Here is a 72,089-nt window from a genome sequence, read left to right on the forward strand (position 1 = left end):
CATGGTCTCAAGCACAGGGTGTAGCAACAAATCCTCCTTCTGTACATACACCTGTAACTTGCCAGTGTATGTTGATCAAGAAAGTGATAATGTTCTCAAAAACGGAGCTCTAGTTAAAATCATCTCTAAGCCTTCCCAAGAATAAAACAAAGATGCCGACCATGGGGGCAATGTCACATGGGGATGGCAGGGCCAGGTCTCATGGTGCCAAATGGTGTAGGGGGGTGTGCTGGGCAGTGAGCCAAAAATAGACAATGAACAAGGGTGACACAATGGCATAAACACTATTAGAACAACACATTTATTTATTGAATCCGAGGATGGGGAACTGAAGACAACTGAGAAATATGGTTGAGTTCTTAACTGGACAATGAATAAGCAGACTCTAACTTACAACGTAGGAGTGTTAGGCTGCCCTATGTCGTGTAAATAGCTGTAGATCCCTTTAAGAAAAGAAATGCAGTGAAGACAAAGCCCTTTTGTGCTACAGACTGACTCTCCCTACTGACACCTACCTTGATTTGCAGAGAATAAAGGAAAGGCCACTTGGATGGAGTTTCCAAATACAAGAGAGGATACCCAGTTAAGTTTAAATTTCAGATAAACAACAAAAAATGATTTTAATATAAGTAGGGCCGTATTGCATGGGACATACATACACTGAACATACTATGCATTGTTTACCAGGGGTTCATATTTAACTGGGCTTCTTGTCTTTATTTGCTAAATCTGGTAACTCTACACCTGGGAACTAAAGGAAAGGAACAGTGAGAGGGAAAGAGGAGTGTGGTCATTAAGACAAAGGAGCAGGCACTGGGGCCAATGTCAGCAACACCCATGAGGGAAGGAGAAGCTCAGTGAGAGAGCCCAGGGGCCTGGAAGAAGCACCTGACTCAACAGTGGAAACCTCCCAAGAACTCCTTCAAAAAGCTTCCAACTTTTTCAGTTCACCTTGTTTCTGTAGGACTGAATGACCAGACACTGAGAGGTATTTAATAGGCCTCATTGGGCATGTAATGTTCCTTTTCAAATGAGGGAAGCCTGGCCTTTCAAATTTAAAGGGCATTGTAGACAACATTCTTCTTGTTTAAAGACACAGTCAAATGAAATCAAAGTGGGGTGAGCAGGGGGTAGAGACGTGGAGATACAAACCCAGCAGGATGAAAGGAGTAGGAGAGGATGCAGGAAGGGGCCGGCAGTAGACTTCTGGAAGGTAGAGAGCAGGGCAGTGGAGGGAGGGAACCAATCTCCATAGAGATCCCAGAGGCTTTGCAGGGCCTGAGCTCAGAGAGGCCAGGCACCCACAGGAAAAGGGCCTGGGGGGTTTGGAGGGTCCCAATATTGATGAGTAGAAATCTACTTCACCAGAGGCCAGCAGGGGTCCCTTGGTGAGGAGCCCAGAGTTGTTCTCTACAGAAACTGAAAGGTAGAGCTTTGGTCTTGGGAGCTCCATGTATAGCAGAGGACAGAAGCAGGTCAGTAGGAGGAATTGAAAGTCTGCAAATGGAACCTTGGGTCCAGGCACCTCCTGCTCTGACCACACCCTGAAGGCCCCACCCTGGACCAGGTGGGTAGAAGAAGGTTCCTCCCCTGAAAATGGAATGGCCTCAGAGGAAGAGGTCCAATGTATCGCCCTTCCCCTCAACATACAAACATAGCCACAGAGCTTCCAATCACTTTCTTTATGCCATAATGTTAAATATAAATAGGCAACCCAGGATTATCAGACACTGGAGGGAATTTCCCATCTTCCTCCAAAAGCTCCAAAGAGACTAAAAGGAAGAGAGAGAGAGAGAGAAAGAAAGATACACGAATAGGTGATAATGTCAGACATGGGGGGAGTACTTCAAAACTTTTAATTAATGTCCTCAAACATATGCAATGATATTACATATTCTTCCTCCCCCAAAGAGAACAGAATATGATTAAGATGAAACAACTGGAGAACAAAATTATCTGGGAAATTTTAAGCATGATACCAAAATTAAAAGTCAACAGAAGGCTTAAAATATAATAAAGAAGAGGGTATCTCTCAGAAAATAGAACAGAAAGATGAAAATATGGAAAATAGATAAAAGGCACGGATAATAAATTCAGGAAGACCAGATCCCACATGATAATGTGAGTAGACATTTCAGAAAACAGAATTGAGAAAACGGAGGGGAAAATGATATTGACAAATTTACAGAACTTAATAACTAATATTGGGTATTACTATGTGTTTTATAAATATTAACTGAGTTAATCTTCACAGTAATACTGTGAGGCAGCTCCTAGTATTATACCCATTTTACAGCCGAGGAACCTGAAGCCCAGTGCCCTGTGGCTAGCAAGGCGAGAACCAGGATCCAAACCCAGGGTTTCCCAACAGAATCTAAAGCAAAAGTTTGCCTGCCACCACTTCATTGGGGAATGCAATCCCAGGACAGTGGGCATGAGGAGAAAAAGGAGAGAGTAAGGCAGGGAAGAAGGAAAAACCAATGTAAGAGAGGGATGCTCCCAGGCGGACCATGGATCTGTAACAAACGCAGGTGATGCTTTTCAGTCTAACCAGTCCAACAAGTAGTAAGTCAGGGCCAGTGCCCGTAGCACAGTGGTTACGACGCCAGCCACATACACCCAGGGTGTCGGGTTTGAACCCAGCCCAGGCCAGCTAAACAACAATGACAACTGCAACAAAAAAATAGCCAGGCATTGTGGCCAGTGCCTGCAGTCCCAGCTACTTGGGAGGCTAAGGCAAGAGAATCGCTTAAGCCCAAGAGTTTGAAGTTGTTGTGAGCTGTGATGCCATGAAACTCTACTAAGGGAGATATAGTGAAACTCTGTCTCAAAAAAAAAACAAGTAAGAAGTCAGAGAAATTGATCTCCTGGCTCTCATTTCCATTTGTCAAACTTACCTCACAGCATTTTACCCTCCCTCCCCCGCACTTCTTGATTTCTCCATCTGGCTCTTACCAAGGCCACGAAGGAAACCAGATCCTACTGCAACGGGAACAATGGCATCTAGCAAGTGGGCATGAGCCAGTGGCATCCCCAAATGCTCACATGTTTGCCTGCAGGCTCTCAGGCCCTGCTTAGAAAGCCAGCAGTTGTGTTTGGGTGCTGAGGGAACCCACAGAGTCTCACGCCCCAGTGGAAACTGGGAATCCTTAGGGAAGGAGGTAGATGGCAGAGGCAGTCTGTTGAATCATGTCTGTCAGTTGCAAGAAGGATCAGGGAAGCTGGCCCTGGCCAGCCAAAAAGACAGAGCCCCACCATGGGGGTGATAGAGTCAGAACTCAGCAGGGGTAGAAATCTCCTTTCTGCAGGCTTCAAGAATGTGGTTGGTGCCAAGTGATCTTCCAGGAGGGCCATGGGTGAAGGCAGCTAGTCCAACCAGGGGGAACACAGTTGCATATGGCACACTCTGCTGTGCCGAGTCCACAGAACTGAACGCTAATGATGACTGCAGGAACAGAGCAAAAATTTACACCGAGTTGCCACCACGTGGCAGACCCTAGCCTAAATGCTGCAGTTATATTATTTGTTTTAATCCTCACAGCAATGTCATGAGGTTCTTCAGGACTTTGTAGACAAAGATACTATAACAAAAAGGGTTTGTAAAGTACCATAGCTGGTCAATGCAGAAGTCAGTTTTTGAATCTGGGCCATCTGACCCTGGGGTCAGTATACTTAACTATCAGAAGCCCACTGATTTATTGAATGATTAAAAAACTCTCCCACCACACACAAAAACACCTTCTAAGACATAAGAAATTGGAATATCAGGAACAAAAAGATGATTCTAAAAGCTTCCAGGGAAACAAATCAACAGAATGAGACTCAGAATGGTTATCAGTCTTCTCCATAGCAATACTAAAAGCCGGGAAATAAGGGAGCAATGCCTTCAAAATTGTAAAGAAAATGATTTTTCAGGCTTGGTGCCAGTAGCTCAAGAGGCTAGGGTGCCCGCCACAATATACCCAGGCTGGCAGATTTGAGCCCAGCCCGGGCCTGCCAAACAACAATGACAACTACAACCACAAAATAGCCAGGCATTGTGGCGGGCGCCTGTATTCCCAGCTACGTGGGAGGCTGAGGCAAGAGCATTGCTTAAGCCCGAGAGTTTGAGATTGCTGTGAGCTGTGATGCCACGGCTCTATACTGAGGGTGACATGGTGAGATTCTGTCTCAAAAAAAAAAAAAAAATTGTAATAGAGGCATGTTACTTAGATACGTACAGGTAACTCAGAGAAAGCAGTTAAAAGTTCAAAGCACATCCCTTGGCAAAAGACTGGAAGCTGTGTGGGGTTGTCCAGGGAACTACTGTTTTGTATTACAAGCTTTTTAGCACTATTTTATTTTTTAATTATGTACATAATTACTTAGTTTTTTTATTTTTTTACAGAAAATTATTCTTTTTTAAAAAGAGCAAGCCCGTGAGAGGAGTTCATGCAATTAAGAACTCAGCCTTGTGAATTTCCCAAGTTCCTTTCACAGTTCGTGTTCTTGGCGCTTAACCAACTCTTCGGGAATCCTCCTCGCTGACTCCTCACCCACGTCTCCTGTTTGCACGTTGTCTTCGGCTTTGATTTCTGGTAACTTCTCACTCCCATTCTGGCATCCGCCTTCCATGCAATGTCCCAATTTGCTTTCCATCACCGACCTTGACATCTCAAACTTTCTCTTCCTCTCTGCCCTTTCCCCCCAAATTATAACACAAGTTCTTCAGAAATGTGCCTTTAAATAGTTAGAGGAAATATAATCTGTTGCAATCACTAATTTTTCTCTGTGACTTTGGCCAAATCACCTCACTTCTCATAATTTCTTCATCTGTAAAGTGAGCGCTTGAATCTAGATGATTCTTAATCTCCTTCTACCTCTCATGTTCTGAGATTTATAGTCTGATCTTAAGGCTGATTGATATTCTGATCTCTGAGTTGGCAGAGTTGGTGTACAGAACAATCATAAGGAAGTGATTCCATCTATCCCATGATTAAGGAAAATAATTGACAGAAGATTTATACTGGGTTCTGTTCACTTTAAAAAGAAATTAAAAACCCTCATCTGAAACCTAAAGAATCAATGACCTGGATCCAAATCAAGCTAATAGAAAGCTTAAATGGAGAGCAGAAGGCTCCAACATCATTGAATTAGTCAGTCCTGTTCATACTACTTCTATGAACCTTTTTATGAGCGAGATATTCAAATCCAGATTATGATAATGGCTCTGTGACCTCTTAACGCGAAGGAGGGAGTTTGGTTCAAGTATCCTTAAGAGAGATAGAAAAATGGTAGCTAAAGAGAGATAGGAAAAAGAAACAGACAAAGACAGAATCTTCCATAAAGAAAGATTGGCCCAAATGACAAAAGAATAAAATAAGTGTCCAAAGGTATACAGCCTTCCCTAGTTAGGACAAAAGGGGGTTGCACGATTGCCAGCAAAAGCCTTTTTTTCTTTCTCTCAGGGAACAGAACACCAAGTTGTGTGAATGAATCCACTTGCCAAGTGTGTTTAGGACCAGAAGAGAAATAACAGTGATTATTTGTGATTACTAACAGGCAAAATGGAAATAGCAGGAAGGTTCACCTTTTAGAGTTAGGGAGAAAATCTTAATGGCTACATAACAACTCATCGTCACATCACTGGGTATATCAGATGTGCTGGAACTTTCCAATTGTGTCAGAAAGATATGCTAGGATCCAGAGAAATCAGTCCCTTGAGGTATCAATAATGTTTGAATCTTCCACAAATACAAAGAAATTAGGCAAACACAGTCTATCTAAAAGTAGTACATACACACATTCACAGACACATATGCACATTCTGAGAAGCAGAGGTAAACAGTTCTAAAGGACAGAGAAAGCACCCAGGTTTCATAGCCCTTTACTAATAGTGAATTTTTTTGTTTTAAATAGATAACTCCATCCCCACTCTCAGACTCATTCTTGCGTTATGGCATTGTTTCCTTCATTGGGTGCATGGAGACAAATAAAGGTATTTCTTGAAGGCCAGGATGGTGGCTCACACCTGTAATCCCAGCTCTCTAGGAGGCCAAGGCAGGTGGATTGCTGGAGCTCAAGAGTTCAAGATCAGCCTGAGAAAGAATAAGACCTTGTCTCTAAAAATAGCCAGGCATTGTGGCAGCCTCCTATAGTCCCAGCTACTCGGGAGGCCGAAGTAAGAGGATTGCTTGAGCCCAAGAGTTTGAGGTTGCTGTGAGCTATGACGCCACAGTACTCTACCAACAGTGACAGAGTGAGATTCTGTCTCAAAAAAAGTTTTTTTTAAAAGGTATTTTTTAAAAGGTATTTCTTCTTGATCAAAACTTTTCAACCATGTATTTATTCTGTACACATTGACTGAACTTAAATGGGGGGGTGTTTACTGAGCCCCACACCCCCATGCCTGGCATGCCATTCTGTGCCCTACACGTTTGGGCTCATTTATTTTATCTACATGACGTCGCCGTCTGGAATTAGACATTGATAATATGAGGGGAGCCTAGAAACATTCACAGGAAAGAGGCAGGCATTTAAGGTCATGGAAGTAGGCGTTACCAAGAGTAAAGATGAACTACTTCGCATTATCAGGATTTTCAGAATATCTAAGCACTGAACAGGAATGCTGACCGAAGCATAAGCAGGGGCCAACCCCACTACCAGTGGGTCAGCTCAGCCTATTTGCTCACCCTGGCATTAACATCTGCTCCCCTCCCGCATCCAGCACTATGGAACAAAACTGCTTCTCTAGTTCAAGCCCACTGAAGAGGATTTACTTCTTCAGCTCCTGTGGAATTTGGGGGTTCAATAGATTACCTAGGCCTCTGGGTGTGTTGTCTGACAGAGAAACCCAATGAAAAAGACCCTATGAAGAGACCTATTAGACATTTACCCATAGATTTTCTAAATTGAGCAATAAGAGAAGCAGAATCAAGGGACTCCTTCATCTCCCTAGACCTAGAGGCCCATGTGCCTGGCAAAGAGGTTGTGAATCCTCCCTGAAGCTGGTCCTGGCATGTGACAGATGTGTGTGGTTGGGCCAAGGAGTAGAGTCAAAGAAATTCCTCTCAAGCCCCAAGTTGTCTTTGAGGTCTCAAATTTTATCTTTATAAGTCAGGTTAACTTTTAAGTCTCTCCTATAATAGCTGAGTCCTTGTTTTAATACAAAATTTCTTTCCTGAAACATTAACTAAATCTGATCCTCAGAGAGAGGCCCCATGATTATCTAAAAGCTTAGTCAACCCCAACTGAGACCCACGTCTGGTAGCCCAAGTGTACTTATTCCACAGATGAGAAGCAGGGCCAGGGAAGAGAGCACCCTCCAGGGAGCTAGGCTGTGCCCCTCACACCCACGATGCTTGAGAAGCTGAGGGTGAGAAAATAAATGAATGAATGAATGAACAAATGGACAAAGGTGACTCTTTGTACAACACCAGTTTCTAGGAGGCCTGTCCATGTCTGTCATAACCTGCAGAATATGAGTTTTCACTGACACCCAGGGTACAAGCCAAACACATGCACTCACGACAGACTTTCAGGACAGACCCCAATGATACGAAAGGATGAACCAGCAGGAATAATTAATCACCTGGGAACACGGAACCTGAACCCGACAGACAAAGCCGCTGACAAGAGGGGGATTCTATATGGAGAACTATTAGACATGGGTGTTAAACATCCCCGCCGTCTGTGGCAAGAGAATAAATCATGTTGCCAACAGCAATTTGCAGATGAGGGAAGGTCAAGGAGAGGAAAGCAGGAGAGTCAGAAAACACAGAAGGGTCTTTCCGGTAGGAAGGGACCTCATACCCCAGGACCAGGACCCTTGCAACCTGGAGAGGGAAACCCCAGGTAGCGCAAAGGTAGTTTGTTGACCCAGCTGACAACAAAATGATGAGAAGGCTTACCCAGAGGGTAAGAGGGATCTCTTTTCTCAAGTGCTAGGTGGTTGCCTATAACCAATATGCACATCCTTCAGTCACTTTCTGTGGTATGAAACAGTGTACGGCCATTTCAGTGTTAAGAATTTGACAGCTAAATAATTGTATGCCATTTTTTACCCTGATAAGGAATAATATTTGCACTACTGTGCACTTCAGACATGAAGAATATAGCATTTATGCACTCTGTTTTCAAAGTACATAAGAAATAGTCTATAAAATTACGAAGAGTATTTGTAATCCTGCCTCAATTCCAAGGCAAGAGCTTGTAGGCGTGTGGATTTTAGAGACTCAAACCTTGCATCAATTTACACAAGAATGGGCGAGTCTACTCTACAGGCAGACTGTAGATCAGAGGTTGCCTAGGGCTGAGGGGGAGATTGGGAGAAATGGGGAGAGATGGCAAATAAGTGTGGAGTTTCTTTAAAAGATGATGAACCCTTCTAAAACAGATTGAGGTGATGGTTGTGTAACTTCAAATATACTCAACTATTGAATTATACACATTAAATGGTGAGTTATGTAATATGTGAATTACATCTCAATAAGCCAGAAATAAAACAAAACAACCTGACTCAGTGTCCTACTTCTGTCACGTATTCTTATTATTTTTTCTTTTTTTATTAGACAGAATCTCACTCTGTTGCCCTCAGTAGAGTGCCGTGGCATCACAGCTCATAGTAACCTCAAACTTGTTGGCTACACGGATCCTCTTGCCTCAGCCTCCCAAGTAAGTAGCTGGGCTACAGGTGCTTGCCACAATGCCCAGCTATTTTAGACATAGGGTCTTGCTCTTGCTCAGGCTGGTCTCAAACTCCTGAGCCAAGCGATCCACCCACCTACCTTTGCCTCCCAGAGTGCTAGGATTAGAGGCACGAGCCACCACGCCAGGCCTGTCACATACTCTTAATAGTTAAATGTCCTCAATAAAGTTACTTATCCTTATCTCAGTTTCCTCATCTGTGAAATGGGGATGATTTATGATGGCTCTACCCACCTCATATAGATGATCTGACTTCTCAGTGAGATCACTTATGTGAGAGGGCCTAGCGCAGTTTTCTGTACGTGGAAGAAAAGCAGCCACTGTCAGCTATTGGTCCGTCCTTCCCAACACAACCAAAGAAAGAATATATTTGAATAATGAGGTTTAGATTGGGTTCCAAGTGGAGGGCCTCCAGATCTCTAAAGATCTCTAAAGACTCCAGAAAATAATCATCAGTTTTCTCTGGCTATTTCCTACCAGAAAGCCTACCTGAATTTGCACAGTTACCAGACATCAGGCTGCCCTAGACTACTAAAAACATCAAGTTTCTTTGCTTTGGGCTGGTTATTCGCTGATTGGAAGTTCAGTTTGCTGGTTGGGTAAGTCTTTGGTCAATTAATTCATTATTATTTGGTAAATTCTGTTTATTTGGGACACAAAAATCTGCAAAACACAGAGCCCATATGTGTACAGGAAACTAATGAAAGGGTTTTGGTGGTGAAAGGGCTGAGAACCATGGAACCAGGTGCCCCTAACCTCCTTCCAGTTCCATTGCTTGGGTTGGGTTTCAGAAGATGAGTGTTTGCCAGAGACAGGGAAGGAAGGCATTTTGGGCTACCGGTAGCAACACAAGTGACAGCTTGAAGCACAAGTGGCCTGGAGTGTTTGGGGAGGAGCAGAAAGTCCCATGACTCCCTTCTGGCTCCTTCTCAACTTTTAAGATCTAATTTCTGACTGCAGGATCCATGGCATTTTGAAAGCCACTCCAGGGTAATCCAACTCATATTCCTGTCACTAAGGATGTCTTTTATCTGGTTTCACTGCTAAGGTCAAAGCCATGGTGCCAGTCATTATTATTCCAGAACAAATGGAGGTTTGATGTGGCTTGTCTCCCCTCCTAAATCAACTCTTACAAAGCACTCCAAGGCTGCCGTGGCATCTGCCAAGCTCAGTGGCACAGCTAATTGCTGGGCAAGAAGGAAGCGCCGCCTAGGACTCTAGTTCCAGGTGGGTCTGATCCCGCCCAGGGCGCTTGATGCCCCTGTCAGCAGTGCACATGGCACAGTGGACGCCAGCACCTTCCTGGACTTGGGAGCTGCCCCCATCTGTGCACCAGGTGTCAGAGAATGACTTCTGCCTGCGGACGTTCAAAGTAAGAAAAAGGTTTGCCTGGAGTGTCGGAGAAGGCGTGACAGCTATTGCCAGATAGGCATCCCAGGATGGTGGCTATTCATTTAATGACTTGCTGGTAGTCTGTAGTCTGACCTTTCATCTGAGGGCAGACAAGGAGAGCAGCTGACCAAGGGCAGGAGACAGATGCAGAAATGTATTCTCCTCCTGAAGGTGGGGGGAAGCCCACTGGCTATGGAATGTTGTTCTATGGTCCTGGAGGAGGACAGAGAGCAGTCAGGCAAGCGAAAGGTGGCGATGTTAAGACTGCCTGGAGCAGCCGTCTCTACAGAGGAGTCCAATTTTAGATTAGGCTGGGAACCCTTAAAACGTGGTGGTCAATGCTCCCCCACACCAACACCAGTCAAGACAAAGTTCAGAAGGACATTGCCCACTTTTGTCTCAGAGGCTCTCCTTTATCTTAGTTTCCATGGTGACTATGCCCTTGTGACTGACATTGCCCATCTTTAAATGCATTCAAGTATTTAATCAAATTAGTCAGATCTCAGAGCTTGGGGGCCAACCTGTCCTTCTTAGATTCTATTTATATATGCTAGGATCTGGTTAGACCCTCATGGAATAATCTTATTTCCCTAGTCTTTAAGGGTGTCTCATTGTGGCCTCTGAGCATTAAGGCCCAGAACTATGCTAAGTATTTGGCACAAACTAATTTCTTTTAATCCTCATAAAGCCTCCTGAGAAGGGTTCTTTTATTATCTCCATTTGCAAAGGAGGAAACTGAGGCACTGGGAGGTTAGGTAACTTGCTGAAGAAGCTGGTAAACAGACAAGGCAGTATCTGAACCCAGGTAGTCTCATGCCAGGGCTAACACCCCAAATCTGTGTGTCTTGAGTACCCAAAACAGTTACCCTTTGAAAGAGCTTCACCGAGGAAAAGAAAAGTAACTGGATTCTGGAGATAACAGATGGAGTCTTTTGGAGATGCAAGACCTGCAGAGTTGAGGGCAAATATTGAAAGTAGTGTTTATGAAGGCAGAGATATGCAGCTGCTGACCTGGAAAGGGAGTGGGTAGCTCAGGCCCTCGTCCTGGCAGTGCCCTCCCGGCCTGCCGGATTTGATTTCCTGCTTCACAGTCCCTCTTCTGACCGCTGTGTGATCCAGTCGGTAGACTGGGGTCTAGTACTTTCTGTATAACAGACCCAAGGGACGTCAAAGAACACCTTTGCTGCCCCCAAGAACCTCTCAAATAGGGTAAGAGTTTACCATTTGTTTTCACCCATATCATCTAGTGAATCCTCAGAACTACTCTGTGGGGGAAGCAAGATGAGAACGGATATACCCATTTTATGGCAGGAAATACTGAGGCCCTGAGTAGCTATTAGCTCTGCCCCACATCTTCAGTAACCACACTCACCAGGACACCAAAAAAGCACTCTTTTCAGTGTTCTGTCTTCTTGTCCCCACACCCACAAAGTTCACCTACATGGCCAATTGTCAGGAAGTTTTCACTTGTCATCAATAAAATGAGAAAAAACTGATAGAGAGTTTTTCATGAAACTAATTTTCTTCTGTTTGAAGAACTATCTTCTATTCTGAAATTATGTCCTTCCTACTTTTTGGCATTAAAATGTCCTTTTATCAAGTAATGGTAGGTTTCTTTTTTGCTTTTTTTTTTTTGCTTGGTGGCAAAACAAAATTTTGGTAATTCTGTTGGCTTCCAAACCTGTTTGCTGGTCTTCAAACCAATGCCCTAAAATGCACATGATCCCTGAGACAGACGCAAAGGCCATCTCATCTTCCAGGGGCATAGGCAGGCCTCCCTTGCCATTCGTAGTACCTAAGATGTCTGAGAGCATGGCCTTGACAGAGAAGGCAGAGACTCTTTGCGAAGCCTGGTATTGAGAAAAACAAGGAGCAGGATATGCCACTGTCCCTCTTCTTCGATTTACACAAGACATATGGCCCTCCATAGCCATGGCAACTAGCCCAAAGTGACAAGGCTGATTAATTCCACAAGTGCATTATTCACGTGTCACCAAATATTGACTCTCATCTACCCCCCTTCCCCCAGCCATCTGCCCTGGTGTGTCAAATCAAAATAAATCAACAAACAAAAAGTGGCAGGCAGATGCCACCCCAGGGAGGCTGCAGCCCATTGCACAGTCCCCAGTCTAGACTGACTTTTGAGTGGCTGCTCTATTTTTCCATCTCCCTTTTTCCCCAGGTGACCGCGAGGGCACATGTGTGCACATACACACAGGCACAGAGACAGTGACGCAAGGGGGAAAGGCTCGAGGGCAGCTGGAGTGAACCAGACACAAAAGATTCTAGGAAGTAATAACTATAACAGACCATTTACCAAGCCTTTATTAGGTACCAGACATATCAATGTCACAATAATGTTTAATTCTCACCTCAGCTCTGAGATACAGCAACTGTTATTATTTCCACTTTATAGATGAGAAACTAAAACTCATTTACATTAATCAACTTGCCCAAGGTCAAACATGGAGCAATTCATGCTCTGAATTCAAAGTCAATGCTTTTAATCCTGGCCTAGGCCAACTCACCTGTGTTATTTATCCTCTCTGTGCCCCTGTCTCTGCGTCACAGTAAGGATGCGCCCAGCTGATGAGGGTGTTGTGAGAACTAAACGCGCTAACACACGTGATGTATTTAGAATAATCTCCAGCACATAGGAAAAGCTCCGTATGTGTTGGCTATTGTTATTATTTTTTTTTATTATACAATATTGCCTTCCTTAGCTGAATAAAGAGAGTGCAGAGGACATAGATTTTAGAAAAACAGTGAAGTACTTTATGGGGGCAAGACATGATTGCAAGAGGGACTTTACCTAACAATTGTAATCAGTGTAACTGGCTTATTGTACCCTCAATGAATCCCCAACAATAAAAAAAAGAAAAACAGTGAAGTGTATGAACGCTCTTGGGGACCTAGTGCTGGGAGAACCACATTCCTGTCACCAGCAGAGGGTAAGTCATTTTCTCTGTGCCTGAGCAGCCCAGGCTGTATGTTCTGTGCCCTGTAGTCTTGTTGAGCCTCTCATTCTCCCCCTCATTTCCTTGTCTTCTGTCTTCTGACAGCTCAGCAGAGAGGCCTTTCACCCCATCTTCCTCAGCCGTGGCTGTGCTCAGTCCAAATCTGGTACAGTGCCCATCCCTGATGGGTCGTTAGAACGAACCGTGTGGGAATGGCTTGGTGGCGGTGTCTACCACACCTGCAAAAGCTGCCAAGGAAGCTCTGAGAGAGGTCAGCATGTTGTTCATTTTAAAAGCAATTTCCAGCACTTTTCCCCTCTGAGGCTTCCCAGCACACCGGGGGAAAAGGCAGCGACTGAGTGTAACATCCCCGATAGCCGCCCCCAGCGCCGTGCAGGGCCACCAGTGTACACAGTAACTGGAGAGTAAGTCTTAAATACTGCGATGTGGGAAATTTAACCACCAACCACTGTGAACCCTACTTATTTCAGTGATTTCTTTTTTCCAGCATCTGAAACTGAGGACTAAAGTCCAGCCACCAGTTTGAGCTTGTCACAAATCTGCTTCTATCCCATATGACCTTCTGCATTTTCCAAAGTAGCCCAGGGCCAGAGAGCAGCTGTTTGCTGGTTTTCTCATGAACAAGTTGCAAATGGTGTGCCAGGAGCTTGTGCTCTTTGCTTCTTTGAGGGACACATTTAAATGCGCCAAATGGCAGGAAAGAGTCATGGCATGGATAAGAGGATGCTAAAACGGAAGTGTCTACTACACCAAATTATAACTGTAGTAAAAAGGGAGATTTAAAACAAATGAACAAGAAAAGGATCGCCAGCTCTCTACTCCCTTGTGCTGGATTGTTTTAGAGTCACCTTGCTTCAGCGAGGCACTACCATGCCCAGATCCCCTTTCCAGGGTGTTCTAATTTGAGTCTACCAAGTGTGGATTTGTGTGGGACTTGGGGGCGGAAAGGAAACAGCAGTCTTCACACTCTGGTGGCTGCCATTGGTTTACCGAGGCCAGACTGATGAGGAGGGGCCATGGCTACACTGGTCCTTGCTCTCATGTCCCCAGCTCCTTCCCAGAGGCAGAGCCTACCCAGTGGCAGCAACACCACGTCCCACACAGATGCCTCTCCGTGAGCCAATTAAGGAAGGAAGGCCATAGAGGGGAAGTGATTTGCAGATACAGAGGCAGGACTAGAACCTCAGCTCCAAAGTGTCCTTCTGGCATCTAGTGGGTAGAGTCCTGGAAGGCTGGTGAACATCCTGCATCGCATAGGCCAGCTCCCACAGCAAAGAACTACTGGGCCCAAAGTGTTGACAGTGCCAAGGCTGAGAAACCCAGGGCTCTAGTGAAATAGTTACAGGAGCCCATCATCCAGTGAGGAAACTTAGATCCAAGATGCCCATGATATGAAGCCTGATTTAACTCCATCCACACACTGGCACACGCTGGGGCTCTCGCACCTGGAGGACAGGCAGGCTGAGAGGTGGGTGCTGCTTGCAAGAATGCTGGCCACTGAGCGTAGCAGCGATTTTTTTTTTTTTAATTAAATCATATCTGTGTACGTTAACGCAATCATGGGGTACAATGCGCTGGTTTTATATACAATTTGAAATATTTTCTTTCTTTCTTTTTTTTTTTTTTTTGTAGAGACAGAGTCTCACTGTACCGCCCTCGGGTAGAGTGCCGTGGCGTCACACGGCTCACAGCAACCTCTAACTCTTGGGCTTACGCGATTCTCTTGCCTCAGCCTCCCGAGCAGCTGGGACTACAGGCGCCCGCCACAACGTCCGGCTATTTTTTGTTGCAGTTTGGCCGGGGCTGGGTTTGAACCCACCACCCTCGGTATATGGGGCCGGCACCCTACTCACTGAGCCACAGGCGCCGCCCCACAATTTGAAATATTTTCATCAAACTGGTTAACACAGCCTTCACGGCATTTTCTTAGTTATTGTGTTAAGACATTTATATTCCACACTTAGTAAATTTCCGCAGCAAGTTTTATTAAAAGAAAAGATGAAGAGCAACTCATTGTGTAACAGGCCTGATGGCATCTCACCCCCACCCCACTGCTGCCTCCCGTCTTGCCTTCTCTCTCTGTTGGGCAGTGTCATGGGGCACAGAAGACATACCTTTGTATCCTCAGCCCCAGCCACTAATGCGCCACTCGGCTCACGGGGCATCCAGCAGGCAAATCTGATGTCTCTTGCAAACCAGCAAGTGCCCCAAGGCAAGGGCCAGGGTAGGGATCGCTGCTCCTTGTTTTGTGTTCTTTTATGAGCTTGTCAGCCAGGTGCTGCCACATGAGGAGACACAGGCAAGACTCAGGAAATGACAAGTTTATTATCTCACAGGTCCTGGGGACAGAAGGCAGGCAAGGCACACCACATGGGAAAGACACCAGGGCAAGGGGAGGGGACCGCTTGGGCCATGACTTTTATTGGGGTTTCTGAGGGAAAAGCGAGGCAGAGCAGGGTGAACACTTCTAGATTGTCTAGTTTGGATAATTGTGACAGCTTCTAAATTACAAGAGTGGTGGTGGGGTGCCTGGCACCTGGCCCTGGATGGCAAGGCCTCCTAGTCTCTGGGCCAGACAGGGGAAGGAGGCAAGGTGCTAGGCCTGCTGCTTTGCACATCAGAGGCATGGTCCTGGCTGGCCCTTTGCAGCCTCTAAGAATTGGCTAGTCCTGGCACAGAAAATAGAAAATATGAGCAGTACAAGTCTCCCTTCAGAAGATCCAAATCACTTTCTTTCTGGGCCACTCGGTTGCAAATAGGGTGACTGTAATCCCCCCGACCCTGGTGTGCTTTCTGCCTTTCCACTCTACGTGTGGGCATCTGTGTTCCCAAGAGACTACTCCCAACTTGTCCAGACTGTAGCACCCCACTTTCTCCCAATTGATTCTTATTTATTCAGTTCCCAGAGGCACTCAAAATCATGCTCCTTAAAATATCGGGGACATGGGTCCTCCGAATCTCTCAAAGTATGAGCAGCCAAGTCCTTTTCAGGGCATGGCAGGCAGTGCAGAATGCTTGCTCTCTCTAAGTAGGCCTCTGCCAGGTTCTTTCTATACTGGAAACAAATCTATTTGTTATTCTGAGCAGCGACTGAGATGACACTGGTGACGTACAGCAAAGCAGGAATTATCTTTAGGAACAGAAAGATATACTGTGGGTCTGATAAGATAAAAGCGGCAGCAGATAAAAACATTTATAAAGGGAGACAATGGCTATCTGCCAAACAGGAGAAAGGAAACTCACGCACTAAATAGAAAGAAGAAATGAAAACAAGTCAAGCCAAATTGTGTGACGGGCTACACGTTAGCATCTTTTCCTACAAGAAGAGGCGGCACCAGGAGAGAAAACAAAAAGGTGTATTGGGCATCGGGAGTTTTGGGGCTCTGTGTGACCTTGAGCAAAGCACCTAACCCCTCAGCAGTGGTTTCCTGAGTATAAAGAGGCGGGGAGATTTCCCCATTTCCCTCTTGGAGTCATGGTGAAGTTCAGATGAGTCAATGCAGGTTAAAACACTGTGTGCATGGGGGGCGGCGCTTGTGGCTCGGTGGGCAGGGCCCCAGCCCCATATACGGGGTGGTGGGTTTGAACCCAGCCCCGGCCATGGCCAAACTGCAACAACAACAAAAAAATAGTCAGGCATTGTGGCAGGCGCCTGTAGTCCCAGCTACTTGGGAGGCTGAGGCACGCCACGGCACTCTACCGAGGGCGACAAAGTAAGACTCTGTCTCTAAAATATAAATAAATAAATAATTAACACTGTGTGCACTGGGGAACAGCTTAAGGCACTGGTTCTTACACCATCATATACAAGAGTGTGGCTTTGGGGAGCTGTTAAAAGCACAGATTTGGAGTCCCAACTCCAGAGCTGCTGATTCAGTACATTTGAGCTGGAGCCCCTGGAATCTGGATGTTGGACAAATACTTCAGGTCTTAACAACCCTATGAGGTACATACTGTATCATTCTCATTTTGTAGAAGAGGAAACCGAGGCATAGTAAGGCCAGATAAATTGTCCAAGGTCACCCAGCTAGTAAGTGGCCAGGGTGGCTTTCAAGAAATTTCAGACTGAAGAAATGCAAAGGGAAGCTGCTGGCATCTGGGCAGGGATTCGTCCCGCCACCCTCTCCTCTGAGGCAGCAAGCAGAGTTGCAGCTTGGTTCTAGAAGCATCTGGCAAACTCAGAAGAGCTGTATCCCTGCATTCTTTTGGCTTCAAGCAAACCAGCGTGCATGGGATCTGTCCCAGGAGTCCTCAAACTACAGCCCTTGGGCCACATGTGGCGGTGTGATTGTATTTGTTCCCGTTTAGTTTTTTTACTTCAAAATATATATGCGCAGTGTGCATAGGAATTTGTTCATAGTTTTTTTTTTTAAACTATAGCCCAGCCCTCCAACGGTGAGGGACAGTGAACTGGCCCCTTGAAAGAGGGAAGGAGGGAGGTGGGTGGGGCCTTGGTGTGTGTCACACTTTATGGGGGCAAGACATGATTGCAAGAGGGACTTTACCTAACAATTGCAATCAGTGTAACCTGGCTTACTGTACCCTCAATGAATCCCCAACAATAAAAAAATAATAATAATAATAAAAAAAAAAAAAGTTTGAGGACGCCTAGCACATGACTGATAGAGTCATAGGAGGAGGGAGGAGGAAGAATCATATCAGACATCACAAATTATATCAGACTTGTGCTTCTCTCCGTCACTGTGAAGATTCACTGGGATGGAAAATTCTCTACTGCGTGTCAATGTCAAGACGATGAAGATGCCATTGTGTACTGTCAGTAGGCAGAGAGGAGAAGAAACAGTCACGGGGAGGTCAAGTTTTCAGAAAACAATAGGAATTGAGTAAGCAGGGTTACAAAATTCAGCCTCACTGGATGGTATGTACCCCGGAAGTTATGTTGATTAACGCTTTTATATCACAGATGGGAAAATCACATCTTGGTGAGGGAAGTGCCGCTGTTGGTGAGCAGAGCCCAAGCCCGGACCTCGAAGCTCTGCCCCCAGTCTTGAGCACATCTCACGCCGCAGCCTGCCCTCTCAAACTGAAAGGAAAGGAAAGGAAACGCCAAGCTAGCATTCTTTCCCAATGCCTTCTTTCCCTCAGACATAGCCTGGTTGGAACTCAGCAAGAACAGCAGGAAGGTGAGGAGCCCTAGTCACCAAAGGTGGAAAGAATCCCAAATGTTAGGCTGCCGCAGATCCCAACTCTCCTGCTCACTCACAGACTCTCAAACAGACAGGACATGTGACTAAAGGGAGAGGATCCACGGCTGACCAGGAACGAGGGAGTTGGAGGTGAGGCTGTGGGGGCTGATTCTGAAACTAGAGGGAAGGGCCACAGGCGTCTGGGGACAGGCTTGGCCAAGGGCACTCAGGACACAGACAGCTTTTCTATCCCCTTCATCAGCTCTGTCCCCTCCACACATTCTCACAGCCCAGCTGGTGCAGGGACATGAGCGGGCAGAGTGTCCCAGCCCTGAGCTCGGGCTGTCAGTTCTCTAGTAATGAGTAAGTCAAGTCCCGCTTCAGAGTGGCCCCCTGGCCTGGGTTTTAACAAGAGCAGCAGGTGGGACCAGAGGACAAGATGGAAGCATCCCAACTTTTGGTTTTCTGTTCACAAAGAGATTATAACCAGGATTACTGTCTTACACTGAGTAAGCCCGGAGAGTTATCACTGAAATGCAGGATTCTGGGAGTGAAAAAATGACATTATCTCAGTAGTGAGAGATACAAGAGAGAGGAGCTTATTTTCTACCCAGATTGGAAGGTGACACCTCGGTGACCCTGAGATTGAGGTCATAACCACCCACTTGGCTTGGCTTTAACTTGGTTTAAAATAAGCCTGCAGAAATGGTGGAAGGCAAGACACGCAAGGTGTTACCCTTGAACACAACCCCTGGGGTAGCACAGAAAGCATCAAGCTTATCAAATTGTCTCCATTTCTTTAACAGAACCAGGCTGTATTGGAGACACCAAAAAGAATGATTGCCCTGGCAACCCCTGTAAGGCCCCTAAGAGGCTCTCAAAATTCCCTTTTTCCTATTTATCTTGGTAATGAATTCTCCGAGCCTTTGGCCTGCCTGTTCAGTTATCTCTCCACACCCCTGACAAAAGCATAGCTCTGGGGAAAGATAATATTTTCATAATCAAATGAGTATCAGTGAGATCCGCACAGCATGTTCTGACATTTTTTAATGACTTGATTCTTTAGTAGCTTCTCTTAGGAAAAAGCCTTTGGGTGTGATATGAATATGAAGGAATCTTCTGGATTTATTCAACTCATCACTTTTTTTTAAACTTTAATAGTTGACTACCGGAACCCTTCAACTTTCTAGCTTTTTCTACCTAAAAGACAACTTCAGGAGGAAAGTTGAACAATTCTTTGGAAGATTTGGTCAGTTTCAACTTCTAGTTTGAATCTTCAGGCAGAAATGTTGAGGGTTTGGGAAGAGCTGAATTAGAATCTCTGCACATCACCTATCCTCTCTGTGGCAGTTTTCAAGGCTCTAAAATGGAGATTATCATAGTACCTTCCTCATAAAGACATTATGGGGATTACGGAAAATAATGACCACAGCGTGTCTGACACAGAGCCAGCTCAATAACTCCCAGATTCTCTTTCCCATAGAAAGCAAATGATTACCTCGAATTTCCATTTTATTTTGCCTTCATAGGCACGGCCTCTAAACTTTCCAAATGTCACAGGGGCAGCTGGAACAGTGAACAAACAGCCTCTCTGGGTAAAATGAAGCTAACAGGAACCATGCATTGTCAGTTGGAAGGAGAAGTTGGCTCGGTGATGACGGCATTCGTTTCCCAGGGCCGCTGCAACAAATCACCACAAACTGGGTGGCTAAAGAAAAGCAGAAATTCACTCTCTCAGGGTTGTGGAGGCTAAGGGCCTAAAATGACGGTGTCAGCAGGGGTGATTCCCTCTGGAGGCTCTGGGGAGAATCTGTGCCGTGCCTCTCCCAGCTTCTGATGACAGCTGGCAACCCTGGGCAGTGCTTGTGTCTGCATGAATCCAATTGCTGCTCTGTCTTCACATAGCCTTTTCCTCCGTGTGTGTGTTCTCAAATATTCCTCTCTTTTCTCTTACAAGTAAACCAGTCACTGGACTTAAGACCCACCCTACATCTAGGATGATCTCATTTTGAGATCCTGGACTTAATTATACCTACAAAGACCCTATTTCCCAAAACAGTCACATTCACAGGCATCAAGGGTTAGGAGTTGGAGAAACTTTTCTGGAGAACACTATTCAATCCATTTCAATTACTATGGGCTCTTCAAATAAAATACAGTAGAACCTTTATAAGTTGACCACACAAAGAACTATAACAAACTGGTTAACATATGGAGCCTGTCAACATAAGGAACTTCCATTCAGTACATAGGTGCATGTCTGGTCTATGTAAATTAGGTCAACTTAAGGGGGTGGTCAATATAGGGAGGTGGTCAGCTATGGAGGTTCTACTGTTTTCACCACTTCACTGCAGGAATGACATGACTTCTGAGCAAGCATTTTTTTATTTTCCACTGATTTTTGACACCTAGAATCATTTTAAATCTCAATAGAAGATGGTGGCAAATCAACTCATGCTGGTAATTTTGAAAATTCAACTTCCAATTTCTCAATTCTAGTTAAGGATGCTATCATAGGCAGAATTATGACCTGCCAAAGATGTCCTTGTCCTAATTCCTGGAACCTATGGACATGTTATCTTATGTAACAAAAGGGAATCAAGTCTGCAAGAGAACTGAGGCTGCTAACCAGCTGCCTTTCAGATAGGAAGATTATCCTGGATTACTCATGTGGGCCCCGCGTCATCACAAGGGTCCTTAGAAGTGAAAGACAGAGGCAGGAGAGGAGGGCAGGGCGATGCAATGAGAGAAGACTTGTCTCAGGCTCTGAAGACTGAGGAAGGGGCCACAAGGCAAGGAATCTTTTCAGGTCCACACAAAAAGAACAGACATTACAGTTGGGTCACAAGTGCAACGAGAGGGTAAAGTGTCAGCTCTGTAAGTGTGCAAGTGAATGACAAGTATGATTCTTGAGTTTTCTTCTTCATCCTTTTCTTATAGGTCCCTTTCTGCCCTGGCCTTCCTTCTCCCAGAGAGAGTCTTAAGAATCAAAAGGCCTAACAATTCCAGCCGTCCTGCTTGACAAATTGGAATGGAAGTCAGCAACTGTTTTCCCTCCAGCGTCCTCTGAGAAATCCATCCAACTACACGTTCCTAGCCATCCCTGGCTTTCAAAGCTCTAATGTCCAAATACCAAGTGGCACATGCCATGTACAGGACGTTAGCTTCAGGAAGCACTGAGAGGGCTGAGAGGGGAGGAGAGAGCCCCTGGAGGGAAAGGAGCCAAAGCTATTTAGCTAGAAGAGACGTGAATGACATGGGCTCAGCTGGCTCTAGGGATAGACAGGCGAAGTGGATTGTGTTTCTGTGGGGCAAGGGACAGACAGAGTGGACCTATGCTGATCAGAAGCATTTGGCTCAAACATTCAAAAAGACTCTAGTGTGTGTGTCTGTGAGAGAAAGAGAGACAGAGAGAGAGTCTTGGTCTGTTTTCCAGGCTAGAATGCAGTAGCGTCATCATAGCTCATTGCAGCCTCAAACTCCTGGGCTCAAGCAATCTTCCTGCCGCAGCCTCCAGAGTAGCTGGGACTACAGGTGTGCACCGTGACTGTGATGTTAATGTCAGCGTCTGGGAAGAACCCAGTCTCTGCTTCAAGGTAGAGCCTTGTCATTGTGTTCTCTGGATTAGGCAAACACTGTGCCCATGTTCTCGCTACTTTCCTCCATCTTTTTTATAAGGTGGTAATTTCATGGGTGAGAGCAGAACACTCCTGGTCTAATTACCTCCCAATGGCCTCATCTTTTAATACTGTTGCACTGGAGCCTAAGTTTCTGAGCATGCGTTTTATTAATTTTGTTAATTAATTTATTACTTTAATATGAAGGTATAAATTTTAGGTTACATTGTCCTCACTTCCAGTTCCATTGGTAGAAGAGCCCCTCATGCAGGGGGCGTGTCATACACACTCACAATGTGCACATTAGGTGAGATCCCCCCTCATGCCCTTCCTCCTCCTGCCATATGTCCTTCCCAATCCCCCCTCCTGCTTCCCTGTACTCCCCCAACTGGACTATATTAGTGTTTTAGTGTTCTTATTAACATGTCATTGTTTATATGTTGATTTCGTATTAGTATGGAGTACATTGGATATTTATTTTTCCATTATTGCAATACTTTACTAAGAAGAATGTATTTCAGTGTAGAAGTGTTCCCTTCTCTCCACATCCACACCAGCATCTGGTGTTTTGGGACTTTGTGATGTGGGCTACTCTTGCCGGGGGGTTAGTTGATATCTTAGAGTGGTTTTGATTTGCATTTCTCTGATGATTAAAGATGATGAGCATTTTTTCATATATTTTTTGGCCATTGGCCTGTCACCCTCCAAGAAGTTTCTGTTCAAATCTCTTGCCCACTTATAGAGAGGGTTGTTCGCAGTTTTCTTATTGTTTAATTTGAGTTCTCTGTAGATTCTAGTTATCAGGCCTTTGTCAGATTCATAACATGCAAAAATCTTCTCCCATTCTGAAGGCTGTTTGCTTTGTATGTGGTACTCTGAGCTGTGCAAAGCTCTTTAGCTCAATCAAGTCCCCTGAGCATGCATTTTAAAGGGAACAGAAGCATTTACCTGGGTGGAGGGAATATCCATCCCATGGAATAGTACTCGGCAATGTAAAGGATGAGTACTGACCCTAACAACAACCCGTAGTTGAGCTTCAAAAACACTGGGCCATGGGAGAAAGCCAAATACAAAGGTCATCTGTTGTGTGGTTCCATCATCAAAGAACTCTACCAACAGCAAAACTAGAGACATGAAGTAGACAGAGATTGTCTGAGCTGGGGGAAAGAGAAGGGAGTTAACCATGAACAGGCACGACAGGGAACTTCGGGGACGGAGGGGAGTGGTGATGGCTGCATAGCTGTATAAATCAACTAAAAAATCATCCAGCTTGTTACTTACAATAGGTAAACTCCACAGTTTGCAAATTATACCTCAGTAAAAGTGAGTGGAATATGAAAGTGGCAAAATGGAGATTTCCTACATCACGTCCCTGAAGATCTAACAAATGTTTTTGTTGAATACACACCTGCTTGTTCAACAGTCTTAGCAGAAAATTCCTAAAAAGAATGATCCTGAAGGTGGTGGATTTGGAAACTTTTACCCCAACTTAGGGGTGGGCTGGGTCAAGACAACCTTGTAAAGTAGGTGACTTTGTCTCCCTTCTGTCACCTGTCCTGTCCTCTGGGTTAGTACTTATGGCCACCGAGGTTCACCCTTTCTGTGTCCCTTGTCCTCAAGTGGGTAAGAGTTAGACAGACATGAATTCAAATGGGCAAGGTCCTCACTCCCTGAGAGGGAGTTTCTGCCTCGGAGGTGCAGATAAGAAAGCCAACCTCATCTTGCCAATGGGTGGGAAAATGAGATCAAAGCATGTGAAACACCTACTCGTGCGCCAAATGTAGGAGCTGCTGACAGAGGTCGGCTTTCAGCCCCTGCCATCCTCTGTCACCAAACCTGTGGCCAGGAAAGAGGGTGCTGATGGTCACTGGCACCTGCGGAAATGAGACTGAATCCTTTTCTGCGATTGAAACCTCTCTTTTCAGAGTAGAAGAAAGGTTTTACCCCACTGAAGGGAAAGGTGGGTGCAGGCCAGCCTCCCTCCAGCTCTTCCTCAAACTCCTGTGACTCCTGTGACTCACTCAACCCCTTCTTGGTTGCTCACCAACAGTTTTGGAAAGAAGCCAATTCTGGCAAATCAAAAATGACACTTTCCCATCGTGAAGTGCTAGGTGCTCTCTGTCACAGGGTCCCAATGAGGGTAGGTGCTCTATTTTCAGATTAGAGCAGCAGAAGGCCAAGGACACAGCCACAGTCATCCAAACGTCATCTGCCTATACATTATTGTTACTGAGAATGATGGTGTACACAGAGCTGGGGCTAGGGTGAGGCCAGCAAGGCGCTTAGGGTGCAGTATTGAAGGAGGCACTCTCGGGTGTCAGCCTAGCCCTGTGTGACCCTGAGACTGACTTCCTACTTGAGGGTGAGCTCCAGGGCATGGCATTAGGGGGGCACTAACTCATGCAAGTTCAGGCAGGTCTGGGGCATGTGTCTCCTACACGTTCACTGCAGACACCTCACTCACCTTCTTTGCAGCCCTACTGCAGAGGGCCTGCACCCACGCCCAGATGCTGAAGGTAGAGCAGCAGCTACACCATCAACTAGCTGTGCGCCCTCAGTAAGTCCACACCCCTCCTTTCTTACCTGCCTTGGCTCTATGATTCTAGGGCTACGTTGTTTGTCTCAGCAACAGAGCAAAACAGATGGAAATATGGGTTACCTAGATCCATTAGGTCCCAGCTCACATTTCCCATCTTCACAGAAGCATTCCCTGGCCACGTAGACCCCCTCTCCCCAGTCATATTATATCAGCAACTTACTCATTTTATTTACAGCAGTTATCACAAATCCTTTTAGTTTATTGTTTTATATCAGGCAGGATAGCCTAGATTATGGTGCACTAATGAACAACCCTCCAATCTCAGGTGCTTAAACGATAGAGGTTTCTAGCATTCTCACACCACCTATTGGCTGCAGGGAGGCTGGGAGGCTGGGCCCAGGAACCCCATGGAGCACTGCTTAGGTCATGGCGCCAGAAGGAAGAGAGAGCTCCAGGGAGCCTCACTGCACTGCTCAGCCCAGAAGGGGTGCACATCACTGTCATGCTTGGCTCACTGGCTGGGACTAGTCAAGGCCTCCACCGACCCAGAAGAAGCCTGGATGTGCCCTCCTGCCTTGTGCCTGCCACACAGAGACCTGAGGGGTCAATGTGCAGCCCTAACGCCTCCCGCTTTATGTATGTGGCTTGGTCTGTTTCCTTTGACTAGACAGCCCAGAGCAGGATGGTCCATCTTGTTCATCATTACATACCCAGTGCTAGCACCTCGTTGGTGCTAATAACTGTCTGTTGCCTGACTGGATGGTTCTGGTATTTTAGGATTGGTGACCAAGACTGTGGATGGATGAATGTCTCCTCCCTGCAAACTGCTCAGCTCCTGAAGGATGCAGGGCCCAGCTTCCCCCGTCAACTGGATTGTCCTCAAAGGGGAGGAAAAATTATTCTAACTGCTGCTTTTCCTAATTTTCTCCTTGATTGCCAACTGTACAGGCAAATGAACAAGAAGGGTAAGGAGAGTGGTACAGTGGCAATCAGTGATCTGAAATCTCTTTGTAGTTTTACTCTTCATCTTAAAAACTCATGTGAATTTCATGTTTTGTTCCTTGTTATATTCATGGTAGTAAATAATAAGAAAAATCCAAGTTGTAAAATATCCTTCCTGAACACGTGTCATGCTTCTTGTGGGTTTCAGGGTTCCCCTGAGAACCTGCCCACCTCCACCCCAGCATGATTTGCTCCCAGCCAGGAAACCCAGCTTTCAGCCTCCTTAAGTATCTGCTGGGCCGTAAGGCTTAAACTTAATGCATTAGAAACATCCTCTCTGTTCCCTTCCCACCCCCCGATTTACTCAGGAACTGTGGTGACTCTATCTCTGATGGGGATGTAATTCCAATTATATGTGGGATTTGCCTTTTTCTAATGAAATTAAGAAAAGATGGTGATAGAGACCTCATTTTGTCCCCACGGATTGATGAACTAAATTCTTCTAATCCAGGGTTTCTGAAACATTTTTTTTCCCATGACCCACACTAATGGACACAGTTGGCAACCTCTTTCAGGCTGGCGCACCCACAAGCCAACTGCTAAAGATCCCAGCTGCCTCCAACTCTGCAGAATTGCCCTTGGCTGAACTGGAGCTGCCTTTCTGGAAGGTTCTACACTCCTCTTTCTCCGAGCAGTTGTAGCCCCTGACTAGTTGTGGACACCAAGGGGCATAGGATGGCCCCTCCCTCAGGCAGCACCAACTCTGTGGGACAGTGCAAGCTTCAGGGCTCATCCAAGGTCGGGCTCACAGCACACTCGTGCTCAATCTGGATCCACCTGCTCAACCCCAGCCCCATCCAGCTTTTCTCAAACCCCCTTTTTTCTAAGAGCACTCCCTAAACACATCACATATGCCTAAATCTCTTTTCTTGAGCTCTGCTTCCAGACAGCCTGACTTAAGGCAGCACCCAACACACACACACACACACACACATTTGGAATAAAATTTCAAGTAAACAATACTCACATTTCATGTGATATATACACTCTGCTATTTTCTATATTACTCTCTTGGCTTTTTATAATTGCTTATTTATGACCCTCCATTTGCTTTCATAACCCACAGAAGGTCACAGTTCTACAGTTCGAAAGACATTGCACTTTAAAAGTAATTAGAAAAGATAAAAAAATAAACTCAAAACACTACACTAATCCCTCTAAATTAGCCTTCCGGAGGCCTGCGCTCAGCAACTGGGAAGGTTAGGGGAGGACAGAGTGAAGGGAATCTGTCTCACACTGGGCACTGAGGGTTTTGAGACTCGGGATATTTATTCTCCTGGGGCTGAGCATGCAAAGGGGCCCTAACCTGCCACTGCCTCCTGACGCGGGGAAAGGCACCAACCTCCCTTCACGGTCTCCTTCCCCTCACAAATGCCCTTACCTCTGGGCTTTAATAAGAAATGTGGGTTGCAAGGAGATAAAGCAGTTTGTGACCTTGTCTAAGTGCACAGTGATGTATATAAAGAAAAGTTTGCTGTCTGTGATGCCAGAATTGAAACTACCCCAAATGACCACCACTAAGTGAACTAGGCAAGGGAGTTCATGTGTCCATTAAGAATAATGACATAGGTTATCTAAGGACAGAAATTTTTCCACGATACACTAAGTGCAAAAATCAACTGGCCCTACAGGTCTCCAATATAATTCCTTTTTTATTTTTTAGAAGTTAGTATGTGTATAGTTAAAAATATGGAAAAACATATTCAGAATCATTTGCAGTATGCATCTGCAGAGGAATGATTACAGGAGACTTCCTCTTGCTTTCCAAGCCATCCATTTTCATAGCGTTTGAACTTTTTACTGCAAGTGTGAATTACTTTTGAGATGAGAAAAAGCAATAATCGTTCGTTTTTAAAAGACAAAACACAAAGAGAAGCTATTTATAAGGCAGCAGCGCACGTTCCTTTGAAGGTACAATAGCAGTCCTTCACAGGTAAAGTGTGCGTTCCAGAGCCCGAGATAGGAAGCGTTTCTGTTAAGTTCATGCTCTTGGGCAACATCTTCTTTTCCACCATATAGAAATATTAGATAAAGAGCAAATGGAGGGAACTGATAAACGGCAGTGAGGCTTGCAAATGAGATAAACGTCCCTGTGTGGAGAAGATAAGGAGGACCCCCTAGCAGCAGTAGGACTGGGGCCAGGGCCTCTGGGCCAGTTCTAGAAGCAGGTGAAGGTGTTGGGTCCCACAGGGAAAAGGCGGGTGACAAGGTGTGCAGAGGTTGGCGAGTTCTTAAAGTTTCTAGAAGGCTGTCTGGAGTACTGGTTGGTTGGTTGGTTGGTTGAAATCAGGGGTTTGTTAGCCTGACTGCATCTTAAAATCACTTGGGGGCTTTTAAAAAAAGTACCATTGCCCAGAAATTATGACTCCAATATACATCCAGGATTAAAACCATGTAGAGACTTGGGGCTCAGGGGTCCAGGGATGCAGACACAGACTCCACCCAGGTAGTCAGGAGGTGAGATTCGGGATTTACCCCTTATCTCCCCAGAGTGGGCTTTTCTAGCTATCAGTAAGACCAGCATCGGGACTAGAGACCCCAGGGAGGAAGCGGGTCAAAGAGGGAGCCAAACAGCAAAACAGCCAAACCTTTAGGGTGAGGTAAAGAGACAGAAATAGAGACAGGGGAAATGTTCATCGTGGGGAAATGAATACATGAGATTATATAACACAATAGTATAGCAGCGAATATCCGTAACCCAGCACTGACATGGCTCCAACATGGATATCCCTCAAAAACAGAATGGTTAGCCTTGAAAAACAATTTTCAGCATGGTTTATGTTTATTTAAATATTAAACTATAGGAAACAGAGAGTAAATACTGTTTGATGGCTACATATATGTACTAAAAGGATAAAAGTGTCTGTGACACTCTTAACACATAGACTTTAGGCCAGGGGTTACCCTTGGAGAGGGAGGAAGGGGCACAGGGCTGGAGAGGGTGCTCAGGAAACAACAAACAGAAACAAACTGTATGTAGGGACAACAGCAACCTGGGTGGAATCCAAGGGCGTCACGGTGTGTGTAAGAAGCCGAAGTGTTAGGAGGTCACATGTTCTATTATTCTACTTAGGACACGGGTGAAAAGACAAAACTATAGTGATGGAGAACAGTGATTGTCTGGAGGAGGATGTGGTTACAAAGGGATAGTGCCCTGGTGGTTCAGGGGGGACGGGACTCTTCTGTATCTGATCGTGGTGCCAATGACACCAATCTACATATGTATGAAAATTCATAGGACTGGATTTCACAATGATAGAACAGAATGATGGTTTCCAGTTCGATGGATATGTAGTTTCAGTTTGGGAAGATGAAAAAGTTCTAAAAATAGGTGGTGGTGAATGTACAATAATGTGAATGCACTTAATGCAACGGACACTTAAAAATGTTTAAGTTGGTAAAATTTTGTCACGTAAATTTTACCACAAGAAAAATACTTTAAAAATTCAACAAAGGAGAAAAAGCCAATTTTATTACATGCCAAATTTTTAAAAACAAAAAGGAAAATCGGAAGCAAATATTGCAAATTATTATCATATAATATATATATTTTTGAGACCAAGTCTCAAGGTGTCACCCTGGGTAGAGTGCTGTGATGTCATAGCTCACAGCAACCTCCAACTCTTGAACTCAAGTGATCCTCTTGCCTCAGTTTTTTATTTTTAATAGAGACAGGGTCTCGCTTTTGCTCAGACTGGTCTTGAACTCATGAGCTCAAGCAATCCACCTGGCTCGGCCTCTCAGCAAATTATTATCATATATTACAGCTGGATGATACTTATACTCATGTCTGTTGTTCAATTTTTTTAACTTCTCTGAATGTTTAAAATGTCTTAGTAATTTTTTCATAGTTTAAGGTAAAATCACAATTTTAGGACTGCAGGAAGTTTTTGAGATGATTTGCTTCAAATTCCTTACTTGAATGGAGTAAAACTGAGTTTTTGTAGCTAAAACTCCTGACTCCCAGTCCATTGTTTTAACCACACCAATGATTTGTACCTGAAATTTCTAACTGATAATGATGTCAAGCTTCTTCAACTTAGGAAGGTTTAGGAGGTGCAAAGAACCACGAAAAGTGTGCTGGACTTTTCCTCATCCATAGGAAAGTGTTTCTACATAATCAGAATAGCCAATAAGTATTCTCAAGAACAGAATTAAAATTTAATCAGCAGCTCTCTTCAGAAGAATTGTTAAAATAATTTTAAAAGAAAAAACTCATAAGAATAATGTGTCAATTTTACTGAGATATTCTAATTGATCTCATAAGACACTTTAATCTGTTTCGTGTCATCTCTGCATCTCCCCATCTTTGTTCTCGCCCCCACTCTCCTCCCATCTAAAAACGACCTCATGATGAATAGCTCCCGTGACCTCCTCTCACCCCCCCCCAATCTAATCTTGAGTGAAGGTTGCTGTAATTGGAACTGACTTTCTTTAGAAAGTAGTACTCTGGAAAATTCTAGGGTGAAAAAAAAATCTTCTGCCATTGCATCTGCAGGGTTCTTGGTCGTAAGCAACAGAACTGACTGGCAAAGCCAGAAAACCCCACCTGGAAGCAGCAGGATGCAAAGATGTGAGGACACCCAGCCAAGGGCCCCAGCGGGAGGACTCTGCCTGGGATACACCTGGGGTGGGTACCATTGCCTCCAGAGGGGTCTGCACCTTGCTGCAGCCATCAGAAAGAATTGCTCAGCTGACGGAATGAATGTCTTTGGCAGGTCATCCCAGGGAGACTGAGGTTTCTGGGTATGGGTAACCAGTGGGCTGAGCCTAGATCCCCAGCCCATTCTCTCTAGCATTCTCTGCCAGGAGCTTCTTTAAAGGCAGTGGCAGCCCCACACTCCAACACGCACACAGTGACGACACTCCCTACCAAGCAGGGAGAGAATTCAGCGCTGAGTAGCAAAACAAGGGAGGACTGTCTGCCCTAGTAGATTTCCACCAGCTTCCCAAGATCCACACGCTCCCCCTTTCCTTCTTTGGATTCTCCTCGCCTTTGCTCCCACCTAAAGCTAGGCCACTCGCCTTCACACAGCCAAAAACGTACTCGGCCTTGCCCCAGAGGGCCGTCCCCACCTGGCACCTTAGAAACTCCTGCTTCTACTTAGCTCTCTTCAGTCACTTCTCCACCCAACAACTGGAACGACTGCTTTAGCACCTGCAGCAGGTCTGGCCACTCCTCTGCCAAAAGTTACTCCGAGAAAAAGCCAAATCTTCGCAGTGGTCACCTGGGCCCTACATCATTGTCCCTCCCAGCCGTCAGACCTCAACTCCTGGTATTCTCCCTCTCGCTCTGCTCAGAGACAGGCTCAGAAGAAGGGGCAGGAGCCAAGAGACGTGAGGTAGCAAGGAGTGCAGCCCAAGGCCAAGCTGTGCCATGGCAGAAGCGGCCCGTGGGGACAGCAAAGCTGAGCTCCTGGGGAGCCGGATTTCTCCGTGGAGGCCACAGTGATCTGGTGCCAGCCCCTCAATCTCCGTTACCTGCCAATCAGTGGAGCCCTGGGTCTTTCTCCACTTGATGGTGGCCGGCTTTCCAGAGGTATCTCGTGTGGCTATCTGCTCCCAGCTGCATGGAGCTTGCTCTGCCACAGTTCTCACTGATCCCCAAGTGCACCGTGTCCCCTCATCACGCTGAGCCTTTGCACAGGGTTTCCCCATGCTCTTCCTCCCTCAGTGCCTGTACCAGCCTGAAAACTCCTACACTCTCTTCAAGACCCTGTGAAATATCCTCTCCTATGGAAGACTTTTCCTAAACCCCAGGCACACTGTGTTCCCACAGCACCCAGGCAACATCTCTATTAGAGCCCTGATTGGGTTATTTTGTAACCCTTATATCAGTTTTCACCTTTGCCTTCTTCACTAGAGTGTTATCTTGCAGAGGGCAAAGTCTATGTCTAATTTATAGTAATGAAATAATTCATTAACAGGGTCAGTCTAACCTCAAGGATAGGACCTGATCATGTGCCCCAATGCAGAGACATGAGCATGTTTAATAAATGCTAAATAAATGACTTAAGGAATAGATAAAAACCTAGAAAGCTGGGAATTACTTCATGGTGCCTCTTACTGGATTCCAGTACTATCAGGCAAAAATCTGCTGAAATCAGATCAACCTTTCGTTTGAACCTGAGAAGCCACAGGGCAGACATTCTAATACTTCATCTCCCACACTTGAACAAATGTTTTCAAGCCTAATGAACTTACAATGCTTTTTGCCAGCTCTCGTTTCCTCCAATCAATGGGAAGAGAAAAGCTCATAATGACACTCACATGACTTTTGCCCACACTGGCAGCCTGTAAAGTCTTCTTTATTCATTTACTACACTTGTCATAACAAAGTACTGCAGACGGTGGTTTAAACAACAAACTTTTTATACCATTGTCTGGAAGCTGAAAGTTCCAGATCAAGGTGCCAGCAGAGCTGACTTCCTCTGTAACCTCTGTCCTGGCCTGGCAGCTGTCTGCCCTCTGACTCCCTCTTCACAGGGTGGTTGATCTGTGCACAGGCATTCCTGGTGTGTCGTATCCTCCCTTATTACAAGGACACCAGTCACACTACATTAGGGTCCACTCTAATGAGCTCATGTCAGCTTAGTTACCTCTTTGGGGGCCTCATCTCTAAAAACAGACACATTCTGAGGTACTGGGGGTTATGGGTTCAACAAACAAATTTGGGGACACAATTCAGTCCATCACATCTTCCAAGCCAGCATTCTGCCTCAGATAATAAAACCAAGAGTATCGTGGAGAGCCAAGGGGCACCTCCCTAATTCATTATTATTTCATTCATTCTCATTCCACCAATATTTAGTGACAGCCATTTACAAAATTGCATAGTGTATTGGGGTGTCCAACCTGTGCGTTATGGGCCACATGCTGATTTTGCGAGCACATTTTTTGCTTATCTGTAGTGTCAGTTAGCACAAAAAGTACATGCAGACATTTATTTTGCTCATCAGCTTTTATTAGTGTTTGTGTGTTTAACATGTGGCCCAAGACAACTCTTATTCTTCCAATGTGCGGCAGAAAAGAAAAAAGGTTGGACACCCCCACAAAGTGATCTTTCCAAAATGCATTTCTGATCATCTCTCCCTTCAGATGGAAACTCCTAAACTTTTCCCCATGTCCATAAGAGAATACCAAAACCTGAGCATGGTACACAAAATATTCCAAGACCTGAAATCTGCCTACCTCCCCAGCTAGAATTGCCTCACATGCCTTTTGCTCCAGCTAAAATACTGGAGTAGAGTAGATCCACAAATGAGTTATGCTCAGCTGTTCCTGACTGTCTGATCCCAGGCAAAAAATGTACTTTATTCAACAAATACTTAATTTTCTTCTCCTTTCTAAAGCTGTGCAAGGCCCTGGGGCAGATAACATCTTATCATCAAAGATCTTCTAATTTGGAAGGAATGTCAGACAAGTAAACAAAAATTACATTGACATTTATAGACAATAGCGTATAGGTATATCCATAATGTGTCAGGAGCTCAGAGGAGAGTCTCCTTACACTTATAAAGCATAAGTTTCTCTAGTAAATTATTATCCCAACCTCCAAAATTAAACTGAAGGGAAGGCCAATGTATAACAGAACCCATATGTTGTGTTAATACAGTGCTGAAATGAATCAGAAATTTGGATCCAGGTAACAAGAATAAGTGACATCTTACATAACTAATGAAATGGAAATTGGTTACACACCCACCAAAGTATTCAGAGCCCTCAGATAGAAATTCAAATCACTTCTTGCTGGCATGAGTCTGTCTCTGGAGTGTTTTTAAAATGCACATATGAAAGTCACATGGGACCGCTGCTGTCCAAGTCACTCCACCAAGCTTGAGACAGTCTAGTTCATGAGTCACCTGAAGTTTGCACTCATAGTCTGATGATGTACTAAAATAGAAAAAAGCAACTTGCAGCAAACATTATTTATATTTTAAATCTTCCAGCATGTATCTCAAGAAGTTACCTGGTCCAGAAAGAAAACTGCACCTAAAGAAAAATGAAGAGAGAAAAAGAACTGGCTGCCAATATAATAGGCACTGAAACCTTCCCTCTAAAACTAAAGGCAAGGTATAATGTATGCCCCTTTGAATGCACAGTTGAGTTCATGATCAAGAGAAAGAAATTCCCCAGGGATACTGAAAAAAACCACATAAAGAAAAACAGTAAGTGATAGGATGAGGGGATATTGGATGAGGGGATACTGATACCGGTTCCTAGGACCTATGTGAAAACAGGAAAGGAGTCCTTGAGTCCATGCGAGGTGGGGAGTGGGAGGAAGGCCCCCACATAAAGCCAGAATCCTCGAAGGATGGCACCTTCAGAGAAAGGCCAACTAACAGTAATCTGTCCACTAGCTCGTAGAACAAGGACGTATGTCTTTACTCGCATTCTGGATAAGGAAAAGTATCAATTCTGATGAATAGATAAATTGAGGCATTTATGAATTTATTGCCTCTTAGCTTCATATTCACCTTTCAGTACCTGCTCTGTGGAATAGAGTGAACACCTTAAGCATTTCTCCTTTACAGTAGCATCACACCATGCTGCGTCAGCAGGGGGTGCTGGAGAGACATTGTGAGAAAGCGGGGGTCTCTCTGGCTCCCATGTGCTGGGTTGGGCTCCTTCTTGCCCCTGCTGTATGGTCAGCAGTGTGGGTGTGAAGGAACATCCAGTTGTGGTATGTACAGTGATGTCACCGTCCTGCCAGGCATATGCCCACCTTTCCAAAACCTGCCTGACACAGATAACACGTGCTCTAAACTTCACACCCACAATGGTGTCGTGAATCCCCCTGTGCACCCACCTAACAGCCTTGGTGCGGCTGCACCCCAGACAGTTGTTGCCTGCTTGCCCAGCAGCTGTGGATCAGCTCAAGTCTGACCACCCAGCAAACTCCTCTACCTTCTTGTGAGCTGCAAAACGTCTTTGCCAGTGAGTACTGGACCTGGGGGGGTCTCCCCTTCCACATTGGCCCTTCCTTGGGTACTCTCTTTCTCAGCTTTAGAGTTCAAATTTAGCCTTCTCTTTAACATCTTTTTACTCTCTTATCATAGCTTAATAATTGCTTATGTTAAACTAACTTATTTAAATGATTGCGTGGCTTCTGTCTCCTGATTAGACTCAGGCTAATATAGTGACAAATCAAAATCCCTGCCTTGTGCTTTACTAAGGGGTCACGTTTGTGTTACCCTAACACAAATGAACACAAAACAAAAGGATATTTCCTCAACATAGTTTGCATGGCATTTTCACAGACAAAAAAAAAAAAAAAACATGCTGAATATATAGACTCACAATCGGAAATTTTAAAATTCACTAAGAAACAATCCTTCAGGAGGAAGTGTTGTCTGACACAGTAATCAAGGGGCTTAGAACTACAGTAACTTCTGACCACACAGCAATCCGAAAGAAAAGATGCTAAGTATGCTTAAAAGATGTTGGTAAATTAGTAGAAAGGGAATGAATCGAAAAGTATAGATAGACTTGAAAAATAGTCGAATAAAACTTTAATAAATGAAAAAAAAAACCTGCTCAAAAAAATGAGCTAACTGCCTAATTAAACACAGCCATAGAGAAAATAGTGAACAAGAACAGAATGGTCTGCACAGAAATCAGCACAGAAGGTGAAAGGGATGGAAATATCTGGAAGATACATGGAGAAAAGAAGGAGAAGCTTTGAAGTACACATGGTAAAAGTTCTAGAGGGAGAAAACAGAATGAATTAAGAAGGCAATATTTGGAAAGAGAATGGGTGAGATTTTTCCAGAATTGGTAAAGACTTTCTGAAATCGACTCCACAGATGGTAGAAACACAGACTCTCAAACAAGATTAAAAACCCTTATACATTGCTTTGATACTCCAGACCAGAAGAAAAAGAAAGCCTTAAAAGCAACCAGAGACAGATTGCCTACAAATAATGGCTATACTGAGCAGAAATCTCAGTAACAGTTAGAGATAAGGCATGAAATATTATCTTTGTGGTACACAGGAAAACAAGCAACCAGTGTAGAATTTAAAACCCAGCTAGATTATTATTCAAGAGTGTGGTAAAATAAAAACAATGTGCTATGAAAGAAAGCTGATAAAATTTATTTAGTGACCCTTGCTAAAGAATTACTAAAGAAAGCAAATATGACATAAGGAGTTCTTTCCTATTTGTTATCCTGGGTAGAGTGCTGTATAGTCATAGCTCACGGCAACCTCAAATCCTTGGGCTCGAATGATTCTCTTGCCTCAGCCTCCCAAGTAGCTGGGACTACAAGGCACCCGCCACAACCACGAGCTAATTTTTCTATTTTTAGTAGGGACAGGATCTCCAACTCCTGAGCTGAAGCAGTCCACCTGCCTCAGCCTCCCAGAGGGCTAGGATTCCAAGCGTAATCCAGGAGAAAGGTTTGGGGTACAAGTGTCAAGGGTAAGCAAAAGAAAATCCATGCCGATTATCAGTGTGTTCCCCTTGGCTCCTAGTCCAAGAGGAATACATTGCTACTCCTCTGGGCCCTCTTTTGGGGCCTGGAGTAGAACCCAGTGGGTACGATGCCAGTCCTGGGCAGCAAGGACGCTGGGAGGAGCAGGGAGAGGAAGACTCTTCCCTCTTCCGGCCTCTGTTCTTTGCTCTTCTGACTCCTCCAATGGGCAGTTTGCTTGTGAGGGGTCAGTTTCCCCAGTGGTGGCACTTAGGGAGCACACTGGTGCACATCCTCCAGCACGTTCTGCCTGCGCACTGGCAGATGGCTTCCCAGAGAGTCCCACTGCCACCCCAGTGGGCACGTCCCAGAAAGTCCTGCCCTGATCACGGAGAAGGTGGCCTGCTAGTGGTCTTGCCAGCATCCTAGCAGGAAGCTTACCTGCCTGTCAGCTCTGTCTGTGGCACCCTTCGCCACCACGCAGTATGCCTTAAACACACCCCCTTCAAGGGAGTCAGATCTCAGCCCAGGACAGGGCCTTTTTCCAGATCTGTCCCTTCCTTTGGTGCTGTCCCTCTGCCCTAGAGAGAGCAGCCGCTCATACGTTTGCTATTCCTATATTCTTTAATATGCTCTTTACTCCTCTTCGTAGCTGATTCCCTGTTATTAGTCAAGTATTCTTTAAATTAAATCCAATACAAAGAACACACAAGATAGAAAGTGCTGGTTAGAATTAAAACTCTCTAAAGTTCTTATATTATTCTGGAGAGCTGGCTGGGCATAGTAGCTCACACTTGTAATCCTAGCACTCTGGGAGGCTGAGGCAGGTGGACTGCTTGAGCTCAGGAGTTGGACATCCTGTCCCTACTAATAACAGAAAAATTAGCTCATGGTTGTGGTGAGTGCCTGTAGTCCCGGCTACTTGCGAGGCTGAGGCAAGACAATTGTTTGAGCCCAAGGATTTGAGGTTGCCGTGACCTATGACTCCAGGGCACTCTACCTAGGACAACAAATTGGAAAGAACTCCTTATGTCAAAATAAAACATGCTAGATATTTAAAGAAATTTTACAGTGGCATACAATGAAATATCACTAGTCCAATTAGTGATACAAGCAAACCCATTGGTGATCCAAACACATGTATGGATGTTAGGATATAAGAACTTTCAAATAGTGGTAATTAATAAGTTAGAATCCCTTCCTAGAGGCATGGACTACAAGAATAAATGAAGATAAACAGAGAGAGTAAATGTGTGAATAAATAGAAAATTATATTGACTATGGAAAGCACAGTCTTGTGGGGTTTGTACATATGCAGAAGTAAAATATATGACATTAATATCACAATGAGCAAGAAGCAGGTGAATGCAGTTAAATCACTGAAATTTTCCTGCATTGCTTAGAAAATGGCAAAACTATTAATATAAGCTAGACTGGAACAAGTCAAGGATGTCAAATTGTATTTTCTAAAAACATAGTTCAAGGATGTATAACTAAAATTTTAATATAGGAAAATACACTATAATAAAAAACATTTTTAAAAACTTGTTATTCCAGAATAAATCAAGGAGGAATAAGGATCAAAGAACAAATGGAATGAAGGAAAAACAGCAAAAAGGTGAACTCAAATCCATATATACCAACAGTCACTTTAAATGTAAATGGAGTAAACAAAAAACAAATATTATCAGATTCTTGTTTTTTGTCCTGATTTGGGTGGTGTTTACACATATGTGCTCATTCTGTGAATATTTATACAGCTATTCTTTTATGATTATGCATTTTTCAGAATTTATCACATATTTCAATACATATGTTTATAAAACACGTATACTTATTCATAGTTTGGGGGTCAACAAACTAGAAATGTTTAGAAATAAATCGTAATAAAACACTAGATAGCAAAACATTAAGAATTTGATGAACCCCCAGTTCTTACAGGGAAGGGATCCATGACTTTAAATAACTACATTGATTTAAAAAAATTCAATAAGCTAAGAAATTAGACAAAGACAATAAATTCAAAAAACATAGAAGGAAGAAAATCATATAGTTAAGGAAAAACATGCCTGAGAAATGGTGAATATTAGTAGCTTTTCTAGTATGAATCTGTCCTTGTCTTCCTGGATAGCCCATCTGTGTAAGTAGGACACTGGAGCATTGAATCTGATTTTGCCCTGAGGGCTTTTGTTGATCTAGGCAAACTTCGACTTCAGTTTTAGTAGCCTTACAAAGTGAGAAAAAAAGAAATAATGGCCTAGAGCTCACCCTAAGACTAGGAATTTAACAAGAAACCCTTTTCCATAGTAAACTGGTCCCCTAAGAGCACATCTTCAGGGTAAGACAAATCAAAAGTAAATCGGCTGTAATCTAATGGGTGGGGCCACATCTATGGTGCATCTTAGAATGGGTACAGGCGATTGCACTAATGTACACAGCTATGATTGAACAATAAAAAAAAAGAAAAAAAACAACAGCAAGCTAAGAAAACAAAAAAATAAAAAAATAAATCGGCTGTAATCCAATCCCATGGCACTGCACAAGGGTTATCTCAATGCCAAGGGCAGCTGGCATTGCCTCTCTAGATCCTCCTGATCCTTAAACTCTGAGCTGATAGTTCTTTATGCCCTTATCAGTTCTATAACACTTACTGAATGTTAAAATATAATTTTAATATATAGTTTAAGTAGCATTGGGGTATAATGTATCAGGAGGGTGGGCTTAACTTACCTAGCCCAACATTATCAGAAACCAAACCCACATATTGTAGTCAAAGTGTAAAAATCTGTGTGGGAGTTACACATACCAACTTCAGGTGAATGGCTGCCTCGGGGATACAGAGAGAGAGGAAAAAGAGATGAAGATGGATCTTTAGCTTTATTTGTAATGTTTCATACCGTTAAAAGAAAAGATCTGAAGCAAATTTGCAAAATAGTAACATTTACTAAGTCCTGAGAGTAAATGACAGCAGACATCTATGGGTTATTTGCCCAATAGCCATGCTTTCTTTTTTTTTTTATTTACAATCAAATGTTGATGAGATTGGTGATATCAATTTTCCAAAGTCCCTTGTCACCTAGAAGGGCTACCTCATGTAGTTCTGGCCAAAGAAAGGCAGGCGATGTTCTTGGGATGCACTTTCTGCTGCAACGGAACAACCAGAGTTCTGTGTTGGGAGAAGACCCTTCCCTGTCTTCCTTCTGCCTGACTCTGGCACAGTCTCTGTCAGATCTCAAGGCTGGAAGCCGCCTGAGGAGGGTAATGGTGGAGAAGCAGCTAGAAGAAACGGCTTGGGCCTGGAGGCGTCTCTAAGATGCCTCCTGCTGTGTACTGTCTACCTCCAAACTCCTTGTTATGGCAAAAGGATTAACTTTGTCAAGCCACAATTTTTTATTTTCCTGTTACAGCTCCTGAACCCCACTGCATTGGTGCATGGGTTTTATGAGATTATGTTATTTATGTTGAAATATCTCATAATTAAACATATTTTAAAATTTAAAGAGGGAACAGGAAATATGGGAAAGTAGAAACAGCCAAACGGGTGCAGGCTCTCCCGTTCAGCTTGTAGAGGGGAAGCAGCAGCTTGAACTGGTTGTGGGTCCTTCTGTGTCTGTTAAGCTTCTTGCACAGAATCTGATTCCTGTCCCGATTTTGAAAACAAAAGCGAAGTGGAGTAATGCTTGGTTCTGCTGTATCGGGTCGTTTCTTTTATGGGTCTGGACGCTAACAGGGATGAAGATAGTCTTCTCGTCTGCTTGATAAGGGATTCCAGTTTGCAAAGCTAAGCAGGTTGACAATGCGACTGACACTGTTTGGTGGCCCATGGCCCTTAATCATATTGTGTCCTAAGGTGAATCACATTAGCCTAGCTTGTTAGCAAAGTACAGAAAATAGGTAGGTTAGGAAGAAAGAGAGTTTATGGGAATTATGTGTATCATGGTTTACTACTTGGCCACAGAAAGGAATAAAAAGATGCCATTTGTGGCAACTTGGATGAGTCTGGAGATATTATCCTAAGCGAAGTATCTCAGGATGGAAAATCAAACACCAATGTTCTCACCAACAAGTGGGAGCTAAATGACAGGTACACGTGGTCATTGGAAACTAAGAAGGGGAAAGGGTAGGAGCAAAGGGTGGGATAAAAACTTACCTATAGGGTACAGCAAACACTCTTCTGGTGACAAACACACCAAAAACCCTGAAATGAGCATTCTAAAAGGTATATGTATCAAAAACATCAGTATCATTTTAATATTTTGAAATAACAAAAGAGAATGTACTGGAAGGAAGCTCATATGATTAAAGACTGAAGAAGCCATGTGGGGGAGAGACAGAAATAGACATCTTCAAAGACTGTAGTGGCAGAAATAGCACAAAGCCTTTGGCAGAGCATAGAGTGACCAAATAACTTCAAATATTTATCTCATCCTTGTGATACTATAGTCCAAAGGCAAAGTCCCAAATACACACGTATGTGTGCATGCATATGTGTGTACCTGCATGTATGTGCATGTGCGTGTGTGTGCGTGTGCATGTGTGTGCATGCGTGGTGTGCATGTGTGTGCGTGTGCATGTGTGTGTACCTGCATGTGTGTGTGCATGTGCATGTGCATGTGTGTGTGCATGTGCATGTGCGTGTTTGTATGTGACAGAAAGAGACCGAGAGCAAGAGAGAGACTTAGCAGTTAAGGAAAGGCCTTGGTTCTTCTTTCCAGTTACAAAGTTTGGACTTGAAGAAGATGGCAAACAACCTTTGGATTCTGAAGTGGAAGAGCATGGACTGATTTCTCATCTCTCCACACATCTTTAACAGAGCTGTTGCTCTCAGAGTAATTTGAGCCACTGCAAGAAAAGAGCTACAATGCTGGGGGCTAAAACAAGGACCACTACCAACCGCCAAGGTATGTTGCAGAAAGAAGTAAGTTTACTTGTTTTAGAGAGTCCTTTCACTGCTATTTTTCTACAATATTGAATTATGCAAGTATGTGCACTGCTAGTGAAGAATCCTATATGTTGAAAGCATGAGCTTGTCAGACATTAAAAACAGAAAAGAGCAACCTCTAATATATTTTCCAGAAGACTATGTAACCATGGCTATGTGAATAACCCTTATCCCCAGTGGAAAAGAGTAACTAATGGTACAAAAATGTAAAGATCAACCCAAAGTAATTAAAGTGCTACCTCATGATGGCATTGTTCAAATCAATGAAATATCAAAGAAAATGTAGGCAATGACCTCCTGCATTCAAGTTAGATTTACTTTTTTTTTTTTTTGCTGATTCCTTACCTAGCATTTTATTTATTTATTTTATTTCATTTCAGATTAAGATGAGGACACAAATGATTAGGTTACATTGTTTGCATTTGTTGGGTAAAGTTGAAGTTGTAGTTTAGCCCGTCACCCAGGAGGTGTGCTGTGTACCCCTACATTGTGTATCTTAAGTGAGAGCTTACCAGTCCCCTCCTACCTCCCTTTTCCTCCCTCCCTCCTCCCCCTCCCCCGTTTGAATTCAATTGTATTTTCTCTTGTGTGGGCGTATAGTTGTTTATTTACTGGACTCATTAGTATTGAGTACACTGGATATCTGCTCTTCCATTCTTATGATACATTACTAAGAAGAATATGTTTCATCTCCATCCAGGTGAAGACAAAAGATGTAAAGTCTCCATCTTTTTTATGGCTAAATAGTAGTCTATGGTATACGTGTTAATCCATTTTATCCAGTTTATTAATCCACGCATGTGTTGATGGACACTGGGGTTGATTCCACGTCTTGTTGACTGTGAATTGAGCTACAATAAACATTCTAGTGCAAATGAAAAAAAAGTTTTGGAAATTACTTTCTGAAAGTGTTAAATATTTCTTTCATTATTGTGAAATTCATTAACTAACTGATATTTGTTTTCCTTAGAGATTAGATTGACATGTTATTTGTTTTTAATGCACCTTTTTCTGTGCACTATTAAAACCATTGAAGAAGAAACCAGAGCATATTTAAATTTCATGTTTGAAAACATTGTTCTGGTTTGTGGTTCAGAATAATGTGTGAACACACACATGTATGTCCTCTCCCTTCAGAGACTACATTAAGATGAAACTAAAGAAATGAAAAAGTAACAACAATGAAGAGAATCAGAAGGCACCATCACTGGATGAGAAAGTTCAACAAATTAAAGTAAGATGAAAAGTGGATAGATACTTTCTCTTCTGGGAGTACAGTGGATGGAAAATTCTGCAGGGTTCTGCCACTAAAAACTGAATCCTGCAAAACTTACAACAAACATGACTTTAAATGCCTTGCTGAGGTCGCAAAAAAAAATGAGGGACATCTCTAAAAATCAAAAGTCTCCCCAAAGGGGGGGGAGGTTGAAGGAAGTGAGGGAGGGAGGAAGAGGGGGGACAAAGATAAAATACAGGAGCCAGCAGTGATCACTATAAAGTAATTGCATTCTTCACATGGTATATGTGTTTCTAACCACCAAGTGCTGTGGAATTTTGCAAAATAAAAAGAACAGGACACACAGGAAAACTAGATTATGGAAAGTACTCCAAACCTATGTACTCTCATAAAAAATTTACTAAACTTGGGTAGCGCCTGTGGCTTAAGGAGTAGGGTGCCAGCCCCATATACCGGGGGTGGCAGGTTCAAACCCGGCCCTGGCCAAAAGCTGAAAAAAATAAAAAATTACTAAACTCTGATAATCAAAGTAAATAACCACATACATAAATGTGACTGCCATTTTCCTTTTCTTATAAATAAATATTATTGTAATCATTAGACAAAATATTTAAGTTTGCTTGCTATGGTAAAATACTGCAAGCTTCTGAGTCATGGAGAAGAGGTAGCAGATAGGGCAGCATTCTTAGCTGAGATGGGGCGACCTCAGAGGTAGAGGGCAATGGCTTATTGTCTATCTTTCTTTCCTCTAGCTTAAAATGGTACCTACTTTTGTTGTCTCCCAGTTTCCTCCATTCATAAAGAAGCTAAGCACACAACTCCAAAAGCGGCCAGAGAATGCCATGCCACCGCTCTGGGCACTGAGGTCCTCAGCTCCAAGCCCTTCCAAATGCTTCCCGATCCCAGTCAGCACAGGTGATAACTGTAATGTGATCATCTTTCTTTTCTTTTCTTTTCAATGTTATCTCTGGTGGAATGCAACGTGGACTCCGTTTTTTCTTGACTATCACCTGTTCACTTTTTCTTTTTTAGGATTATGATTCTTCTCATTAATACTTTAAAGCTTTCCTTTGTTTGTTCACTACTTAGATTCGTATAACCAGAACATTACTCGTGTTTGCAATGATGTTTTAAATATTTATATTTTTAAAAATTCACAAGCCTAGGAGAAGAGTGCAATACATACCTATAGGTTACGTGGATAAACTGGGAAAGAGTGAAGTGAGGGTGGTATGTGTGTGTTGCATGGCTTCCTGCTTCCCTGAGACGCTGCACTCAACAGGGTGACTTTTTAAAAAAAACTAGTGTTTAACCCATGCACAAAGCATAGGCCAAAAGTAAAAATGGTAGATATACTAGTGCAATTTCTAGTTTGGGTTATTTTATCCCTTTGCTTCTATATCTAGCATATGTAAATCCACCCATTACAAACAAAACAGGAGAGATTGTGATGAGGCGAGGGCAAGATTGCCCCACAGGTAAATGTTGACAGCAGTTGAACAATCTGGAGACTAACATTTGGGCCCAGGGTCAAAGAAGAGAGCTAAATCTGAGAATCACCCATTAAGCTCACCATTAAGGGGACTGAAGTTTTCTTGCTAGCAGCTCTAGTTCCTGGAGGAAACAAATGCAAAATCTCTTGGATAAATGCAACCAAATTTGGCTCTCAGGATCCCCATAGCCAGTCTGCTTCATCAACATAGAGGCATACATTTAAAAAATATATTAACAAATAAAATATGGTGATAGAAGAAAAGGGATTAAACAAGTAAAGATTATTCTAGAAATTCAAAGGTGGTTTAATATTTGCAACTCAAATAATTCACCACACTAACAGCAAAAAGCAAGGGTAGAATGTATGATCATCTCAATAGGTACAAGAAAAGCATTTGATAATAACTTAGCAAATAGGAAATAGAGGAATTAGATAAATCAGATTGATCTAATAAATAGTATCTACATAAAAATTCACAAAAAACATCTTGCTTCATGAGGAAACATGGAAAACATTCCCCTTGAAATGAGAAATGAGATGAAGATGGCTTCTATCTTCACTTTCTTTCATTATTGGGCTGGTTCCAGCCAATGTAATCAGGCAAGAAAATAATTAACCAGGATTGAGAAGAAAGAAATCATATTGTTTTTATTCACAGATGGTATTATTATACACATAAAAATACAAAAATATTCAAAGATAAATGTCAGAATTATTAAATACATCTAGCAAAGTCAGTAGATGAAAGTTTGCATATATAAAACACTGCTTATTATATAGGTCAGCACACAGAGAATATGAAAATTTTTAAATGATCCCATGATAGTAGCATACAAATCAAATAATTAGGTAAATGCAAATTAAAAACACAATATCATATCACTATATACCATCCAGAAAAGCTATAACAAAAAAAAAAATCAGATGATTACAAATTATGCGAAGATGTGGGGCAAGCATGACTCACACACTGCTGATAGGAGTGCAAATTAATACAATCACTTTGGAATACTGTTTAATACTCCCTAGTAAAGCTAAACATATACCCACCTTATAACCTAGTACTTTCCCTTCTAGATACACATACAACAGAAATGTATACATAAACTCATCAAAAATATGTATAATGATGCTTATTTCCATACTGTTTCTAATGTATAAACATTAGAAAGACCTTAAGTGTCTATCAGTGTTAGACTAATAAATAAAGTATAATATTTGCATATAAAGAAATACTATACAGCAATAAGAAGGAATTAAATATTAATATTTAAATAAATATTAATACACATCAACAATAGGGATCAATCTCACAAACATTGTGTCAAACAAAAGAAGCCAGATATAAAAGAGGACATACTGTATATGAGGTCTGATAATGAAGTTTGTGAACTTGCCACTGTGCTCTTACATTGGTAGTACTGAAAAAACAGCTTGGTATGGTTTCATATAACCTTGGGACATCAGCGTCTCACAGCTGTGTTCACACTGACATGTGACAGTGTCTTCCTGAGTGACATTCATTATTGTTGTGTGATAATGTTAGAGCTTGAATTAGAGCAACAAACAAACATTCATAAATTTCTTGTTTAGCTTGGCAAGATTGGAAGTGAAATCAGGGACATGTTAGTCCCAGTTTATGAGAATAATGCCACAAAGAAACTGGCAGTGTACAAACTGATTAAGTGTTTTTCTGAGGGAAGAGAACGTGCCAGTGATGAAGAGAAGTCAGGGCAGCCAGTCACAAGCAGAGTGATGAAAACATTGCAAAAGACTGGTTGAGTGCTGCCTCTGGCATTGTTTTTATAACTGAGAATTTCCTTGACTATATGGACTTTTTTCTGGCTCCATATAAAACAAAGAATTATTTTTTTTCCAGTTCTCAAAGTAAGATGTTGGTATTTTAATGGGGATTGCATTGAATCTGTGGGAAGTGTAGACATTTTAACAATTTTGATTCTTCCCAGCCATGAGCATAGTGTGTTCTTCCATCATTAGTATCTTCTATTATTTCTTTCCTTAGGGTTTAGTAATTTTCTTTCTAGAGGGCCTTCACCAATTTTGTTAGGTATATGCCTAGGTTTTATTAATTAATTTATTTATTTTTGAAGCTACTGTGAAGGGAATTATCTTTTTGATTAATTTCTCAACTTGGCTATTACTGGAGTATACAAAGGCTACTGATTTGTGGACATTGATTTTATACTCTGAGACATTAGTGTATTTCTTGATCACTTCCAGGAGTCTTGTGGTAAAGTCTCTGGGCTTCTCTAAGTATAAGATATGGTTGGCAAAGAGCAAGAGTTTGACCTCCTCTGCCCTGATTTGGATACCATGTATATCCTTCTCTTGCCCAATTGCATTGTCTAGAACTTCAGAACTATGTTGAATAGTAGTGACAGGAGAGGACATCCTTGTCTGGCCTTAGTTCTAAGTGGAAAAGCTTTCAGTTTTACTCCATTCAGTATGATATTAGCTATGGGTTTGTCATAGATGGCTTCAGTCATTGTAAGAAATGTACTATCTATATCCTATATTAAAGTGTGGGAAAAACTCTTGAGGATGTCAGCCTGGGGAAATATTTTATGAAGAAGAATATTCAGAGGCAACAAAAACAAAAATAAACAAATAGGACTTAATTAAACTGAAAAGCTTTTGCACAACTAAGGACACAACAATTAAAGCAAATAGACAGCCTTAAGAATTGGAAAAGATATTTGCATGTTATGAATCTAACAAAGGTTTGATAACTAGTATCACTACAGAACTCAAATTAATCACCAAAAAGAACAAACAATCACATCTATCACTGGGCAAGAAACGTGAACAGAACCTTCTCTGAGAAAGATAGACAAATGGCTAATGAACATATGAAAAAACACTCATCATCCTTAATCGTCAGAGAAATGCAAATCAAAACCACCCTGAGATATCACTGAAGCTCAGTAAGATTAGTCCACATCACGAGTCCCAGAGTTGCAGAGGCTGGCATGGCTGTGGAGAGAAAGGGACGTTTTTACACTGTTGGTGGAACTGCACACTAATACAGCCTCTTTGGAAAGAAATATTGATAATCCTCAAAGAACTCAAATTAGACCTCTCATTTGACCCCACAATGCCACTACCAAGCATCTATCCAGGAGGAAAAAAATCATTTTATCATAAAGACATTTGCACTAGAATGTTATCACAGCTCAATTTACAATTGCTAAGATGTGGAAGCAACCTAAATGCCTATCAACTCAGAAATGGATTAATAAGCTGTGGTATATGGATACCATGGAGTACTATTCAGCCACAAGAAAAGATGGTGACTTTACAACTTTTGCATTAACCTGGAAGGACCTGAAACATATTCTTCTTAGTAAAGTATCATAAGAATGGAAAAGCAAGTATCCAATGTACCAATTTTATCATGAAGTCAGTAGATGATCTAACACATGCCCACATAAGAAAAAAACTCAATTCTATTCAATGTGGAGGGAGGAGGGATATGTGAGGGGGAGAGGAGGAAAGGATTAGGGGGCTCCCACTGAAAGGGCACAAGGTAGAGGTATATGACACACCTTTAGGGTGCGGGACACAACTAACTATAAGAAGGACTCTATCTTAGGAATTAAAAACTTGGGACCTGGTTTTTGTACCCTCACAATAACCTGAAATTAAAAAAAAAAGAAAACATTGCAAAAATAGGTCAAATTTTACATCAAAATCATTGGCAGGGCACTGTCTGTGACAGGGTTTTAGTCTGAGTATTGGAACCCCTCCCTATTCATCTGATTTGGCCCCTAATGACTTTTTCTTTACCCAAAGGTAAAGGAAATATTGAAAGAAAGACATTTTGATGACATTCATGACATCAAGTTTAATATGATGTGCCGCGCCCACGGCATATAGCCGTAGTGAGGCAGTGCTGTCCGCGTTATAAAACGACGGGAAGGTGGTTTGTGCTCCCCGGAGCTTTGCCCCTAGCGCTCCCAGTATGCACAGCATCAGAAATGTTGTCTAGCATGCTCAGTTACCCGCTTAAGTTTAAAGATTGTGGCGTCTACTCATGTGTTTGTCATCCTGTACCAGAAGTCTGTTTGTTCTGATAAACTATCAATATGTACTTTCTTAAGAATGAACACAATACACTGTTGATCCAGATATAACACCACCTCATGAGCTATTAGACTCAGTGGCACCAACAATAAGCACATAAAGATGTTTTCCCACCATAAATACCAGTGAGCTAAGACGATAAGCCTAAGGACACGAAATACAAATTATCTACATAAGTTACAAAGTCACTGAAACACATCCACCCACCATGAAGTCCTGTTCAGAACATCTTACTTCACCAGCTGTCACGCATAATAAAAATCAATAAAAAAACTAATACTTGTCAAGAAATTTACTCTAAATCAAAATTATAATTATCAATAACAATAAGATCAAATAGTAAATGTAGAATTAGTCAAGCATTAACATAAAGAAGATATCAAGCTGTTCTAAAAAGATAATAAGAAACTAAGAAAAGAGTTGGAGGCAGTAACATTCCTGAGATAGGAGGAAGCGGGCAGAGTTGACTAATAACTGCTACCCTCCGGGAAGCGGAACCTTAAGACATAACAATGCATGATAAATCACACTTACAAACACAAAGATAACCCGCGCACGTAAGCAAAAAGATTGCATTATGTAAGCTCTATAAAAATGTATAAATACCAACATGTGTACCCAGTAAATTTACAACTGCATACTTCACCCGTAGTGTGCCAGACTGTCATTCCTGCGCCGACCTCTCAACCTTCCTCGCTCCTTCTCCCTGCTTTCCCTCGGACTGGAGCCCACCGAAAGGATGGTCCGTGACAGGTGGCGCCCGAACAGGGACCTGAAGGACAGTAGTTAACTCAGATTCGAAAAAGACAACGCAGAAGGAGACGCCAGCAGCCGCTGCAAGATCTCACCCGCCGCTTGGAGAAAATGAAAGTACACTCGCCGACAGCGAACAAAACCACCGGGCGCATTTCCACTAGCTCCAAGACGGCTGAAAAGGCCCAGCGGGGAAGGAAGCTGGGGGCCCCCCTGCCCTTCGTGGGGCGGGCCTGCCTCCCAAGTGTTACAGCCCCCAGACAGCAGCACTGGCGGAATCCCAAGGGTGAGGTTTAAAACCTTTATTATTGGCCCTTTGCCACTAGTAATTTGTATAAATAAGAAAAATATTTTTACAAACTGAATCTTTGTCAACGGATAAGATTCTTACCTTTTAAACCTTCTAATTATCAGTTTAGCTGAGTGAATAGGTAACTTCGTGGTAAACTGGGATCCTGTTTAGTAGAAAGTGAGTTTTTGAGAGTAAGAGAAATTAAACAGAAAGGAAAATGACATTGTGTAAAAAAAGAATCTTGTGTGATAAATTTTGTCCTGAAACAGAATAGTTATGTAAGAAAGTAAAAGGCAGAGCAAAAGTTCAAGAAAGTTTAGAATGTTTGTAGATGGTCTGTGCAGGTTAAATGAAACTCATAAAAGAAAATTTGTGAAAGAATTTACATGTGATCCAGTTGACTATGTATTTCCTTTAAAATCTTTTAACTTGTAAAAATAACTAATTGTATTGCGTCCTTTAATATACAACATGATAAACAAGTAAATGTTATGTTAATTGTAAAAAAAAACCTTCTTATGTGATGTTGCCTGTAGACTTACAAAGTGATCCATGGTATGATAATGCAGCATTACAAGTGTTAGAAACACTTAATGAATTAATTAAACCTAAGAGATTTGTAACAAATTTAATTTTAAGCATTACAGCTTTAATTTCTATAATCACTACTTTTGCTATAGCTACTACAGCTTTAGTACAACAAATACATACAACACACTATGTCAATACTCTTAGCAGTAATGTAACTTTAACGTTAATGACACAAACTAGTATTAATAATAAACTTAAAACTAAATTAAATGTGTTAAAAGAAGTAGTCTTAGCTTTAAGTCAAGACATTAAGTACATACAACAGAAACTACAAACAAAGTGTCACTCAGCATTTCAGGCCATTTGCATTACACCTTTGCCATATAATGTATCTAACTCATGGAACAAAATACAAGCACATCTTCAAGGTGTCTGGAAAAACAATGATATTACTCACGATTTACATGGCTTACAACAAGATATTACAGCCCTGAGTCAAGCTCACCTGCCAGTAACTTCTCTTAATACATTAGCCCAGTCTTTAACTAATGGGTTTAAAGCACTCAATCCTCTTAACTGGATCCAGTATATTGTACTCATAACCATTATTAGTTGTTTGTCATTTTGTGTTATGTTATTATTGCCATGTCTCATACGGTGTCTGTTTTCCTCTATTAACTCTATACGCCAAGAAGTCTTTGAACTGCGATTTAAAAACAAAAAAGGGGGAAATGCCGCGCCCACGGCATATAGCCGTAGTGAGGCAGTGCTGTCCGCGTTATAAAACGACGGGAAGGTGGTTTGTGCTCCCCGGAGCTTTGCCCCCAGCGCCCCCAGTATGCACAGCATCACATTTAACAAATTTAACACATTTAATTTAGGCAACATTTCTGATGCCTAGCATGCTCAGTTACCCGCTTAAGTTTAAAGATTGTGGCGTCTACTCATGTGTTTGTCATCCTGTACCAGAAGTCTGTTTGTTCTGATAAACTATCAATATGTACTTTCTTAAGAATGAACACAATACACTGTTGATCCAGATATAACACCACCTCATGAGCTATTAGACTCAGTGGCACCAACAATAAGCACATAAAGATGTTTTCCCACCATAAATACCAGTGAGCTAAGACGATAAGCCTAAGGACACGAAATACAAATTATCTACATAAGTTACAAAGTCACTGAAACACATCCACCCACCATGAAGTCCTGTTCAGAACATCTTACTTCACCAGCTGTCACGCATAATAAAAATCAATAAAAAAACTAATACTTGTCAAGAAATTTACTCTAAATCAAAATTATAATTATCAATAACAATAAGATCAAATAGTAAATGTAGAATTAGTCAAGCATTAACATAAAGAAGATATCAAGCTGTTCTAAAAAGATAATAAGAAACTAAGAAAAGAGTTGGAGGCAGTAACATTCCTGAGATAGGAGGAAGCGGGCAGAGTTGACTAATAACTGCTACCCTCCGGGAAGCGGAACCTTAAGACATAACAATGCATGATAAATCACACTTACAAACACAAAGATAACCCGCGCACGTAAGCAAAAAGATTGCATTATGTAAGCTCTATAAAAATGTATAAATACCAACATGTGTACCCAGTAAATTTACAACTGCATACTTCACCCGTAGTGTGCCAGACTGTCATTCCTGCGCCGACCTCTCAACCTTCCTCGCTCCTTCTCCCTGCTTTCCCTCGGACTGGAGCCCACCGAAAGGATGGTCCGTGACAATGATGACAGCTCTGATGGCCATTCCAGAAAAAGAGTCCCAAAATTGTTTGGAAGGGTGGACTAGGTGCTGGCATTGGTCCATAGTGTCCCAAAGGCAGTACTTTGAAGGTGACCATAGCAATATTCAGCAATGAGGTACATAGCACTTTTTCTGGAATGAGTTCATGAACTTAATTGTCACACCTCATATTTATGTTCATATAAAATTCAAGAGCAGGCTAAATTTATCCATACTGTTAGATGTGAGGATAAATGTTACATTCGGTAGAAAGTATTAAGTGGGAGGGAACTCAGGGGACTTCTGAAAAGGTGTAAAGGTCTATTTCTAGATCTGGGTGCTGATTACAGAGGTGTATTCACTTGGAGAGAACTTACCCACAGTTTCTTTAAACAGGAAAGACAATGTCCAACCTGAAGGAACTGGGAGATAATGGGCTATGATATAGGTAAAAGGAAAGGAAGGAACATCTTGGAAGGTGGGGAGTCAATAGATACCACTCATGGAGCAAGAAACAAAGGCCTGAAATTTTTCCTCCTTTTCATGGAAAGGGAGGCCTGAATATTTTGAGGTTGCAAAGATGATTAACAGAGAAAACAAGACCAATGATAAAAATCACAGAATGAGAGTACGTGGCAGAGGAGGGCAAGGGAATGCACTAAATCTTCCTTTTTTCATCGCTGGAAATTAATGGGCAATGCCCAGACTAGATAAAGAAACTTACACTATTTAAAACTTATACTATCTTGAAACTATCTGTTATTTCTCATGGTTCTGTGTTGGGAGGCTGGGTAGTTCCTCTTCGGCTGTTGATTGTGCTTGGGCTCAGCCATGGGCTGCATTTGGCTGGAGAGATGGCTGAGCTGGACAGTCTAAGGGAGCCTCACTGGCACTGGCTGACACTTCACCTCTCCTGCACATGGCCCCTTAGTCTTGTGCAGGCTAGACCTTTCCTAAATGACAGTCTCAGGATAGCATTCCACAAGGTCAAAAGCAGACACTGTAAGACCTCTCACAGTCTATCTGCAGTTTTATAAAATGTCATTTCAGCCTTATGCTATGGCACAAGGAAGGTCACAAGTCAAAAGCAGAAGCTGCAAGGGCTCTTAAGCCCTCGCCTCAATTTTGTAAAATGTCACTTCTGCCTTATGCTACTGAACAAGGAAGGGCACAAGTTCAGCCCAGATTCAAGTGGCAGGAGAAGAGATTCTGCCTCTTGGGGGAAGCAGCAAAGTCCCATTGCAAAGGGGTGGACATAAAAGATTAGGGAGAATTTGTGGCCACATTTGCTATCTACTTACAGCCTGCCCTCTGCTCACAATTATTTACATTACTCTCAAAGAAAAAAATCAGAAAGTTAAAATTGGTTGTCTCTGGGAAGTATAACAGGACATATATCAGTCAGGATTGTCCAGAGAAACAGAAATATATATATATCTCCACACACATAGAGGTATAGTAGAGGAATTGGCTTACAAAATTAGGGAGGCTGAGGAGCCAACGATCTGCCCTTGGCAAGCTTGATGCCACGAAAGCTGGTGGAGTAGTCCCAGCACGAACCTGAAAGCCTGAGAACCAGAACCTGTGGTGTGAGTTCTAGTCCAAGTTTGATGGCCTGAGAACGAGGACTGCTGATATCTGGGGTGTCAGGAGAAGACAGATGTCCCTGCTCAAGCAGAGAGGGCTTCTCCTTTCCTCCGCCTTTCTGCTCTATGCAGGTCCTCACCCTCAACGGACTGGATGAGGGCTCCCTTTCAGGAGGCCATTTGCTTTGCACAGTCCACAAATTCGATTGCTAATCTCACCCCGAAACACCCTCATAGACCCACCCACACGTGAAGTTTAATCAGAGATCTGGGCATCCCTTAGCCCTGCAAGGTTGAAATTAACCACCACAGGAGGTATGGAAGTGGGCAGTTTCAGTTTTGGGGTTTTTTTTTAATGCTAAGCCCTTCCATATTACTCTTCTGAAACACATGCATGTTTTATAAAAATTAACATTTCTGATGTCACTTAAGAGTCCTGCATATAAATCCCCTGTCTGTACAGAAAAACCGGGAAAGCGGTTTCCCCATCTTCACATAACACATGCTGAGCAATGTTTACTGAATACGGATTTTAAGAAGAGCAAGATCATTAAACTACTCAGAACCCACATGCTTCAGTCAAGTCCTGCCTACTCCTCAAGACTAAGAATTCAATTAAAAAATGTGATCACATATGTGAAAAGTGCTTCCTAAACTCTAAATGTTTTCTAGCTCTATATGTTATCCATCACTACTGCTTCTGTGTGGCACCCGGCACTGTATTAAACTGTGCCGAGGCCACAAAAGAACCAGAAAATAGATTCCTGCCAGCAAAGAATTAACAGTCTAGGTGTGGAGACAGGATGACACCCACAAGCTAATTACAGGACATTACATAGACTGGAAGGGCCCTTGCAGGCAGGGACAATTACTCTTCGATGCAGCATCATCAGGGCCCCACACATAATAAGACCGTGATAAATATGTGTTAATGGAGGGATGGATCAATTACCTGGCAGCCCATAATTCAGAGCCTGGGCTCAGTACGAGACTGCACGTGCTGGAAGCATCGGAGATTGGAGAGGGAAGAGCTGCTTGTACTCAGCCAGTGCACCAAGGCTGGCCTATTTCCAGCTAGGCTCTGAGAAAGTCATGGTGTCACAGAGGGGAAGATGAATGCCCCAGCCCAGGGAAGCCCAGAGCAGGAAGTAAGGCATTCACAGCAGCTTGCGGGGAGGAGGAGGTCCAGAGAGGGTCTGTGGTGCCCCCAGAGCGCTGCTCACATCCCTTGGTAGCCAGGCAGGTGCTGGGGGTGCAGCTGGGAGTGCTGAGGGATGAGAGCTCAGGGCTCAGAGGGAGGGAATGAACCCCACCCTGCAGGCCTCCAGGAGCCCCGTGAAGTGCTGTTACCCCTCCAGGTGGAGGAATTCGGCCTTTTTCTAGAACTTTTATTCAGCACCTGCCTCATTCTAGAAACAGGAGGACACTAGAGCCTTTTGCAGTGGGAGAGACAACCAGTGGCACAAATAACTAAGGGCCTCAGAGCATCCCAGAAGGATGAGCCCCCAATGCAGTTCCAGCACACATAGGTTGAGATGCTCAGGCAAGTTTACTTAGTAGGCCTCAGGTTTGTCACGTGAGACCTGTCCCGGCCTCACAGGCTGTGGGGATGAAGTGAAGTCACACAGGTGAAGTGCTTAGCTCCTCCACAGGACTCCATGAATCTTAGCCTTGTTAGAACGAGCCACAGCAGAAACTGGGGAAGACAGTGGAGGTGCTGGCCTCTGCCCGAGACCTGGAAACAAGCAGCATTTAGATCTGCAGCAACGGGCGAGCCCAGACATCTAGATCCTGGCCACACCGAGAAGCGCCAGCATAGGTAAACAGTGTGTGCAGGGAGCGGGGAAATTTCCATTTGACTCCTGGGAGGCTCGCGGCAGCTACCTCAGGAAAGGCACATGGGGTATCCTGGAAGTATCTTTGGGTGTCCACAGTGATACACGCAGACTTATTCTGGAGCCAGCAGGGAACCCGAAAGCGTTTGAGCAGGGAAGGGGCCCAGTGGAAGAAGGGCCCCCAGCACTCCCTGGCAGGTTTGGGGCAGAGGCTAGTGAGGACAGCTTAGATGTGGAAACCTGTGTGGCCTCAGACACTGCTCCCAGAGAGGGTGGGAGTCATCACAGTAGGTCAATGCTGGCACATGCCCGAAGTCGAGATATAATTCTTGGAACTTAATTTCTTTCACTACTGACTTCAAAGGGGAGAATGGGGAGCAACAAAAGATTAGATAAAGGGCCATGTTAACGACTGGAGAAGCAATATGGTTCTGTCATCTAATCATTCACAAGAGACTCATCAACCAGGGTGTTGTATGAGAGAACTGTGACCCTGCCTCCCTGACAAATGCGCTCAAGTCCATACGTGGTCTGCGCTTAGGCAAAAAGGAAAATGGATTGCTTTTTAAGTCCCCACCAAGCCTCTTTAGGGCCCTATTGCTGTGTTAGCACCACCCCTTCCCTCAAGTTACCGGACCACACCTAGCTACACCATGTCTCCCATATGTGGTATAGATGTGTGAATCCTGCTGTGCTCTTCTGCAGCTGGGGTGGGGGTGGGGCTTTGAGTAGGAGACTGAACTTAGTCACTTGAGACCTCTGCAGTAAATGAAGATAAAGGTGAATCCTTCACCAGTGCACTTCACTGTCTGGGAGCCTTAGTCTTTTATTCCAATTCAGAGTGAAAGCTGGTGAAACCCTACAAGGCCCTGGACTAAGAGTCCATGTAAGTCCCAGACCTTGAGGCCCCCTGGTGTATATTCAGGGCTCTTTCAGGTTGCTTATTTTTTTGTTTTGTTTTTCAGATTTTTTTGAGATAGGTCTCACTCTATTACCCTAAGTAGAGTGCCATGGCATGATAGCTCACAGCAACCTCAACTCTTGGGCTCAAGTAATCTTTTTACCTCAGTCTCCTGGGTAGCTGGGACTACGTGTGCCCACCACAACACCCAGCTAGGTTTTCTATTTTTAGTAGAGACAAGATCTCACTCTTGCTCAGGCTGGTCTGAAACTCCTGAACTCAGGCAATCCACCCACCTCGGCCTCCCAAAGTGCTGGGATTACAGCTGTGAGCCAGCATGCCCAGCCTTCATGTTGGTTCTAAATACACAGATACTATTTGTTCCAACGATACGTCACAATCTATGAGGACATCTAACTTCTAACAAACTTGGAGTCAAGTACTGGGGTAAATGTTCCAGAGATTTGCAGGTATTCTCAGACCAAATTATTTTTCCTGAAGGAATCATATGAAGTTTCGATGCTGGTAACGCAATTCTACAATGAAATCTGATTCAGAACATCCTTCTGCTTGTTTTAATGCAAAACAGATTCATAAAATTCTATTTCCCTTTTGATTCTGGCAATGATCTAATAGGAGTGTTTTGTTTTTTTATTCATTGGGGTTCATTGAGGGTACAGAGAATTAGGCTACACTAATTGCATTTGTTAGGTAAAATTCCTCTTATAATTGTGTCCTGCCCCCAAAAGGTGTGCCATACACTAACCCCACCCCATCCAAATAGGAGTGTTATATATTTCCACTGAAATTTAAGCCACTTACATTATATATGTATAGATGTAAGAATAGACCCTCTCAGTTTTTCTCATTGGGAATACAAGATTCATGACAACCTTTCTTCTCCCTAAATCTAATTCTGATTAGGGTTTGGGGCTATAGTATAAGTTTCTATCTTCTTATCAAAGAGGCGTGCCTGTTAAGTAAGCAATGCACATATCTAAGACTATGAAAGTTATTGTCCATTCCACATGAGACCCTAGAGAGCATTCAAGTGTGTCAGAGGCGCTATTTAAATAGAAAGACTTCTTATCTGTTTGATCTCTGAAGGGCTTTATCTGCAACAGTTTCTTAGCCCTGATAAAGTTCCTCATAGCAATTGAAAATAATAAAACCATATTTTAAAACATCCCCAAGTGATTCAGGCTGAATTCTCTCCTACCTAGTCTCAACATACACAGTTTTATGTAATGGTAGTAAGAATAACATTAAGAGCAGCCTTGCGGGTATTCTCAAAACATTTAGGTCTTCCCTCTGATCATAATTGCCCCATGAGGTGGGATAAATGTGAGAAAAAATAATAATGAGTTCTCCCTTCCCCGGATCTAAAGACTCATAAACTCAAGCAGAAAAGGACTGCATAGGACACTTATCAGAAAGATGGGAGAATCAACAGTAATACCCTAAAGAAAAACCAAGAGCATGAAAATTTGATATGAGGAGATAGAGATCATTCAAGGAACAGAAAGTATCTTGTATCACAAGCAAGTAAGAAAGCGACTAACAAAAGACATTACCTCGTATCTACAAAGAAATACACAAATATATTTCATATGTGCACATATATTTAAAAGTTCTGCTATCCTTTAGGAATAGTAAAAAAAAAAAAAAGGAGAAGAAGTTTTCAGGTTTGGCTTAGGGTGTTGTGGTGTCAAAGCTCACAGCAGCCTCAAACTCTTGGGTTTGAACAATCCTCTTATCTCACAAGTAGCTGTGACTATAGGCATCAGCCACTGTACCTGGCTAGATTTTTGTTTTTATTTTCTATCTTTAGTAGAGACAGGCTCTCGCCACTCTTGCTCAGGCTGGTCTCGAACTCCTGAGCTCAAGCAATCCACCTGCTTTGGTCTCCCAGAGTGCTAGGATTACAGGCCTGAGCCACTACAGTCAGTTTTGACATTTTAAAGATGTAAATTAAAAGTTTAACACTAGGGCTAAAGTTAAAATATGAGTTGATTTAAATTAGCAAAAACACAAATAGATAAGAAATATGACAGAAAAGATGAAATACCTAAAAAAAGGATCTGTCTATCTAGGCCTATTTTCCAATAAATGGATGCACAGAAAGTGAAGAAAATGGAGAGAAGGGACTTATTAAAAATAATAGACACTATTTCTCCAAAGTGAAAGTTGAATGTCATCAGAGAATGACTTTTTCCCAGTCAAAATTTTTTGAAAGATCTACAACTAGACACACGATATCAAGAATTAGAAAATATAATAAAGCTTCCACAGTGTCGAGTGGGGGGCAGAGTAACTACTTACAAAAGACAAGAGGAGTTTCATACTTTGTGTGACTCCAAGCACTTACATGTTAATAAATTTGTATGCCTTTTCTCCTATAAAAAAAAAAAAAGTAAGTCAAGAAACATACTGACATCAGACATCTCATAAGCAATACTGGATGTCTGTAGAAACCTGTGGGAAAATGTGTTTTTTTTTTTTTCTTTTTTAGAGACAGTCTCACTTTGTTACCCTCAGTAGAGTGCTGTGGCATCACATCTCACAGCAACCTCCAGCTCTTAGGCTTAGGCGATTCTCTTGCCTGAGCTTCCCAAGTAGCTGGGACTACAGGTACCTGACACAATGCCTGGCTATTTTTTTATTGTTGTTGCAGTTAGTCCGGAGCTGGGTTTGAACCTGACATCCCCGGTGTATGGGGCCAGCGCCCTACCCACTGAGCCACAGGCGTCACCCAAGTGGGAAAATTGTTTTTTGAAGATAGAATTATATACCCAGGCAAGCTAGTAATCAAATGTGATTGACCTAAATAAAGGTATTTTTGGACAAACAAACCTTCAAAGAACTACTTCTGACTTTCTTAACAAGTTCCTTAGGGATATACTCCATCAAAAATGAATGACACCACCCCAGAAAGAGAAAGACATGAAGTCCAGGAGGCAGAGGATCCAACCTAGAAAACATGTACAGAAAAATCCCAGAAGGAAGTTGCACAAAAGGGAGTAACAAGTCTAAAGTCAGGGCAGAGAAAAGACAGGGACTCTGTAATTGTTGAATACGTGGAGGGCTTGGTAAACTCAAGGCCGTGATAAAGGTATGTCTTCCTTTTGTTATCAGAAAAGAAAGAAAGAAGAAAGGGAGGGAGGGAAGAAGAAACAAGAGGAAAGATGAGAAATAACAGGAAGATCAAATCCTAGATAAGAAAGTAGTAATCTAAATACAAAGCAAAGTAAAACGTAACATCATTTTAAGCAACTGACACATTGAAAGAAAAGAAAAGCCATCCGACCTTGATGTTGTCATGCCTTCTCTCTTCAAGTATTCCATAGCAGTCCTGACATTGAACCCTGAAAGAGGGACTTGGAATCCTAGCATATCGAGGGACATTGGAATCCTCTCTGCAGTGGGCAATAATTGACCACAACAATGCAAATGCTCCTTTTTTTGTGGGTTATAACTTTTTAAATCAACCATAAGGAAGCCTTTATTGTAATAGCAAACCTGAATGCAAATCTTAAGAATGTTAACAGCATAAAAGCAAAGGTCTAACTGACAAAAGGGATCCTAGATTAATTCAATGGGTTGGTTTATATTCCCCATAAAAATGAAATTGCTGGAGAGGAATCCAGAGCAATCACATCCCTATGAAATGCCAGAATTCTAAATTTGATAAATTCTTCAAAATTTGTTACTCATCAAATTGCATATTAGATGATTAGACCACTTGTCATGGAAAGTGAGGGATGAAAGAGAATGGTGACCTTATCTTTCAGACAAGGGAGGCAAATATTGACTGAAGCTGAAAGGGCAAGGATTGGAGGTTAAGCACATTATTTGAAATTTAAAAATATCAGCAGTAGAGAATATATTTTAAAATAATGTAACTATAAAATATTAGGAAGAGAAGAGATAGGAGAATCCTGGGCTGTGTAACCCAAATCCTCATCTATTATTGTAGCAAAGAGTCAATAAACTGTTCTAAGGCTGATGACATTACAAAACAGGAATACGAGTTTATTATTTTGAATTATAAAGCAAACCATGGAAAATTGAAAAGTAGAAACCCTTTAATAAAGGTTTTGTTAGGAGAAGGAACTGGGGTTTGGGAGAGCTAGGACAGGAGAGGAATGTTTTCATCATACTTGGTAAGCTTTTCTTTTTTACTAAGTGCATCAGCTGTGTCAATAATGGTAATGGGTGTGCATGTGTTTTCCTTACAGAAAGAGCCATATCTCATCCATCATTGTTTCCTTAGGTCTCCCCTAATAATAGCAATAAAATAACAAGAATAATGTAAAATAGTCTGTTTATTAAGCACCTACCATGCCCCAGCCACTGCCAAGTGCTTCATGTGCCTTACTGTTATTCTTTCTCCAGTTCTGAAAGGTCAATATTATCTCCATTTTTCTGATGAGGAAATGAATGTAAAGGAGTTTGGAAACAGAAGTTGTCCCAGGACAACTTGTTAATTGAACGTAGGTTTAAGATCTCCGGCTTTTTTTTTTTTTTTGTAACTAAACCAGCATTTCAAGAAATGATTGTGAATGATTGTGAATGAATGCTTGTGAATAAATAATGAATACAAAATCTTAAAGAAATATCAGTTATGTTGTTCCATCTCTTAAAAAAAATACCAATACCAATACTTGCTGCAAATATCATTGCCAAGATCCAAAATGCTTTAAGCTCTTAAACTTACTGAAATAACTTGAAGAGACTATTGTGAAATCATAAATAAAGCTGGGTGGGAGCACAGGGAAAATTTAGATTCTCAAAAGTAAGTAGGGAGGTTTAGTCCAGTAATAGAATGAATTGAAATAATCTAAGCTAAAGGAACTCTAGGTAGTAAATATATATTGAATCAACCTCAACATTTTCAGCTTTCTAGACGAAAATATTATTTTTATGCAGATTTAAATGGCACAGGCATTAGAGCTTAATGCAAAATTAGTTTCCCTAAGTGGCTGTGTCTTTGAGCCCAGAGAAGGTCATGCAACACAGTGCAAGGACCTAGACCTTTTCAATCATTTACCCTGTCGATAAAAATGGTGGCACACACACCCCACTTATATATGTATATAAATTATATTCTGGTTTACTTGATGAAGATATGGATTTCAACACATACACAAAATTAGGAAACTTGAAAGGATGAAGTAAGTTCAGCATAAAAACAGAAGTTCTACTTTTTACCCTCTCATGGGTAGTCTTGTGCAACCCCAGTTGTACCCCACTTTGGAGAACCCTGGTTTATGGGGTAACTTATCACACACTCAGAAAGTGGCCATGGAAAACAAATTGTGTATAAAAGAAAATATATTATTCTTAGAACCAACATTTATTACATTCTTACTTTTCTCCAGGCACTACTGTCAGTAATTCATGTGTATTATTTCATTTAATCCTTGCAACAAACCTCTAGGGAGCTTTTACTTAACCTCCCATTTCACAAAAGACAAAATTGAGACACTGAGAGATTAAATAAATCATCTGAGACTACCTGGCTAGTAAGTGTGGAATCCAGAATAGCCCTGGTCCAATCGTGACTTTTTTTTAAATAAACATTTTTGGGGGAATAATGTTTACTTTGTAGACAAGTTGCAAAGATAATACAGAAAGTTCCTGTACACCCATTACACAGCCTCCCCCATTCTCATTATCTTACACACCCATGGCACATTTGGCAAAACTAAGAAATCAGCATCGGTACGTCACTGTTAACCCAACTCCAGACTCTGTGTGTTTCACCAATTATTCAGCCAATGCCCTCTTTCTGACCCAGGATCCAACCCCCATGGTTGGATTTATTGTCTTGTCTGCTACAAGTTTCTCAGCCTTTCCTTGTTTCTCACGACCTTAACGTTTATGAGAATTACAAGTCAGGCATTTTGTAGGAGTGTTTCTCAGTTTGGGTTTGTCTGATATTTTGTTCACGATTGGACCAGGATTATGAGTTTGGGGAGAAAGACCATCAAAGTAAAGTGCCCTTTTATCACATCATATTGAGGTACATGACATCAAGAAAAGGCCATCATTGCTGCTACCCCTTATCATTTGCTTAAGGTGGTGTTTGCTAAGTTTCTCCACTATAAAATTGTTATTTTTCCCATTCTATATTCTTTGGAAACAAATCCCTAAGTCTAGCCCATCCTGGAAACAAGGGAGGGAATTAAGCTTCACTCTGTAGAGTGAGGGATATCTACATAAATTGTTGGAATTCCTCCAAAAGAAAAATTTGTCTCCTCTCCCTTCTTTATAGCAATATGGAGTCATATGTTTATTTTAATTGGAGTTCTAATCCAATGCCGTGTTATTCATTGTTGCTCACATTATTTTGCCTTTGGTCCTTGGGTGCTTTTGCAGGTTGACTCCTGTGCCCCTTTGACATGCCACCATCAGCATGGCTGGGATTCTTGGTTTCATTTTGTTTTAACCCTGTCTTATTTTCTGGCACTGCAAGACACTCTGGGCTCATCTTGTGTATTTTCTGCCCTCGTCCTAGAATGAGTCATGTCTCTACGAACTCTGGTTCCTTTCATTGGAGACCAGTATTAGAAACCAAAATCTGAACGTGGGGGTGTTCGTTACTGCAGTGTCATTGCTTCTAGGCCCTCTTAGTGAACAGAGTGAGGAGATACGTGCATGTGTACTAACCCACGCACCCGTGTACCTCTGCAGTCGCTTCTCTGCCTGCGTTGAGGCAATCATGAGTTCAGACCGATGGTCTTCAACTCTAATCTGGGCCCCGGGGTTCATTGCAGCCTTTCCCGCCTGCTTATCTGTAACTTCCTTCTCTGACAATGAGAAACCTGGCTCCCCCCAACTGTCATCCCTTTTCTTATTTGTTCAACCCTAGTATACAGATAGTTTCAGAATTGGTAACCTGTAAGAAATAAATTTACCCCAAGCAAAGTACAATGTTTTCGCCTTTAGCCTTAACAGTTTCTAGGTAAAACAACTTTTTTCCAAAGTAACTTAGGTCAGCACCCCCTTTCAACGCTGTTCTATCCGACACTGGACATCAGTAAGTTCTGCCAGAGAAATGGAGGCACAGAACCCGTGTCCTCAGATAAGGAGAGGCACGCATATGCACATATATACGGTTCCTTGGCTTATAGGTGGGTGTCTTATTCCTGTGTCTTCACACAATCTTCCTTCTATGCATTTCTGTGTCCAAACTTTCTATGTTGGATCAGGCCCCATCCTAATGACTTAACTGAATCGTCTGCAAAACTCTTATTTCAAACAAGGTCACGTTCACCGTGCTGGGGTGAGGACTACACCATCTTTTGGGAGTTTACAGTTCAACTCATGACACTAGGCAGTCTGTAGGGTGTGCACTCAGGAAGTCTAGGCAGAAATTCTCAGGCAGGAGCTGAAGCTACGATTGCCAGGTAGAACTTCAGAGAAGCCACGGATCTACTCTTAATTGCCTTTCAGCTAATTGAATCCGGCCCTCCCTGATTATTTGGGGTAACCTTCCTTATTTAAAGTCACCTGATTATGAACTTTAAGTACATCCAATAAATATCTCCAAGCAGCCTCTAGATGGGTGTTTAATTGAGTAACGGGGACCACAGCCTAGCCAACCTGACACATAAAACTGACCGTCTCACATGGCAATGCATCTGGGTCCATTTGCCTTAGTCTGCTCTCCAGGGGATGCCTTCTGAGGTCACAGAATATCCGAGGCAAGTGCAGCAGCTCCTGTAACTACAGGCATCGCCTATGAAATCGCAGACATCTGCTTGCTAGTGCCAGACCTGTTCCACATGCTTTAGCTCACGTCATCCTCCCAGGAGCCCTTTGAGTTGGGTTTCCAGCCTCACCCAATGAGGACAGAGAGGAAGAGAAACCTGTGGTGGCAGAAATAGGACAGAAATGGAGGCATATCTGTTTGGCTCCAAATCTTTGGGGTCCAAAACCTTAACCACAATGCTGCAGTTCCTCCCTGGGCCCTAGCTGGGTTTTTTCAAACATACCCAAGAATACCTCCAGGGGAGTGTTTCAGCCTTCTAAAGTCATATGATTTGTATTTATCAAAAATAATTTAATTTATTCAATTCAGTGCCCCAGACATTTTTCTATAAGGACAAAACTCACACCTAACATACAATTTACTACCTTAACCATTTTTAAGTGCATAGTTCTTTTATCTTTTGAGATTAAACAGGCATAGATTTTCTACAAAGGCAAGATGGTCCTCCAGAGTCAGTTCATTTATTGTTAAGGCTGTGATAACATCCCCCCACCCCCAGCTAATAACAAAAGGGGGAAAATCGTACAGTGGCATCAGAGTTGAGGGCAATGGGCTCAGTGAGACACCTGCTGCAGGAGGCCAGCTCCCCTCAGGGGTCATGCCTGCACCATGGGAATGTCAGGCCAGCAGCTCTTGACCACGTGGCAGAGGTCAAGAATCTGCCAGGGCCCTGACACACTCTGCAAGGTTCTGTCAGGATACGATGTGAGTGCTGTACAATATTCTCGTCATACCCTCCTGATCCTTGAATTATTGTCACATTCTCAAGTGGGGATTTTGATCATCTGCCAAAGAAAAGCAGAAACAACCTTTGGTTTGGTACGGATCACCAGAACAGCAGTTCAGGAAAAGCACTCCCCACTCTCCTCCTCCTTGTAGGCAACAAAGGATTTAGAGTCCTGAAGCTTAGTCATTAACCAGCCTGGTGTCCCCATCAATGTCTAAGTGGGGGTGTATTTTATATGCTCCGATATTTTTTTATATATGTTTGAACTGAAAGGAACTTTTTTTTTTTTTTTAAAGATCTACAAGATGACTTCCTTAGAATAGCTACAGAGACAAGGGGACAGAGTCTTAGGGCAGTGTAAGGAGCCTCCAGATCAGGGGTCCTCAAACTTTTTAAACAGGGGGCCAGTTCACTGTCCCTCAGACCATTGGAGGGCTGGACTATAGTTTAAAAAAAAACTATGAACAAATTCCTATGTACATTGCACATATCTTATTTTGAAGTAAAAAAACAAAACGGGAACAAATACAATCACACCGCCTCATATGGTCCACAGGCCGCAGTTTGAGGATCCCTGCTCCAGATGCACACCTGCTCACTGCAGCTCTCACCTGCTCACCTGCACGTCTCACCTGCTCACTAACAGCTCTCACCTGCTCACCTGCACTTCTCACCTGCTCACTAACAGCTCTCACCTGCTCACCTGCACTTCTCACCTGCTCACTAACAGCTCTCACCTGCTCACCTGCACTTCTCACCTGCTCACTAACAGCTCTCACCTGCTCACCTGCACTTCTCACCTGCTCACTAACAGCTCCCACCTGCTCACCTGCACTTCTCACCTGCTCACTAACAGCTCTCACCTGCTCACCTGCACTTCTCACCTGCTCACTAACAGCTCTCACCTGCTCACCTGCACGTCTCACCTGCTCACTAACAGCTCTCACCTGCTCACTAACAGCTCCCACCTGCTCACCTGCACTTCTCACCTGCTCACTAACAGCTCTCACCTGCTCACCTGCACTTCTCACCTGCTCACTAACAGCTCTCACCTGCTCACCTGCACTTCTCACCTGCTCACTAACAGCTCCCACCTGCTCACCTGCACTTCTCACCTGCTCACTAACAGCTCTCACCTGCTCACCTGCACTTCTCACCTGCTCACTAACAGCTCTCACCTGCTCATTAACAGCTCTCACCTGCTCACCTGCACTTCTCACTGCTCACTAACAGCTCTCACCTGCTCATTAACAGCTCTCACCCGCTCACCTGCAGCTCTCACCTGCACACCTGCAGCTCTCACCTACTCACCTATACCTCTGCTGTACAGCTCACAGGCTAAAACCAAGAGAGGTAAAAATTTCAGGATGGAACAATAGTCTTCAACACTGGAAATCTGTCTCTCTTACTCCAATTTGCCCATACAACCTACCCTGCCCACCCCCACAGATGAGAATGAATGCTTTGCCCTCCACAGCATCCGCAGTTAACTGCTCAAAGACCACTGGGAATAACAGTGACCCAATTCTATGCCAGACACCCTTGGGCATCTTCAGGAAATCCTCTCCTGCTTTCCAGCCAGAATCTCAGACCTGTCTAAGAAAAGGAGAATGAAATTATTCTCTGCTCTGTCGAAGGAGGTAGCCGGAGTCAAGGGTGTTACAATGTGAGGCTAATTACTGTAGCCTTTTAATATTCTCTCCTCTGAGGCCCTCCTGGGAAGGATAAAATAAAACACTGCATGATAATAGGTGAAGAGAGTGGTGGACTGGGAACCTTCACTAGCTCTGTGACCTTGGACACAGTAGTTGACCCAGACTTGCAATCTCATTAACACAAAGGGGAAAAGAGAAAGGCCCCTCTCTTTTCCTTGTCAGAGTGGAGGATCAGGAAGGAGCTAGTGTGTGTCAGAGAGGACTCACCCAAGAAACAGACCTGGGGAGGTGGGGAAGCCCTGTTGGATACATTATATGTGGCTTCTTAGCTCCGGGATCTCCAGGATGGAATACCTTACATTTCCCCCACAATTTTCGTTCAATCGAGTCTCACTTTTATTTGCCCTTTTGCTGTTTTGTTTTAATGGTGAACTATACCATACTCACAGAGGAGTATAAAAAGCCTATGTAGAATTTAGAAACTGACAAAATGAACAGTGTATTCACCACCGAGGAGCAGAGATAAAATCTTACCACACCTTAGAGTCCTGACATATCTAGACCTCTCTTTCCTCCTTCCCCCAGAGCTAATTGCTAGTCTGATGACTGTGTTAACTGTTCTCTGACCTTTTCTTACCACCCCTAAAATTACATTGATTCATTCTGGTTCTGATATTTTTATCAATACAGTCGTACTATTATGAATTCATGTCTGACTTTCTTCCTGGACTCCGTTTTATGTTTTTAAGATTTCTTCATGTTATTGAGGGCAGCTGCGTATAGTTCATTCATTTTCACTTCTGTATAGCATCCCTTCATGTACTGAATCAAACAGACCACAAGTTATTTATTCATCCATCATTGATGGGTATTGGGTTGTTCCCAGTTTGGAGCCATTAAGAGGAATATTGCTGAGACACACATGCATAAGGGTGTCTTCAGGTAGGGGTGGAATTGCTGGGTTATAAAGTATGTGAATGTTCAGCTTTACTAGGTAATATTAAATACTATACTGTTTTTCAAAATAGTTGCATCAACTCATATTCCTACTAGCAGTTAATAGAAGTTCTTTATGGCTCCACCCCCTTTACAGCACTAATGAGTCTCATGTGTGATCCTCTTCTGTAAAATGTCTGTCCATATATTTTGCCTATTTGTTTTGTCAAATGACACCATAGAGTGATTATTGCTTCACAAGAATGATTATGTATTCTGGAAGTCCCTTGTGGTTAGAATTCGCAAATATCATCTGCGTGCTCACTATTTCTTTTTAAATCTCAGATATTCTCTGTTGGACTATTTCCTCCTGCCTGAAGTACATTGAAGGAATTTCCTTTAGTGGAACTTTTGGCAATAAGTTATCTGTTTCTGTTTGTTTGTTATATTTGAAATATTGGTATTTTGCCTTTATTCTTAAAAATCATTTGAATGAATTTAGAATTTTTATCGACAATTATTTTCTATCACCACTGAAGGTATTATTTCACTGCCCTTGGCTCCTATTATTATGGGCAAGAAGTCATCCATGATGCTGCATTGCCATTCTTTTGTAAAGGGTCTACCCTTTCTCCCTGGCTGCTTTTTTTTTTTTTTAAGTTTTACATTAGGACTATAATCCATTTTGAATTTTTTTTGCATATGGGTTGAAATTCACTTTTTTTTGCTTTTATTTTATTTTATTTTTATTTTTATTATTGTTAAATCATAGCCGTGTACATTAGTGCAATCGCCTGTACCCATTCTAAGATGCACCATAGATGTGGCCCCACCCATTACCCTCCCTCCACCAAAACCTCCCCCCTCCCTTCCCCTTCCTTGGCCCTTTCCCCATAGTCTTGTGCTATAGTTGGGTTATAGCCTTCATGTGAAAGCTATAATTTAGCTTCATAGTAGGGCTGAGTACATTGGATACTTTTTCTTCCATTCCTGAGATACTTTGCTAAGAAGAATATGTTCCAGCTCCATCCATGTAAACATGAAAGAGGCAGCCTTCTGCTTTTAAGATCATTTCTTTTTCTTTACTCTGTACTTAGTACAATTGTATCTAAGTCTGAGGTATGAGGCCATGTCCTCAATGTCTAGGCATGCTGATTTTTTATTTATCCTCCTCCAGATTTATTGAAAATGAATGTCTTTCAAGAGTTCTAGAAAATTCTCAGCCGCTATCATTTAGAATAAAATCCCCTCTACACACCTAATTAAAACTTCTCATTTGCCTTCTCTTTTTTTCACTTTTGTCCCATATCGTTTAACTTCTCAGATTCACAACCATGATAATTCCATTGCATCCATCTTCATTATTTCTCTCTAACTGTTTCTATTTTCAGTTTACCCAATCCATTGAGGTTTTTATTTCAATTATTTTCTTTTCCATTTTTAGAAGTTATATTTATCGAGATGTTTGCTCCCTGCCCTAGCTCAAACTTCTGGTTTACATCTTTAAACATATTTTGCTTACTTATTTTGCTTTTGATGCTCAATATATCAAGTATCTGAAGCTCTTGTTGATCAGTTTCTACTACCTGAAATCTTTCCCCTGCTGCTTCTCTCAATCATAATATTTGGTTTCCTTGTGTGTTTTGTGATTATCGCCTGTATGCTGCTCATTTTCTTTGGACATTTATCACTGGAAATTCTGAGAGGCAGAGAATTACTCCAGAATGTATTTTCATTTATTCAGTTGATCATGTGATGTAATTCCAAACTGAGAACGTTTTAAATTTTCAGAGTTAGGGATTTGAGACCACACATGTGGTATGAATTGGCAAATGCAAGTAAGAGTCAGTTTGTGCCAGACTAAAGTGATTATCTGGGTTGAGACAGACTTTTTTTATATCTCTTCAGTGTTCCCCCCACCCCACAAAAATGTATATTCCTTTGGGATCCTAGCTTTATTTGAGAATCCCCTGTTAGGTACTCTGCTTTGGCAAGCCCTGAAGTTAAACTCCCATCTCCTGTCCTCATACAATCTCCAAGGATGAAGCTCAAGGCTCTGGCACTTGGCAGAAATTTCTATTGTAAAAAAAAGTTTGGGTATTCATTTACCTCCCAGGGTTCTTGGTTTCAATGTGTTTGGAGCTCAGAAAATGTCTTACTTCCATGTCAGCTCACAAGTGCATTTTAAAAGATTTTTAAAATATACTTTATCCAGCATTTCAGTTGCTTTGGAAGGGAAAATGTTCCAGCTACCTAATTCACTGTATTGCAGGAAACAGAAATGATCAAGCTGGTTTATTTTTAGCTAAGGCTAATTTCCGGATCACTCTGCACCTGTGAACCTGAACCAATTTGCATGAATGTGCCTTCCTTTTCCAGTTAAAAAGAATTTCCAAAGAGGAAAACCAATGGGTTCAATTTCCAAAATGAAAAGCAAATAGCATGGTATCCTGCCTGTCCCAGTGACTCCCAGAATGATGACTCTAACCGACATTTGAAACCATCAAGTCAGGTGTACTGATAAGAATAACTAATGCTTATCAGAATAAGGCTTATTATCATTTGCCAGACACATATTGACTTAATTTTCACAGTAACCCTCTGAAGTCATCATTATTATTAGCTCCATTTTATAAATGGGGAAACCAAAGAGCTTATAGTTGGGTAATTTGCCCAAACAATGTGGTAGAAGCGGGAGGCAGCTGGGCTCCAGAGCACACATTATTGACCTTGCTGTTCTGCTACCTCTGTCAGAGGAAAAGCAACTGGTGGAAATCCAGGCGCCTAAGTCACACAGCCCATGTGGGATTGTTCAGAGAAAATTATTCCTCTAGCATCTTGCTTCTATTAGAAGCACCCAGGGAGCATATTTAAAATACATCCTGCATCTTCCAAGTCTAATTTAGTTGATCTGGGGAGGGACCCCACATATTTATTTTGTCAGGGCTCCCAGGCATTCTGATGAACCACTTTGATGAAAATCATCCCTCTGTGAGTTTTCCAGCGTTACTGAAGAGCAGACTCTCTCCCTTTTTTCATGGTGGATCACTTTATCAGGATTCAACTTCCCAGAAAAAAATGAATATTGGGCAAGAAAGAGAATGGGTCATCAAATTTGTCACATCTGAATGTCCTCAAACAATTCACCTCCCTAAAACTGAGCCTCAGTTTCTTCCTGTGTAAAATGAGAATGTTTAGTGCTAATATTCAAGGCTTGGGAGTTTCTAAGCGGTCACTGAACAAACCCCATCTCTTTTGCATTAGCACTCTGTACCAGCCGGTCCGGGCTGGGAGTGGGATTATTATGGATTTCGTATATCTGTCACTCCACGTGTGTGAATATTGGGGAGTGAGAGTCACCATGGAATGCTGCCACCTAACTGATCCTGAGCGGTTTCTAACACAGAGGCGCCTCAGGGACCGCTCCAAGCTCTTGCCTTCCTAGTATTTTAGAAAAAAGCAACAAGTGCAGGTGCACTGGGCAAGAATGATTGAAGGATAACTCCTTTAAAAAAAAAAAAAAAGTGGTGGGTGGTGCCTGTGGCTCAAAGGAGTAGGGCGCCAGCCCCATATACCACAGATGGCAGGTTCAAACCCGGCCCTGGCCAAAAACTGCAAACGAAAAAAAAAAAAAAAATGGAGTGATCCAGATTGAGAATGCCATCTACCTACACACACACACACACACACACACACACACACACACACACGTACGCACACATATGCACGCAAGCATGCACTCCCTTCTTCCAAGGGTGCTGAACCCATCTGGACAGAAAGAAGCTGCTTTTAAGGACTTTGGCTTTGTTGGGTCTACATATAAGAAATTCTAACACAGGTGTTCCAAGCAACAGAGCACCTGACTGCTCTGGCCTGATTCGGCGACAACTCTCCCTCCCTGATGGATTCTGACTCCCATTTGTTCTTAACCTGGTCCTTCTGTTCAGCACCTCTGGCCTGAGCCCTCTCAGCTGCACTGGACCTCCCTGGAGGGGCACCAACACACCTGCCCACAGGACTCAGCCTCTCCACGCTTACTGCCACGGGCCTGGCAGGGGGCTTTGGGGGTCTGTTGTTCTGTTCCTTCACGATACCCACCAACCTTCTGGGGTCAAGGGCAGAACTTTCTCCACAGGCAGTTATGTGCTGAGTTTGCTGAGGCCGCCTGAGCGTCTGCGGGCGCTGACTCATAACTCAATCTCATCCACTTCGGGACTCCTCAAGGGACACCTTTCCACCAGCCCCCCGCCTGACCCACTAAGCCTGGCTCTGTCTCTATGGCTGCCTCAGTGAAGTCCAGGCAGGGCCTCAGACAGGACATGAGTGTCCTGTGGGGTCTTTGTTCTGTTTCCCTCTCAGCAGTGGTTTTTAAACCTCAGAGGTTGCTTAGAAAGGCCCCTGGGCACTCTCCTGGGGAAAGAGGACTTGGCTCTGTATCAAATGAGCTGGTGGCTCAGTGCACTACCTGGCTCCTGGCGAAAGTCCAGGCCATCTCTGCTGTCATTACGGAGTCCTGGGGGCCCTGGGTCTTTCTGTACCACGGGGGCACTTCACACACGCTCACCCTGAAAGTTCCTGCAGGATAGGTATTATATGGCCACCATGTTATTGATGAAGAACTTCTATATATGGTCCAGTGCAGCTGAGAGGGCTCAGGCCAGAGGTGCTGAACGGAAGGACCAAGGAACTTCACAGGGTTTAGTGACTTGTCCAATGTCACAGGCCCAGTAGCAGAGAATCCGCTTTCACTTCAAAACCCAGATTATTTCCATTGTTCCAGGCAATCTCATAGAAAAAAACCCAGCAAGCTTCCTGATGCATTGGGATAGAACTATATACACAGACCTCTTGAAAACCCAAAGAGGGGGAAAAAATAAATAAGATGAAGTAGATAAAATTTGTCTTCCTCCCCCCCACCTCTGGTGGTTCTTCTTCCTATCACCTCTGCCCTTCTAGCAGAGAGATTCTGGAGCCTGGCTCTTGATGCCCAGGGGAGTATCCCATGCCCTGGTCCAGTCTGTCCTCCCTCAGCCTGCCAGCCAGCCATCATGAATCATTCTCACCTGCATTCTGTGCATGCACAAAAATTGGAGAATAAGCCGTGTACATAAAAAACTGACCAGGCAGCAAAGGCAGTGACTAGGGCAGAGTAGAAAGAAGGACAGAGCTTGAGGGTTAGACAGGAAGAGCAGTAAGCTTGTCTCTAGTCTGGGAAGCATCTTCCATAGGTGGCAGGGCTGTCAGAGAGAATTCAGAACTGGAGTGTCCTCAGGGACCCTATGTACTGTATCACACGGTCCCTTGTCTACTCTACCGTGGGATGGCTGCTCAATCTCTGCACAAGTCAGTGCTAGGTCAAGCAGGCTTTACTAAACTGTCATGGAAGAACAGGATTATTTCCCTGGGCACTGCACCCCCTTCCTACTGTGCTAGTGGGCAGGGCAAAGGCTGCTAATTAAATCCTGCACCCCAGGCAGAGTAGGTCAACCCGTGGTTCCCAGCTCCTGGGGACTGTGGAGATATTTCAGGAGCCTCCTATTATTAATATTATGAACCACTGTTTTGCAAATGTACGTGGATACGATTGAGGCAAAAGAGTTTCAGCTGGAAGAGAATGAAGGCCCTCCCCCCTTGACAGATATTCCACTTCTCGATTGTACATCTGCAACAGGCCCTTCGTTCTTCACAGCTCCAACTCGATCTATCCTGATCATTACACACGTAGCTACACACAGCTCACCTGCTCCCAGCAAGGAGGCAGCAAAAGCCATGAGTCCTGCAAGTGCCGTGTGCAGAGG

General features: G+C 42.9%; 1 long non-coding RNA gene across 1 annotated transcript; it reads right to left on the bottom strand.

Annotated features, from left to right (window-relative positions):
* Positions 1-19,696: 19,696 nt before the first annotated feature.
* On the bottom strand, positions 19,697-31,146 carry LOC128588379 (uncharacterized). Its single transcript, XR_008380766.1, has 2 exons — positions 30,842-31,146; positions 19,697-19,910 (listed from the first exon to the last, which is right to left on the bottom strand). It is a non-coding gene; the product is annotated as an uncharacterized LOC128588379 (long non-coding RNA).
* Positions 31,147-72,089: the final 40,943 nt, after the last annotated feature.

Source organism: Nycticebus coucang, chromosome 6 (genome assembly GCF_027406575.1).
Source record: "Nycticebus coucang isolate mNycCou1 chromosome 6, mNycCou1.pri, whole genome shotgun sequence".
NCBI classification, from domain to species: Eukaryota; Metazoa; Chordata; class Mammalia; order Primates; family Lorisidae; genus Nycticebus; species Nycticebus coucang.